The 60948-nt window shown below is 36.6% G+C and overlaps 3 protein-coding genes across 4 annotated transcripts; 1 reads left to right on the top strand and 2 right to left on the bottom strand.

The window, feature by feature from the left end:
* Window positions 1-276: 276 nt before the first annotated feature.
* On the bottom strand, window positions 277-2416 carry ppil3 (peptidylprolyl isomerase (cyclophilin)-like 3). The gene is made up of 6 exons (XM_044112033.1): window positions 2334-2416; window positions 2027-2101; window positions 1351-1444; window positions 1172-1239; window positions 952-1070; window positions 277-807 (listed from the first exon to the last, which is right to left on the bottom strand). Exons 1-6 carry the CDS (start codon window positions 2334-2336, stop codon window positions 681-683), a joined length of 486 nt encoding a protein of 161 aa, XP_043967968.1. The 5' UTR covers window positions 2337-2416; the 3' UTR covers window positions 277-680.
* A 751-nt stretch (window positions 2417-3167) lies between these two features.
* lrrc8ab (leucine rich repeat containing 8 VRAC subunit Ab) lies at window positions 3168-16171 on the bottom strand. 2 transcript variants are annotated; one of them, XM_044112030.1, is made up of 4 exons: window positions 16061-16171; window positions 14469-14677; window positions 9232-11350; window positions 3168-7637 (listed from the first exon to the last, which is right to left on the bottom strand). In XM_044112030.1, the coding sequence occupies exons 3-4, from the start codon at window positions 11341-11343 to the stop codon at window positions 7362-7364; spliced, it is 2388 nt and encodes a 795-aa protein (XP_043967965.1). In that variant the 5' UTR covers window positions 11344-11350; window positions 14469-14677; window positions 16061-16171; the 3' UTR covers window positions 3168-7361. The 2 variants fall into 2 exon arrangements, with proteins under 2 accessions (XP_043967965.1, XP_043967966.1); XM_044112031.1 differs by lacking the exons at window positions 14469-14677; window positions 16061-16171 and adding an exon at window positions 13867-13981.
* A 130-nt stretch (window positions 16172-16301) lies between these two features.
* Window positions 16302-26271, top strand: hscb (HscB mitochondrial iron-sulfur cluster cochaperone). Its single transcript, XM_044112032.1, has 6 exons — window positions 16302-16652; window positions 16758-16854; window positions 22341-22430; window positions 22582-22726; window positions 25860-25907; window positions 26052-26271. Exons 1-6 carry the CDS (start codon window positions 16312-16314, stop codon window positions 26144-26146), a joined length of 816 nt encoding a protein of 271 aa, XP_043967967.1. The 5' UTR covers window positions 16302-16311; the 3' UTR covers window positions 26147-26271.
* Window positions 26272-60948: the final 34677 nt, after the last annotated feature.

Genomic DNA, 60948 nt, shown 5'->3' with positions numbered 1-60948 from the left:
GAGCACATTTATTTTTCACTAGGTCATCATCTATGACTTAAAATATCTAATTTTTAATGCAATATAGAATATAAATTTTACAACAGAAAAAAAGTGCATGAAATGTATCCAATGAATCAAGTTTGACTTGTTGAGCTAAATTATAGACATTTATCAACTTTTCACTGACATCTCAATAGTGAGATGCACCTGTAATTCTGCCCAAACTTAAGCTTCTCAGCAAGTTTTCTCTATAGCATAATGCAATAGCAGACAACACACAAGTATACTGAAAAATGTATTTATCTTTTTTATTAATATGACCAAAAAAGGAAAATGAAGCAGGAGCAGGGTCTGACTACATATCCAGGTCAGGCTTGATTATGAACAATTTTAGAAGAACAGATTAAAAAAAGAAAAACCTTTTATGAAAGAACTTGAGTTTCAGACATGGAGCTAAAAAAAAGTGGCTAAAGCACAAGGTGTGATTTTTTAAATCAAGATGTGTATTTCCTTATCAAAAAAAAAAAAGAACTTTGGAGCTTCTTAGTCAGTTCTTGCCTGGTGTAACTGTTTTTATTTTTGTTGCAGTTACTTTTCTCCCTTTGACAAGCACTCCATTTTAACTCTGGAAAGGGCCTGTATCTTCTGCCTCACTGAAGCAACAAAGAACAGGTCAGAATATCTGTGGTGAGAGTCGTCTATCCAGCAAATGGGTTGGCATGAATGGTCACGTCTTTTATCCGGCTCTCAGTGAGCGGCCGGAATGTCTTCTCATTCACTGGTAGCTTCTCCAGCTCGTCCAGCGCTTCCAGACCATCGATGATCCTACAAGTCAACAGGAGAGAAGAAATAAAGGGGAAAGGAAATTAACTTCAGAAGATATATTAAAAGTGTCTTCTTTGAGTTTGAATCAGAATAAATCAAGTAATCTCAGAATCATTACAGCTGTACATTGTATATGTTTCATACTTTCCAAACACTGTGTACTTCATGTCTAGATGAGGTTGTTTGGCATATGTGAAGAAAAACTGGGAACCATTGGTGTTGGGGCCATTATTTGCCATCGACACCACTCCTCTGACATTGTGCTAAAAAGAAAGAGAAATCAAGTAATCCTGCTGCACGCTTATGTTTAAGCTGGTCTCAAACAAAGATACTGTAAAGTAAATAAAAAAAGTGATTTGCTCACCTTTAAGTGCTCACTGAATTCATCTTCAAATTTACGACCCCATATACTTGTTCCTCCTTTGCCTGTGCCTTCAGAATAAAATAAAAAAAATCAAATAATCAATCAAGAAAAAAATCTACAGATAGTGAGAATGTCAGGGAAAGGGCTATGTTCAGGTTTGTGTGTGGTAAACTCCATACCTGTCGGGTCTCCGGTTTGAACCATAAAGCCTTTTATGTTTCGATGAAAGGAGCAACCATTATACAACCCACTTGCACACAAAGCCAGGAAGTTCTGTAAAGTAAATAAAAAACCAGTGATTTCAACTTGAAATCAAGATTGAGTGTTCTGCTGCCTTTTCTACGCTAACTTTTTAGGTTTGCAATCACAAAACTGGCTGCTCTGTATCTTCAAATACAACTTTTCTTGTCGTAAGAGGCTGCAACTAAACATGTTCTCACACGTGGTACACAAGTAGAAAGGTTTACAATACATTCTTCCTTCACTGTAGAATGTCTTGCACTGAAAAATAACTACGTGTAAAAGAAATATTGCTACATATGAAAAAACTTATGTTGAACAACTGCATAGCAAATAAACAAATAGAAAGAGGAGTTTGAGTACATTCAGTTTCAGTTTGAGTACATTCATTCACTCCAATACAAATCTTTACTACAGTTGGTAATAAAGCTGTCTGGGTCCGTACCTAATGACAAAACAGATTATCTCAGAGCTCAATGTCGTTAGATTCTAACATTTATTGTCCTAACACTTTTCAATTTTCTGAGCTCAGACTAAACATAATAACTAATCGAATACAGCTTTTCCACAGATATTTATGAGGCTTTATCAGATTAAAATCAGCTTTAAACTCACCTCACACGATTTAGGAGCGCGCTCACAGAACAGCTCAATCTTAATGTCTCCCAGATCTGTGTGGAGGGTAACTGCCTAAAACATGAACATAGAAAATATATATATGAATCACGGAATCAATTAGGCTTATTTGACACACTGAGCATGTTAGCTCAAATTGACAAATAACCCTGTTACACCCCCGGTGTTAATACAGTCATTACGTGATTAGTATCTGTAAAATACGCCGTCCCTTACGAGATCAGGAGAATGTTAAACTATTTGAAACGCATCCCAAACTTTTTATAAAACGTTACAAAGAGATTACCATTTCAAATGTTGCGTCTATGCTGTGGTGCAGACAACAAACTCATCCGGCTGGAATACAGTACCTTGGTTAATGGTTCCGAGAAGAGCTACTGAGCCTTGGGGGTCTGGACCGTACATGTCTATAGTCAGGGGCAAGCTGAGTAAAATTTTAATCCTGTGTAAATGCATTCGTTTACAGCTTACTCAAAACAGATTTTTCGTCGGATTATTTATTCATTTATTTTTTTATTTTTTAAATAACCAAAATAATAACAATAATCAAATGTTCACAGTATGTGTGGAAATTAGTATTGTTAAGCTATTGTGTCCCAACAGGATCTGGAACAACTCATCCTCGGTCTGTCTAAAAATTCTGACACCTGCAGCTGGTGCAGGATGCCACTGCTCACATTCTTATTAAAGTTAGGAAAATAGAGCACAAAGCCCCAATTCTAGTCCTTAAACTGGATCCTGGTAGCTCTGAAAATACTTTTATTAGTTTAGAAAGTACTGAAAAGCTTACTTACCACCAAGTACATTAAATATTTACTGTTGCTTTCTTGGATAACTATGTGCAAATCCTAGATTTTTACTTTCAGAAAGAAATTTATTTGTATATTTTAATACATCTTTAACAGGGGAATCAATAATAATGAATAACAATTTGTACCAGAAACGAAAGATCAGACAATTTTTTTCAACCTAGTTTATTTTGTTGTACTGGGTGGTACACAAGAAAACGAGAAGCAGGTTTAAATAAGACAGCAAAACATGAATAATGATAGTGCTGCAAAAATATTCAGGATTCTTTTTTTTCTTCATGTTTTAGCAACAAAAAGTTACTCAACAAAACTGAATGAGCACATTTTATTGGAAAAGAGAAACACTGATGATGATTTTTGTACCCATAAAAAAAAGAACTATCATGAACAACAGCATGAAGAAAGCCCTATAGTTCAAACACACAGACTTGTCCTTTGTAATACAACACATCTAAAAAGTAGCTAGTTTATACATGATCAATGGTAAAATTTTAGTTCATTATTAAGCCAAGGATTTTATTTTTTCAAAACATCTTTTAAAAATAATAAAAACAGCACATAAAATGTTCCTAACAGTTCAGATCTAAACAAAAATCATGTATATTACAAAAAAAGAAAAACAAAAACAAAAAAAAACAATAGGCAACCAATAGAAAAAAGAAGAGTTCTAGCTGGATTCCTGAGAAACTATTTCAATATAACACCTGACATAATAGAAGAAAAGTTTAAAAAGCAGTTTAAAAAAAGAGAATGAGACAAACACGGTCTATACACAAATAACTATCCAAGCAAACAATGGGAAATGTTTACTCACTACAACTTCACTTTTTATTTTACACTTGGTCAAAAATGTTGATTGTCTTAGTAAGAGGACTATGTCCAACAGGTTTCGGACATACCTTACAGAAGAGTATGTTTTAAAGATAATAAATCCTAATTTACACACTTTGTTTTCATGGTATGCAATCACCCAAGAGCAAGACGAACACACACAATGCATCTCATATGGTAGTTTTGTGCCATTATTGCATTTGCAAAGTGTAACATTGTGGGAAAAGGTGCTAGAGTGCAAAAGCATTCTCCAGAAAAACATAATTTTAAATGACCTACTTCACCTACAATATTTTAAATCCCTGTAGTAAAAAAACTGTGCATCAAAAAGGATGCTGATGCCACCAAACCTGTAAAACCCACATTTTGTTTAAATGAAGGCAATATTGCACAATTTATCATAACTACACATGCTACTGAATTAGATGCACGTGGCTTAAAAATATGTTTCATACTTCTCAGCAGAGTTAAAATAGTGTAGACTGCTACTTGTCTGAGTGTTTTTTCCACACTTTTATTCAGGGAAGAAAAACAGTCTTCCCTGATAGCATCACTTCATAATACACCAAATAACAACAAAGGCTTTTTTCTTGTTTTAATATTAGAAACCCTAGAAAAGTGACCTTCAAACATAAAATAAAACACTTTTTACTTCAATTTGAACACTTACAACAGTTGAGAAAAAAAACTTTAAATTAAAACAACATAATTGGGTAAATAAACATCCATGTGACAAAAAAAGTGAACAATAAATGAATTTTGCACATTTTAGGTCAACATGCTCAAGTTAGATTTCCAAACCTTTACTTGTTAGCTTATATGAAAATAAAGTTATGACCGGTATTGTAACAAAGCAAAAATACAATATTAGGAAAATGTCTACAGTAGTTTAGCTGCAAAAGTAACTACTGGTGCCAAATGTAGTTATTGTTGAATGAGTAAAAATGACATGAGTTACACAGAAGAGCAACACAAAGAGGAGTATCCCCTTATATAAGAAAATAAATGGAGTGGTGATGACTAAAAATAAATATTTGGACTAAAGGGTGACATAAAACAAAACTTCTATCTGTCCTAATTCTATCTGTATGAATCAGGACTGGGCCTGTGTGATGGTATCAAGGTACAGAAAAGCTTTCAAGAGTCAGTCCTAGGAGCAGTCATCTACCGTAAGTCATTTATGCTAGTGAATATAAAAATGATTGCAGTTTTTCTCCAATTGGATGATAGATTGCTCCTACATTATTTAATGCTTGCAGAAAAAAATAAAAATAAAAATTACCGTTCTCTCATATTAATGGCCACAAAAAACACAAAAGGTCAAGGTCAACATGTGGGGACTAAAGATGAGCCCCAATCACTCTTACTAAGGTAACTCTTTCATGCAAACCTCAAACTGTCTGGAGAACGTTTTAAATAAAAGCAATCATGCTGAGAACTTTTTGTTTAAAGGTTTGTATTAATACCATAATAATATTAAGCCATAGTATTTTACTCTTGATTATACCATAAATATGTCATTGTGGCCTGCTGTAGATACTTAAATACTACATAACACCAAACCACACAAAGACAAACCCTGACTGTTAAGAACAGCTCATTCTACAATTTCTTTATTAATTCATTTGAAGCAATGTTTTCTTCCTTTCTTTCTCCACTTTTAATTAATAAATTGTAATGTTTTGTTAAAAAAATTAATTGACTTTAATTTAATTTCAAATCATGAGAAATTTGCATAGGTTAAAAAAAAAGGAAAAATCACCCCATTAACTGACTTCAGTGAATCTAATGATATTATATCTTCAAACATTTCATTTAAAAATGACATTTTCTCTAAATCTGTGCAAAACTGCATTTACATCATGAGGTTTGTCAGGATTTTCCAAGGGGAAACATATTATATGGTAAAAAAGATATGAAGCTCATATCAGGAACTTTAAACAGTTTTGAGAGACGTGATAAGTTTTGTATTGTAACAACTCAGTTTTTCAAGCAGTTAAATCTGATCTTAATTTTTTGTTTCCTTAAAATAAATTAACCAACTTAGTGGTTTAAAAAAATCTTTCTCAACAAATGGTTAAATATTGTCTGAATAACTAGAATTGAAATATATGTTTGACTAGCCGTGAGCAGTTAAACAATGTTAATGATTTATACAAACTCAAATTTAGAAATTAGACTGTGCCCTTCTTTGCATTAAAATGCTATTTAACTAGGAATCTTGATCCACAGAACTAGTTTGCAAAATGTTTCACCAACAATGCAACAGGCAACAGGCCACAAAAACACCGGGCCACTTACCATGGCTTTTTATGTAAAGGAAGTTTTTCATAAAAGTGACAGTGTGCAAAGGTTAAAATATCATTATAGACTGCTAAAAAATACTGATCTTCCCAAAATATTTTCTCGGCCCAGCCCTGATGGATGTTAGCTTAATTGTAATTGAATTGAATTTATGCAGTGCTTTTCAAGTTATACCTTCTACTCAAAGTGTTTGTGGTTAAGTGTGTTGCCCTTGGGCACATTTAAGTGGCAGATCCTGGAATCAAAACCGCAACTTTCGGATTACAAGACAACTACTCTTCCTACTGGACACAAGTCACCCCAAATAAATAAGCCAAGCTTCTTCTCTAAAATGTTAGCAGCACCATGAGCAAGTAAGATACTTAATGTTCTCATTCTCTCCAATAAATCCAACTTCAAAAGTCACAAATTTTTAAACAATTTTTGTTGAAAGCCTACTTACATTTGAAGTTTGTTTTTCTTTTCTTTTTAAAATACAAACACGGCACACTGAACAGAACTTGATCCACTCCACCTAAAAAACCTTCAACACGCCCTGAGTCTTAGTTGTACAAAATATTCCCTAATGATGCCTCTTTAAGTAGCATTTTGTGGAAAGATTTATCCTTAAACTTGTAGATGTGAACACAAATAGCTTCAGAATGAGGTCAAAAATCCAAATTATTTTCAAACCTCAATCCAAGTCTGACCATGCACAGTGATTTTGCTGCAGTAATGCCAGCAACATTTCCCTAAAGGCAACTTTATATCCGACTACAGCACTTTCAGTTAACACTAATGTGTTTCATTTTCAAGACTTTATCAACCAAACCAGCACAGGTATCTGAGAACCATGGCCCATAATGCAGAGCAGAAATACTTTGATCCATGTCATAATTAGGTTAACATCAGTGTTGTAATAGAGATACACTGCTATACCTTGTAGAAAAGGGTTTACTTTGTAAAGTTGGCAATTTAACTTTGAATGTTCATATAAACCCCCAAGAGTAAATATGATATTTTAAAAAAGTATAAATAGGGACCTATTTTGGAATTCAGAGCAGTCCGCATATGTTCAGTTGGCCAGTAGTTTTCTTTTACATTTTTTTTCTCTAAACCATTAATACCACAAAATGATACTGTAAACAAAAGATCAAGATCATAATGGCACTGGCCTCGGAAGTTTTACAAAAGAGAAATAAAAAAACAAGCAGCAGATGCCAGAGTCAGCATTTGGTCTGCTAAACTGGCACTGGTTTAATACCTAACTTTACTGGCAATACACTGAAGCGGCACCACATCCTGTTCTCTGTGCCTCAGGGACACCATGGGCTTCCACTCTGTATCCTGACCAAAGCGCACAGTATCGTTTGGTTTCCTCACAAACGAGTTCATGCTTGTTCTTTGTCAGCTTTCCACAACCGCTCCTTAGCCTCGGTGGGCAGCGTGTTGAAGAGGTCCTCTTCGACCACAAGACCGCTTCTCTTCAGCAGCCTGCACTCTCCCAGCTCCACGGGCAAACACTCCAGACGGTTTCCTCTGAGCTCCAGCTGAGTCAGTGCGGTCAGCTCTCCGAAGCGTGATGGAAGGGACTGGAGGCAGTTGTTCCCCAGGTTCAAGGTGCGAAGCTTTTTGCAATGGAACAGCTCATTTGGCAGTGTCTCGATCTTTATTTTATAGGGTGTGGAAAGTTGCATTGGGGACAAAAAAGAGCAGAAAATCATTAAATGAAGGCAGTAAAGCTTAACATATGTAATAAACAATAATATAAAATGGAGCATCTTGTAAAAGTTTTACCATTCATTGAATGTCTCCACATTCTGTCACTTTTTAAACATAAATGTCAATTTATTTTACTGGGATCTTAAACATAAAGCAGTGCACAGCTGGAGAGACTGAAAAAATGGGTTGGACTTTCTGGCAAGGTACTGGCCTAGTACAAGTTTTACTTAAAAAAAAACAAGGTATTCTTTGTGTTACTAAGTAACTTTTCATTGGAGTTGTTAAAAATCACATGAGGATCGGGCGTGCCGTGGTGGCGTAGGGGACAGAGCGACCCATGTTTGGAGGCCTTGAATCCTCGACGCGGCTGGCGCAGGTTCAACTCCCGTACCCGGCAACATTTGCCGCATATCAACCCTCCTCTAATTATCCCTCCCTGTCAGCCTACTTTCGTATGAGGGAAACTAGAGCCCACAAAAGACCCCCAGGAGGGGTTAAAAAAATTAAAAATCACATGAGGGGCCCTCCAGGCATTTAATATCTACACAATATTGTTTGCTCAGATTATAACACAGCAACAATGTGACAGGGTGAATATGAACCCATTCAAGCATTCATTGAGTAGATCCAAAAAACAAATCAATAACTGAATGTAGTACAACATTCTTCAGCTGAATAAAAACAAAACTGAAGTAATTATTTTTGGACCAAAGGTAAAGTGATTAAGAGTGACGGTTTCAATTATTACAGCTAGAAACTACAGATCAGGCCCAAAACCAGAGTGTAGTGATGGACTCAGATCGGAACCCTTAGAGACACATAAAGACATTTAAAAAGTCAGTCTTCTATCACCTGAAGAGTATTTACAGGATTAAAGACATTTACTTAAAAGAAATTGAAAAGCATAGGTGTTAATGTTTAGTCACATTGATTACGGAAACAGTGTCTTCAGAGATCTGCCTAAAAAAAAAAAAAAATCAACCTGATCCAAAATGCCGCTGCCCAGATCATCACTAGTACCTAAAATAGAACATATCCCCTGCAGCTGAGGCATTAGGTTTTACTTTAGTTTATAAATCACTCAATGACTTAGCATCAAAATATATTCGAGACTTGTCGTATTAACCCTCTAGACCTCTTAGGTCTTTTGGTTCAAGTCGACTTTTAGTTTTTATGCTCCTTTAATTTGAAGCAAACTTTCAGTAAACTGCAAAAATGCTGAGTTCGTTTATATCAAGGCTAAAACCTCATTAGAGTAACCTGTAATAATAATTGACCTGTACATTATTAATTTTAGTCTGTATTTTAACATTTCATTACTTTCCTTTTTTAAACCATTTCAATATAATGTTTGTTTTATGTATTTTTTCCTTACATATAGCACTTTGAAATTCTTGCTGAAATGTGAAAAATAAACTTCCTGTGCCATTGCTTTGATAAAATCTTAAATCAAATAAATTTATGATCTTGTGACAAAATGAGGAGTGCATGCTTTCATGAAGCAGTTGGAACAAAGAAGAGTGAATTTCAACAACTCACCCGGTTGGCTGTCACTGCCATGTGCTGTAGATTCTGAAGGTAACCAATATCTGTTGGAATGTACGTCAAGTTGTTGTGGCTCAAGTCCAAGACTCGTAGCTTCCGGCAATAAAACAGCTGACTGGGAATCTTTTCAATCTTGTTTCTGTTCAGATGCAGCTTTTCCAAGTTGGTCAGAGTGCCAATCTGAATGGGAATGTAGGCAATCTGGTTGTACCAGAGCTTTAAGCACACCAGCCGATGAAGGTGTTGGAAGCTGATTATTTCCTCAATGGTCTTTAGGTTGTTGTCCTTCAGATCAATCTCCTGTAGGTTGTGCAAACTGAAGATGGAGTGGGGGATGCGCTCCAGGTCACAGCGAATGAGCTCCAGCTCGGTGAGGTTCACCATTTTTTTCAGGCTGTTCAGCACCATCAGCTTGGTGCCTTCATTGTTGATAGAGAGCTTCTGGAGGTGTAAACCCACGTCAGTCACAACTTGAGGTAGCTTGGTGAGATTGCTCTTCAGGCGGAGAACTTTGAGCCTCTTGAGCTCGCGAAGCCCATCGATGACAATATATCGGTTATTCTCAGCACTAAGGTTCCCTGTGAGATGAAGCTCACTGAGGTTCTTCAAACTGTAAATCCATAAAGGAATTTCTTTAATGTCGGTGAACTTGATGTGAAGAGACTTGAGGTTCTCTCGCAAAAAAGCCAAGGCGGGAGCTTCGATTTTGGCCGGAGTGTGATAGAGCCACATCTCTCTGAGGTTGACGAGTTGCGCAATGATTGGTGGGATGGTAACATCTGGGATAAGCTCCAGTTTGAGAACCTCCAACTCCATCAGATCGAACACTGTATCTGGAATGCCGCTCAGCATGAAAAGGTGCAACTCCAACTTCTCCTGAGAGTTCTTGGTTATCCTCTGCCTGAGCTTGTCAAGAGTCCACTCATTGTTCAGGTTGAGCTGTCTCAGCTTATTTTCACTGACTTCTGAGAGGAACACAGCGAAACGTTTGGAGTACAGAGGATCATACTGGTCTATCATGTGCAACATAAATGCAAAGTCATTCTTCACGTCGGGTATATCGCTGTAACTGCTCTCTTCCCTGATAGATTCGAAGGAGTACTTCTTCAGAGAGCGCCGCACCATCCAGCAGAGTGTGTACATGCAGATTAGTCCATACACGATCACTAAGCAAATGTAGAAACATGCCAAGATTTTAAAAAGTGTTGCCAATGGATGAGCACAGTGGTACACTCTGTAACCAGTCAGGTTTTCTATATTCACAGAGCAGTCCACATTAAACTGAATGTCTTGAACATAATACCCCGTGTAGCAGATTATTAAAATAAACTTGATGACTTTGATGATAGTCTGACGGATGTATAATCTGTACACAATGTCTCCTTCTTCCACATGGATACGGAACTTCTTTACTTTTTCAAACAGGGCTTTTGCTTGTTCTCCTTCTTTCTTGTCCAAAACCCCTGTTTCAGTTCTATCAACGATGCCTTGCTCAAAACGCGTCTTTGTTTTCTGAATCATTGGAACGCTTGCTTCTACATCCTCACTTATCACAGACTCCTTGTGGTCAAACGATCCATTCATCTTCATTGGTTTGGGATCGCTTTCTTCGACCACCGTCTCCGACAGTGCCCTGGTTGTCCATGGAGAGTCAAAACATTTAAGCAAGATGGACACAAAGTGTTCTAGTTTGGAGCTAGTCCGAGGAAATTTAAACCAAAAGTTGCTACAGGCTAGAAAAATAAGAGTGTGGAGTAATACCAAGTAGGGGAAGTACTTGGCGAACCAGTGTAACTTATTTTCATAGCACACTGCATCAACGTAATTGTACTGATGGCGGTCCAGATTGTACTGGATCCCTTTAGGCTCCAATAGGAAGGATGTGGACAGGGTGGAGCTGAAGTTCTTTTTACAGGTTTCATTGATGATCCACTTGCAGGGGAGGCAGATCATCTTGTCCTGGGTGATCTGGAGAGTGCCGCCAAACACCGAAATCATGAGCATAACAATGGAGATGTAGTCGGTGAACACATCCCACCATGGTTTCAGGATGCGGTATGCTGGCTGTGTGTCCACAAAGTACCGCAGCTCAGTGATGGGGATCATGGCTCATCTGTGAGAGAGAAAAAGAAAGAGTTAATATCACTGGTTTGCAGGAAACAATCCCTTTTTTTCAGTTCTGACAAAATCAACAAATAAAGTTGCCAATTTAATACTTTAATAATCCTCCCCCACCCCAAAATAGACTAGGAAGCTAAGGTTGGTTAATATTTTTAAAAAGTAATGTACATTGCTTTTATGAATACTACAGTGATAAAGTTAGAAATGAACCATCGGTTTGAGAATTGGCCATTGTTTCTGACTAAGGAGATTCTGCACTAAATAAAAGGTACTTTCAAATAAATAAAACCCTGAATTTTACAGGAGGCATACTTTCTTTTCACAACCACTCTACATAACCCACTTCCAGACACCACAAGGCTTAAAGGTTTCTAAAATAATGGAACAAAGTATGAAAATATCTATCTATCTATCTATCTATCTATCTATCTATCTAGATAGATAGATAGATAGATAGATAGATAGATAGATAGATAGATAGATAGATAGATAGATAGATAGATAGATAGATAGATAGATAGATAGATAGATAGATAGATAGATAGATAGATAGATAGATAGATAGATAGATAGATAGATAGATAGATACTGTTGTATAATGCTTCAGTTTCAATCAATCGGAGTTTCAATTAACTGAGAGAGCTACACTTTTATTGATTTAAGCACTAATTAATAAGATATGATTTATCTAGCAACAAAGGGAAACAGAAGAACATCTAAATGTTACATCAAATGTCAAACCACTCATTCATAAAATATAAATGTCAATTTGTTCGGAATTCTAAAATTATTTATTAAAGATAATGACCTATCTAAAGTAAGAAAAGCAATCGGAACAAATTACAGGCTCGGAAATTGGTGCTTTCAATATAAATTAAGGCTATGAAAATAGCCTGTGCCCGCTAGAGTTTCAGACCACTGTGACTGGTCAGATTGTTATAAAAACAGCAGAGTCTTTTATTGAAATAAAACAAAAATAAATGACAATTATAATCAGCAAGAAAGTAAAAAAAAAATAAAAGATTGGTCATATATTAGCGTTATGCAAAAGGTTAGCATGACAGCATTTCAGTGAGGAAAACATACAGAAAAACTTATTCAAAAATATTTTGCAAAATGAAAAAAAAAAAAGCTGTAACCCTTTATGCATGCTTTGAATTTCCTGTTTGTATGTTAAAGATTTAGTAAAATGTTGCAACAACATTTCAACAAGCAATGTGGAACTTAACTATAACCAACAGCAGTGCAGGTACGTTCCTTGTTCTGCAGCTAAACAAATGAGTAATGAACATTTTCACCATAAAACTGAACAATAAAGCTTGCATGTTGCTCCGTTAATGTAAGTATTTAACACTGATGTTGAACACAGATATTAAGCAGATCCATTCCTCTGCTCATTATGATAGTTAAACGGTGCTCTGATCATGATTATTCATCACATTTATCCACATGGAGCTGTTGGCGCCGTCCTCCCATTATGACATATTGTTAAATCTCCACCTGTTGCAGTTTTTATTACACCTGAGTGGAAGCCTGTCACAGGGCTGCATAATAAGGAAAATTATACAGCTGGAATATTAGTATTATTGTAATGTTACAGCACAGTTCAACAATTGTAATTATCACTTTTTATGATTCAAGTATTTCAGAATTCTTTTTCAATTTGTTTTCTAGAAATTGTCTAATTACTCTACATTGCTTATTTAATAAAATGTTTATATAACAGTCTACATTTAAATAAAATAAATTGTCAGTTTTTCAGTTAAGGAAAGATTTAAGAAGAAGGTATCACACAATATTTTGTTTTCTAGGCAAGTCAATTATTGAAGGCCAACATGCAAATGCATTTTTTTACATTAAAAGATTGACGATTTTAAATAATTATGGCTTCCATATCAACCCTGTCCCCGAATCGTCCCAAAAAAAGAAAAAGTAATCCAGATTACTCTTTTTGTAGATTAATAAAAAGATCTATAAAAGACCTATCTGTGTGATTCTTTCTCAAAATCACACAGATAAGAAAGACAATTGTGATTAATATGAAATAATTGCTTTGTATTTAAAGAATATTGCAACAGCAGCATTAGTTGTGATAAACAAATACTTTTCAAACCCTTCTTTCTTATCCATCATTTGCTGCTTCTAACTTTTTCTGTAATCTTCAGCATTTGAGGTGCTATCACTGGAGCCAGGTTTCTGGATTACCCTAAAACAAGCATTACAATATTTTTTCTAAATTATGTTACTCACTGATCTGTCGTTCATCTTACATAACTATGCAAACATTACACCATAACTGATGCTGCACATGTGAAACAAACTAACCCCACCTAATAGAAAGGTTTTAATCCACTGCTAAGCAGGAATAAATCCTTGCTGCATGCAAATTTAATCCACACGGTAGGCGCAGACGTGAAATATGCCCAACTCAAAAGTAGCAAAATGCAGACAAGATATAGATGAAATGTAAAAATGTCTTCGACAGAGATGAAAAACAGAATTACTTACAAATCCAAACTGTACAGCCCAACAAAGCCATTTATAAAGAAGAGTAGAACTCTCCGCAGCTACCGTCCTTTGTCTCTGCTGTCCATGAAAGCCTGATCCAGCCCTTCGGATCAACCTCTCGCCTTGTGTGACTGCACCACACCCAACATGCATGCTAAAGAAGGCCTTCTTCTATAGAAGACATTCCGTTTTGGCGTGTTTAACCCAAACAACGCGAGCGCCAGAGGAGCCACCTCGCTCCCCTCCTCTCTATTCTTAGCCATTTCCGTTAATAATACCCAGAGTATTGTCTGTGGGGGCCTTGAGAAGCGGCTCCCTCGACCTTCAGGAGAAGATCCTGTTTACCTTACGGATGCTTCTGTCTCCATCCACTGTCTCTCCGGAATACTCAGCCATCACCCCTTGAACTCTCACCTCCCCCAAAACACACACACACACACATAAAACAAGAATAGGGGCTGGCATTCATCACTGCTTGTACTTTGTCAGGAAACTGTAAAGTCGAGGAGCCGAGACGCCTAGTGTGATCTTTTGCCAAAAAAGCAAGCACATGCTGGCTTGCTTTTTTAAAAGTTCCTCAGTCTTGAGGAACTTTTACTCACCTAACAGCATGTCAGATGCAGCAACTTGGATCAGTGGATAGATTAAGCAGCACAAGGTCCACCAAGGTAATAAAAGACTGGCCAGTTTGGAGGTGTTATCTGAGTTCCAGCCGCTGATGATGTCCCGGGTGGAGCAGCCATTCTCTCAGTAGCCAACAGTCTTCATGGGCCATTTCCTTTTTCATCCCCATGCCAGTTCAATGGGAGATCTGAACAGAAGACATTTAGGGAATGAAAATGTGGTCCCTGCTATTTCCTACTTTATGCGAGCATGGTAAGGCTCAATAGACTTGATAAAGAAATTTATTCAAGCATATATGATGCTTTGAAGAGAGCAACTATACAGGTTATTATTTTAAAGTTATGAGCCAGGGTTTTTTTTTTTTTAAATCTAAATCAAACTCACAAGGTATAAATAAATAAAACAAATAAAGCAAGCTGGCGTTTATTTTTCTATTTATTTTTGGTACTTTAGTGGAAATCCTTATATAATCACATTATTTCTCTTCTCATCCTACCCTTTGGTGACATCAAAAGGCAATCAATCAGAGTTCTTCAGAGGATGCACATTTGTGTATTTTTAAAAAAATATATGTTTAAATTAATTTCATCCATTTGAGATATTTAATTGAATTCCCCAAGGTTGCCACAAATTGTTTGAAAACACTACATGAACTTCAGAAAGAAATTATCAAAAGGGACAATGTTTTTGATGTGGACAAAAGCGGACTGGAATGACAAATTTCAATAGTCTGGTAATTTACTATTGACATATTTTCAATCAAGTCAGACAGGTTGTTTCGGTGAACTACGAAATTGTGTATATATCTACGGCAATGCAAGCAGAACACACTGATTACTAATTTTACAAGTGCTTTAATTTAGTTTCTCCATTTACAGGACCGTCCTTCGTGGCTTCATCCGACTAGTCTCTGGGAGAGACTTGTATAGATTCTAGTTTCACTGTAATTAGAATTTATAGTGAAAAATGCACTTAATTCCTCATTAGTGTTGATCAGCTCAACTGTTGTGCCAAATTTGCAGTTTTCTTGTTCAATGCACCCCAAAAACTTCCTGCAAAAATAATAACGAAGCTGTGTTGGTATTTTCAATATTTACTTCATATTGAAAAGAGATATTCCACTTTTAACGTACTACCTTGCTAAATAACATAGCTAAAACAAATTACCGTCTGTCGTAATTTGTTTTACGACAGACGGTAAAACAAATTACTTTCACTTTTCGTCAAAGTAGTTGATCCAGTTATTTACAGAAAGTTAGCAGCAGGTGACTTTTTTTTCGGAATTATTCGATGAAATTATGCGACGCTAAAATCTCGCCGCTATCTGATAAAGAAAAAACACCTGACCAGCAAGAGATTTACTTTTAACAAAGATCAAAGAAGAAAAAAAAAACATATTTGCAATTAAAATATTTGCAAGCAAAGCTATCCCAGCCAGTAGCTCATAAGCTACATGCTAGCAGCTCCTTCTGTTTCTACAATCGGAAGTTGGCATTCTGACCATCGCTTTAGCTCATAGAAAAGGTGGACTTTTAATCCTAAAATGAAGCGGTTGGAATCTGTAACTTACTTCTAATGGTGATCCACATTCGAACCGAACATAAAATTTTAATACTATTTATTATTGACAAAATATGCGCTTGCTAGTTAGCCACCATCCAAGGCATCTTTGCAACTTTCGTGACTAAAGCGAGAGGTGGCGCTGTGGTGTGCAACGGATTTCGAAGAAGAAACTGTCTTCTGCTTTTCGCTGACAGAGAGATATTTGTTTTGATCTAGAGCTTTTTATTATTTTTAGTTGACATCATAACAGCTAATAGGATGTTTCACACTAACTGTCTGCTGCGGGTTTCGTCTTTGCTCCGGGCGGCGCGCTGCCTGATGCCGAAACGACACGCTGCTCCTAAAACTGTTACATGTTCACATCGCTGCATGTCAACATTTCACAAAAAGGACACTAGACACAGGGATGCGAACTTTGGAGGAGCAGATTACCGCACCGATAAGGTCTTCTCGTCGAGGAGTTATTCCACAAGCGAAGCTAAACTTAACTGCTGGAACTGTAAACAACTTCTTGACAGAACTCCTTCTTTCTTTTGCGACTCATGCAAAGCAATCCAACCCCCCGAGGAAGGGGCGTCCTACTTCAAAATCCTGGACTGGTTAGTGTGTAACACATTGTATCTTTCTATTTGTCCTACTTGATTGTGTCTATATCAGTCTGTAAGCAAAATATTTAAGTTCACCAGCTGTTTCCTTTTTTGCAGTGACTATACTTTCACACTGGACACACATAAGCTCCAGAAAAGATACTTGCAGCTTCAGCGGACTCTTCATCCAGACAACTTCAGCCAGAAATCTGTGGTAGGCAGATGATCTTGTAAGGTGCAGGGAGATCAGCTGAGTCAGAGAAAGGCTTTCCTGTGTGAGTCACGCTGTGGCTCAGGAAAGCTGAGTACTCCAGTGTTACTTGTTTTGTTTTCCTGTCGCCCAGTTTAATATACGTTTACTTAGGTAATAACTCATTTTGTAGCAAAAAGATCCAAAGTATAAATAATATTGACAACATGTTTTAAATAAAATGTTAATAAATAGAATGAAAAACAAATATGTTTATCAATGTACCAATATCAGTCACTTCATAATATCCTAAAATCATAAAGTATTGTTAGAGTATTTGTTTTGCCATTATTTTTTTAATATTTCTTGTTCTATAGTCTATCATAAAATGATAAAAAAATTTTTGCTATGACCTAATTAATTAAACCCTGTGTGGGAGGAGATTACCACTTAAATGGAGAGCGAAGGAGGTTAGAGACAACCTTTCAAGAACAGTCCAATTTTATGACATCATCATTGACAATGTTAAGTTGGACTAATAACATGCAAAACACTGGGAAACACATATACAATCTGGAATTTAACACATATAATGATTCTGTTTTCGGAATAAAAAATGGTGCGGGACTTGCATAAATGATCCCATTGGTGAGCCTCGACTTCTTGAACTGAATCGTTTATTTGCTTTCACAAATGGATTGGCTTTTTCAACATTGTGTTGTTTTTTTGATAGATAATTCAGTCCTGGTTTAAATTATCCGTAAAGTGTGTTTTTTATGCTTGTCTTTATTGGACCCAAGGTCTAACATGAGAAAATCATTGAATATTTATTTTTGTGTCTTCAGGAAAAAAAAAGGTTACAGTAGTCTTAAATATGGTTTTTAATAATCTCTGTTCAATTTTGTATCCACATTAGGATCTGAAAATCAAAGTAATCTATATTTTGGGCTGGAGATCATCAAATTTAATGCATCCATCCATGGTGTAGGCTTCCAAAGGCAAGCAAGCCTTCATTCACATCTAAGAACACGCTCCAAGCAGGAGGACCCCTGGTCAGGATTCAAACAACCTTAAAAAGACCTTCTTTCTGCAAGGCAAAAGTTCTGCCATCATTTTGGCAAAAAAAAAAATCTATCCAGATTCCTTAAAAACAGTGGAAAATCCCTTTGACTTAATGACAAACTGGAATCCACGACTTTGGTGTATCTTCTTACTGTTCCTATACCGTAGCATTCACAATACCTGTTGACTGGGCATGTTTGTAGAAACAAAAAACAAAACATGTTTTCTTTGTTTTTTTAAATTGCTCATTCCTCATCCTGATGGTATAGCAATCTGAGCACTGAATAGTGTTTCGCATCAACTTTAGACCTGTGTTATCAACACCCACAGACTTTGATTGATAGGCTCACAGATAAAATATATTCCTAATAATATGCAAGGCAGAACTGTAAAAATAATAAATAAAATAAATAAATAGCTACATGATTATCGAACATCTATCTAAATTGTTTACCTAAAAAGACGATTTGAAGTGTTTCCAGTAATAAGCTCAAACATAAACTACGTAGAGAATGGTCTACGGCTTAAAAAGTTGAACAACAAAAACATAAGAAAAATGGTCTCTACAACTTTTTTTCCCCCATTGTACTTTGATTTTATTGCTTGTTTTACTCCTGTTAGAGTAGATCTGTGGTTATAGCCGATTCACTTGAATAATTTAAAGGGCAAAATATTGGCTCACATTATTCAAAAGAGCTGTTAAAGCTGGAAGGTCTGCTTGGTCAAGTGCGAAAAAGAGACTCAGTAGGCAAAAAAAAAATATTATTTTAGAACTAGAGCATATGAACAGCTTAAAAGACTTTTCTAAGAAAAGAGCTCTGTCTTCTGAAAGGGGTTTAACTTTAAGTGGGCATAATTTGAAAGGGGCACGATTTGAAGATATTCTATTGCAGAGAATTGCCAAAAAAAGCACACAGCAGATAAATCGCTAAAATAATTTCCATAACCCTCAATTTGAACACAGAAAGGGAAAATATACAAAGCCTGGAAAAAATATGTACGCCTCTTTAATCTTTTTACATTTGGTCATGTTACAGCTATTTCAGTTCAGCTTATTTATGCATCACCAATACACATCTTAAGGCACTTCATCAAAATAACCCCTCAATTTATATACAGGAATACACAATTTCTGTATATATCACTCAGATGGATTCAAAGTCAATTAGATTCTAGTTATCAAAGGTTAGTTTATTACTCAAATTAGTAAAACATGTTTCCTCCCTCCTGCTCCTGATGAGCATGTAGTGACAGTGGACAGCAAACCCTCTCGCAGAGCATTTCTTATAGGCTGTAAAAGGCTCGAGACAAGAGTGTATGTTCATTTTCCAGCAGGCAACATACGGCCACAGCTACAGTACAATTGCTTTGATCATAGCATATGTACGCGTTAGAATGGTGCACACTTAAATCCAATTGAAAATGTGTTGCTAGGTTTGTAGATTCCTGTTTACCGATGGTCTGTCCAGTTTGATTGAACTTTGGCTGCTTTGCAAAGAAGAGTGAGAATAAAAGTCATTGTTGGATGAGGAAAACTGATAGATACCTATGAAACAACTTGCCTTTTAATCGCAGCAATAGTTTGTTCTACATGTTATTGACTTAGGTGGACTGAATAAAAACACACTGCCATATTCTTATTTTTATTTCTAAACAAAAAGCATCATTTTTCTTTTACTTAACTGTTATGCAGTGCTTTGTGTTGGTCAACAACATTAAGTCTAAATAAAATCCAGTGAAGTTTGTGGTTGTAACATGACAAAATGTGGAAAAATTAAAGGTTATGAATAAATTTGCAGGACATTGTATCGCCAAAGTCTTGAGACTTAATATTTTCTATAAAATGGCATCATTATAAACCTTTACATAACATGTAGGAGCAATAACAAGACAGCTCTTATTTCTATAAGACTCTTTGAGAAATAATTTAAAGAACAAATTATAAAGAAAGACTTGAAAATATGCTTAAAGTCATCACCCAAGTTATCTTATAGGTTAAGCATTTTCAGATCTATTAATTAATTTTTCTTTCCAAAAATGCTTTGTTTAACATTGTTCATGTTTTACAGAAAATGTCGTATTTAAATTGAATTAAGCTTTGTGCTGCCAAATAGGAGCTCTGATGAAACTGGGATGGGATTATTTGGACTCAATAGTCTTTAATTACTATTTGATCTTTGTTTAAGGATTGTATGGAATTATTCACAGCCAACATCAAAGACATGCAGATACTTTGTTACTTAGAAGCAGGATAATATAAAATCATTCTGTCTTGTATTAAGGTTAATTAAAAAATAGAAATTTTATAAGAACAAGCTAATTATGAAGTTCAGTTCCTAAATTGTTAATAGACTCTCTCTCCTGTTATCACCCACTGTCAGAGCATCCAGCGCAAATCTGTTGTCCTCTATCAGGTCGCGGGGGCAACAAGTTCAGGAAAGAAATGCAGACACCCTTTTCCCCAGCAACACTCTCATTCTCCACATGTTGGATCTCAAGCTGTTCCCAGACCAGAAGGGGATATATAGTCGAGGTCCTGGCTGCCCCCAGGGTCTCCTCTTAGTGAGACGTGGCCAGAAAACCTCCAGCAGGAGCAGCTCAGGAGGCATCCTAATCAGATGCCTCCACCACCTCCACTGACTCCTTTCAATGCAGAGGTGCATCACCTGTAAACTATATTGTAGCACATACTAATTCCCCCAGCTGTTATAGTTATAACAGATAGAAGATATATACCCCTTCATTTGTTGACCCACTTGTGGCCTCTAAAAAAATTCCTCTGCAATAAGACTATTGATTGTTTTGCTAGAATGAACACAGATCTATCTGTGTTTATTTCTTGCTTAACCTTCTTGTGCCAGAGTAAGGAGAAAAAAATCAACATTTTAGTTTTTCATCTACTAGTTTGGGTTGTAATAAAGAGTTTTTCCAAGCCAACATGCTATGGATAAACAATGAGAAGTTATGATTAAATGTAATCAACAATTATCACTGTTGATTTACATGCTGACTATTTTCCTTATTTGTGATTGTGCTGTTTTCCTGCTGAGGATGGCTGCTACTTAAATGGAGTGTTTTGTCACATGTTGAGGATGATTGGCTGTATGTCCCTGGAACTGCCTGGCCCCGAACACTTGTTGGCAGCTGTTAGAAGGATTCAAAGAAATGGATCATTTTGCAGAAGCATAATCTTTAAAAATTGAACCAATCCCACATTTAGAAATAAATTATGCTACACTTCAGGCACATCTAGCAATTAATGTGACTAAATTATTATGTTAGAATTTGTGCTTTAGGTTTTGTTCTAGTTCATGAAGTGTTGATTTAGTTATCCATGACTCTCCCCCAGTTTTGGATAACTAAATCCACAGATTTAATTATTCATGCCTTTGCTCTATTATCATACACAGTTTCTCCTTGCCTTTCCAGAAAGTTTCACTTTTTACTTGTGAATACTTTCCCACAATTCTTTGGGCTCATGAAGATTCTGGAGAGTGTAAAATGGCCTTTTGTGTTTTTTTTAGTCAGCAGTGGATTTCCTATGTAGATGTGATTTTGCCCAGTCTTTTTCATGCTTTAGAATAATGAATATTGACAATAGCTTTTTATACAAAGTGGTTCTTTTTGGTACATTTTCACATTATCTAGAGTTTTCTATGGATATCCATATGATAAGGTAAGCAGATGTTTTTAAAAAGTAATCCAAGTCCAAGGATAGAGAGGAGATCATTTTCCTTTTGGTAAAGACAACCAAATGCTTTTATATTCTCGCATGAAATTAAACTAGGAAACAGCAGAATGCGTGGTGACATATCAAAGACATAAAACCCAACTTGTCCAATATTATCTTTACTCTGTTTTATTTATCACTCTCTCTTATAATTTTTTTAATTAACTAGGCATGTCCTTGCCTCAGGGGTCTTAAACCTATACACAAAGAAGCTCATTACTTTTACAAGGTTACAAGGCAGCCGCCTACTCCATTGGTTATGACTACTGGAAAAGATTCACACTACAAGCCCATGGGCTAGAGCGTGAGACTATTGATTTTCACTAGAGCTGACAGACCCGATAGCTGCAAAATGTACTAAGAGCTACCAAGCATTTCCTACATATTTTTCTCCCCATCTCATGTCAACAGATCTCATATCAAACTCACACTTGCAACCATTGTAGAACCCCAAACCATGAGGCTACAAAATGCATCTAAATGTTTGTATCGCCAAGGATTTGGTGTTTGGCAGTGGTGCAGATCAGGGAATGTGGTAAAGTAGCTCATATGTTGTTCTGTTCTGTCAAAGTGGAATGTTTTTCACTGTGCACTGAGATTGTTGCTTATTTCAGATAAAATAGCACAATTGCTATTATTCAGTGTAGATATTTTTTACATTTTTAATGACAAAATGTAACTTATATTGCTTAATTGAACTGAATTGAATCTTTTGCAGAAAGAACAGGAGTATTCAGAAAGCCAGTCTGCCCTCGTGAGCAAAGCATACAAGACATTGCTGAAGCCGTTGAGTCGTGGTCTTTATATGGTGAGTGTAAATCTCTTCCACTTCTTCCAATAAGTATTTAATTTTATGAACGTATGCTCTGATCTCCTCACTGCTTGTTTATTACAACTTTACAACAAAGCATTTATTTAGAAGAGCAGTGAGTTTGATGGACTTCCTTTGTGTGTTGCAGCTGGAGCTTGAGGGCATGCATCTGAAGGAGGGTACTGACTCTGTAGCTGAGTCACACTTCCTAATGGAGTTGATGGAGATCAATGAAGCCCTGGAGGAAGCCCAGACTCCAGAAGAAGTCAATAAGATCGGCCAAGACACAAAAGGTAGAGGTTTACACTCCTAAGTTCAGCTGATGGTCATAAAGTTGCAAGTAGGAAAAGTGTAACCTGCTTATATCCCTCAGATATGAAATGATTTAAAATTTTCCTGACATTGTCTTGCTAATGATGTTAGCAAATTACAAAACATATGAGATCTAAATGTCTCTTTCACAGCGTAGTGGGTGGTTTTGAGGACTAAGGTTTTAATTTTACCAACACTTTTCCTCTGGTGAACTGTAAAACACTTTTTAGTAACATCAAGACCGGTATACAGCAGGGGTATCCAACTCCAGTCCTCAAAGCCTCGTCATGTCCCGCCGGTTGTAAATGTGGCCCTGCTCCACCTGAAGTAATTAAAAGGATTCCTCAGCATGCCATCAATTTCTGCAGGAACCTGATAATGAACCACCATTTAATTCAGGTGTGTTGAACCATAGGATGGTATAAAACATGAAAGATGTCGGCCTATGAGGATTGGCTTTGGACACCACTAGTTTATAATCCCACACAGTTTGGAAAAGTCTGAAATATAATTCAAGTATTTCTCAAGGATGACTAAGCATGACAGAAAATTAAAGTAGATAGTTGAATTTCCAGACTTTATTCCATCATGGTGATTACAGGTGGCTTTTATAGAAATATCTACACGAATCCATGATGAAATTTTGGATATTTTTATGTTTTAAAAATGGCAACGAAATATGGAAATTTGGGTGTTGAGAAGTGCGTAGGAATCCTATATGTAACAATGTCCTTCCCAAGTAAGAAAAAATGTGATGACCTACTCTCTCTTATCGTCATTCCATCACTGTTATGTCTGCTGTTGGATCGACACGTGGGTGTCAAACATGTCACTGATGAAACCTCGGGCCAAGCTTCAACATTATTGTGCCATTTTCATTTCTAACCTTTTCTGATCTGCTCTGATGGTTCTTCAATTATGTGTTAAGTATCACTCTTCAGCTCCAATAAGAGCTTTTCCAAATATAGTCTCTTCTGGCTTCAAAAGCATCAAGGTGGTGACTGCCAAATAAGGAAAATGAAACTTCCAAAAGGCAGCCCACATACCAGTTGGTGATACCTCACTGTGCTACATCCTGGTCCTACTTATAGTCTGAATAAAATGCAGTGATATCATCTAAAAATAATCTGTAGATTTGAGTTTATTACAGAAGCAACTTGTCAACCAATACAAATTACACAATAAAAGCGAATGTTTTGGCAGCCCTACCTGAAAAGGTCTGCATTGTTTAATCTGTTTATCAATTTTTTTCACACTTTTATTATTGTTAAAAAATAATTTTATATTATTACAAATATTATTTTTAGTATAATAGTTGTTAAAAACAACTGACCTTTCCAAAAGTTGAACAAAGTGAGTATAAAATAATAAAGAAATGCTTACTTTTAGTTCAGAACCATCCTGCATAATTCATTGTTTAAGGAACACTAACAAAACAAATAAATCTGATCAACCAAATGAGATGTATGTGAAACTGATGTTGTAAAATGTGTCCTTAATTTGAAATTGGATGTGAAACTGACTGCTTGACTTACTTCCTGATTAATTTGAGCTAATAATTATCCGACCCTTTGGGAGCACTGAGAACATTAAAATCAAAATCTTATGCACTCAGTTGACACATAAATATATAATAAAATACAAAAACCAATAAAAAGGTAATGTGATGACACAATTATTGCATCCCCTCCTGACATACTTGACCCCTGTGAATTACACACCCTTGATCCTAATATACATGCACTATTCCAACCAGTGGTGCCTTAAAAGTGACAGCTATGCTTAAAAGACATGAAAGGATTTCTAAATTGTTAGCAGAAAAACTGAAACCCTATGTGAACAATCAACATATTAAACAGACTCATGAAGAGCAATTAGAGAATGGAGAAAAATTACCTGGTTTTAATTGTCAAACTAAAAGTTTAGCCTAGGCTTTAAGACCCGAATAGAATGAACATATCTGATATCATACAGCAGCTGCTCCATAAACCTGGGGGAGAAACTTAAAAGGCTGTTTCTTTAGTGCTTAAAACGTGATCTATGAACATGTAGAGGAGGTTTTTCATTGAGCAAAGAGCTACAACTGGGAACAATTGTGGTGTTTTGTCTGAATGGAGATCTAAAGCTCTGTGTTTTTGAGACATGGAGCATGATCGTATGGCTTGTTGGCAAGGAAACAAGGACGTTGGTACATTTTTGTGCTTCTGTAAATATTATAAAGTTTATGCCACAACTGATGATTTTGTCTCAACTCTTACCATGACACAGTTCAGTTTCAGTTTTAATCACTTGAAATTTCTGTTGTGGTTGTATTTGAAAAGTATCCATGTCTGGTTTTTGGTGATGCCTACAAATGAAAACCAAAAGTTACCTCAGCTTAGACCAGTGGTTCCCAAAGATTTTCTTCTGGGCCACCCCAGTGGTTCCCAAAGATTTTCTGGGTACCCCTATGGATAACAATAAAATCCCCCCCCCCAAAAAAAGAAAAAAAAACATAAACCGGGCACACACATTGTTCAGCCAAACATAAACCTATACACATATTTTGTATTGTAACTCCACTGAAGTTTATTTCACACTTCAGGTTGCAACAAAACAACCATACTACAAACCATCTTTAAAGTGAAAGACTTTTGTGTAACTGTTTTTTTTTTTTTTCATTCACCCATACAACTTCTCGCGTCCCACACTTTGGGGACCACCGGCTTTGACCGTAAAATGCAATAAAAAAAGAAACAACTTCAGGATAAATTAGCCATGACTGCATCAGCTGGCTTGAGCTGTGCCAGTTTAACAGATAGGAAACATTCATGTGTTAGAATGGCTTCATCAAAGTCTAGTCTATTCTTTCTAAGAACATTTAAACAGATTCACTTCTGCATTTTTAATTTGATATACTTAACAGTTTGCTCCACCGATGAGTTTTACACTGCATATTTTAAACTGTGTTAACAAGCCGCTTGTCTTTGATTCCTACAAACATGGTTTGTTACTTCAGATAAAGCAGGGAGGCTTGTGTGCTGTTGGGTGTGTAGGAATAAAAAGCAACAGACTGAAAATGCCTCGTCTTATTAGCACATGTAGAATTGGAACTTGTCTTCTTCTCCCCTACAGGGAAACTCGCAGACTTGACGGAGCTGATAGATGCTGCCCTTCATGAAGGTATCATGATCAGATCTTCCCTTGAAAACACGATGCATTCCTCGCACTTGAATATTTTGTTTACGTTTTGATCTTTGCACAATCTCTTCTTTGTTACTGAGTGAGTGATTGATTGAGCTTTCTGATTTTTTTTTTTTTTTACAGGGAAGCTTGACATAGCCAAGGAACTGCTGACAGAAATGAAATACTATGCAAACATTGAAGAAAAGGTCAAGGCAAAACTTTCAGAATTTATGTAATGTTTTCCCTCTATTTGATGTTTAATAATCTCTTTTAAAGCTTTGTTTTAAACTGCATAAAATATTGCATATTAATGGCATTATATTATTTTATGTTTCCAGAGGTAGAATAAAAGTGAATTGTATTCAGCCTAATTATTGTGTATTTAATCTTAAACTAGTTGTTTTTAAGTTAAAATCAGTATAATCCATGGCTCTAATTATATGCATACATGGAATGTTGCTAATTTCACAAACCTAATCATATCCTCTTGTACCTAATGTGTCATCAAATGAGACAGAGATCTATAATTGGCGCTGATTTAAATGCTGCTCTGTGTTTATATGATTATCCTGCCTATCAGTTCAGCGTTTCATCATGTGGAACACACACATATGCAGACACTGGGTTCTTGCTTAGTTCTTCAGGTTACCTTTAGGGGGAGACATAGCACCTTGACAACCATCCTGCAGGAGAGCATCAGACTTTGCACTAACAGAATATGAGACCTGACTAGAGGGAGGTCCTTAATTGAGGTAGACAAGGTCTTGAATTATTAATGGTGGCTTCATATGTAGCATTAATGCTACGATAATCAGGAGAACCGTACTGAATGAAGATAACTCAATGAACACAAACATCTGTGATCCTTGTAATTTAAAACTCATAAACTGAAGTGGATTTATACCATGCATTAATGCTCGCAGCACATTGATAGATGCATCAAAACAGAAATCTACCCATCCTCTCGTTTAATTTTCTTCTTATTTTTTTCAAAACCAGTGATGGAAAAAAACTCATAAAACCCAATTACCTACAACTAGAAGCTCAAATCATATCAGGGCCTTTGATCTGAGGAACCTTCCTGAAATATGAGAACTCTGAATATTCTGACAGCTTGGAGTTAACCTTTAGATTACATATCAAGTATTATTCAGTGCTTAAAGATGTCACACTGGCATGTTTAACATTGTTTTAGTCTTGCTGGAAACTCAACCTGACTGCCTGTTTATTATGCCCGGAACAACAATGTCATATGTTTGACTCTGGTGTTGCTTTTTTAATTACGGAGAAGCGGTAACCTTAATATACTTGGATAGACAGTGAATTAAACGGGGGGCCTCTCCCACCACAAGGAGACTAAAAGACCTGTTCATTATTCATGTCGTTATCAGAAGGCATCTTCGGTGGCTTTAAATTAATGAGAACTTGTGATCGAACAACAGTGAGGCCACTGATGTCTCCCACAACTCTTTGAAATTGAGTTTGAAAGAGACGAAATGGGGAAAAACTCACTACAGCTGAACTGTGAAATTGACTTGGATGGGAAATCTTGGCAATTGAACTTAGTACATGGGACCACCTCGCAGCTTCTGGAATGACTTAGGTCAAAATCAGGCACACTAAACAAATTACATCTGCTGCTGTAGAATTTGAAGTCACGGTTGACCAGGTTGTTTCACCTGTTTCACACAGGTAATCGGGATGGCAACTTTTAAAACCTTTTGGTTATTAGAAGTGATTTAATCGTTTAGAAAAGTAATAGAACTAACAGATGAGAATGAGTTGTTTAGACATTTTAGATAAAGATGTTTTAAAAGCCTTGTAAGTATTATCAATACATCTAAACAAAAGGAATACCTTGCAAAAAGGTGAGAGTTACTATTACTTTCCTTGCAATAAAAATTATGTAATTTGTTCCTGAAAATTAACCCTAACTTAAGTACCGGTATTGGCTTTTTAGAAAGAATATCAATATGGAGCTTAAAAAAAGAGATTAACATTATAATGCAAAAAGAATAATTTTCAAAAACTCAAAGGATACTTTTTATAGATTCAGATTGATGGGAGCACAGCTGGTACAATCTTTTAGGTTTTACTCAACATGCCCTTTGTTTTCCCAGCAACTGAAATAAATCAGACTGAATAAGCAAACTGAAAATGCTGGATGACATGAACAGTTTGTTCACAGCAGTACATCATCAGCATACAGCTTTACTCAAACAGTTTTAGTATTTTGACCAACATTTTTTATAAATGTTATTAAACAGCGGGTTCTTAGACTGATACATGTGGAACGCCTTTGACAAACATTAGTCTGATGAAATCCACAATCTGATTAGAACCTAAACACATAGTTTGAAAACCAGTCAACAGTTTAGTCTAAGAAGCTGATATCCAAAAGTCTGTAACATAAAACAATGTGATCGACCAACTAAACAAAACTGCCCTCCAACCTTATGACTCATTACCAAAGATAAATCGACTAATTAAACATCCAAAAACCATAAAATTATGAGAGCGGTTTGGGTTCTGTTAAACCAATGAAGGCTTTTCTATAGATTATCAAGGGATCCAAATAAATTGTAAGGACCATTTTTTCCTCAGTAAAATGTATACAATATAAACAGCCAATTTTTTTAAGTTGACATTATTTTATCTTTTCTATTATTAAGAAATATTTTGTTTGAATGAAGACAGATTTTTAATAATTTCTTAACTGTAATTGAAACCTCAGCAGTGAGGGGACTACAAAATGTGAATTTTTAGCTTGGATTGGCTTCACTTCTCTCTCTGAAGTCAGTGTTATGTAAGTGAATGCATTCAAGAGTGGAGTTAACTTTTTTCTTTGAATCTTTAACTCAGCAGTGCTGTTTTTTTCACGCAATGAAGTTGAAGTGAGGGCACATCATCCTGAAGTCATTGAACAGAGTGCTCAATCTAGGAGTGGACAAAAATTGTATAAACATTGCTAATCATGGTCAAAACTATTCATATTCTATAAGAAACATTATGATTTGATTACTGAAATAAATTAATTCTTAAGTAGCATTTTAATTTACTGAGATGCCTCTTGATCACCTTGATTTCATTCACATCTTTTTGTTGTTATTGGTGACACATAGGATGAATGAAATAAACTAGCAATACTGTTAAAAAAAAGGCAGGGTTTAATGCATTGAATTGAAACAGGGTTCAAAATTTTCTCCAGGGCTTATAAGGGAATAATCATGACAAAGGTTAAAACTTTTACCTTAGTTTGGTTCTTAAATGTTGTTATTATAACATTCTCTCATTGCTTAATGATTCAAGGATCCTCACTGTTTATTCAGTTGGGTGCAGGTGTGCAAAGTAAAATAAAAGCAGTTAAAGTGTCTCACAAAGCTCAAGATAACCAGAAAAATAAGCCTTATTAGCACTGTAGTCTGAGCCTCTGAGCTCACGTTAGCAGTACAGCCTTCATCGTTGCCCGGGGCAGGACCTGCTGCCGTGGTAACTCAGCAGGCTGGTCTGACAGATAGATGTAAATAGAACAGGATTTCTTTACACGCTACAGATGCTGGAGAAAATTCATGCCACTTGCCAGGGCTCCGAAGTTCACACATTACAAGGCATTGTTAGGATGTGCACAATTCAGAAGGCTTTTAAATTAAAGTTTTATAAAGGATCAAAGTCTTCCTCAAAATATATACTATGGCACAAATTGCATTATTTCGTTTTATCTGAGACTGACAGTTCCATAAAAACAAAAGCACAAAAGCTATTAGGAAATAAGCAGTACAAAGGAACAGCTATTATTACAATTACCACCTCCCGAACCAAACAGTATTTACAGCCTTCCTGACGAAAATGAAGCATAGCAAATTATGCTCAAATGCAAATAGAGCTTCCAGAAGATGGAATAAAGAGTGTCCCCCTTTGGGAGAAATAACTATAGGAGATAAGAGAAGCTAATAAGGGCAAAGCTGTGTCATCACAAAGTGTTTCCCAGTCACTGCAGCCTGAGGACAGGAGCTGCAGCATCTAACTTAGAAAGCTGCAGCAGTCTCACTCCAGAAAGAATTTAATGCCATCCATGTAAGAAGCAGAAGCTATGCAATCAAAATCTAGATTTAATTTCCATACATTCACGCAATGTTTTAGATTCAATGCACTTTACATATCAGTTCAAAGTGGCATTCTAGATTTTAATTTAGCAAAAGACAGTTATGACACAACACTGCTGTTCCCTATGGATCTACATTAAGACTTCCCTTGTAACCAGCATTCTTCCTGCAGAATTACATTGTTTTGTTGTTTTTCTGATTTGCTGCTTCCCACCAGTGTATGGAGAAGCTCAACACAGTGGGACAGAAATCCAGCCACCAACCAGCACATTAATGTAAATGCAAATGCATTTTATACATCTGCCAACACAGTTTTCTCCAGCTATCAAATGCAGGCATGGCTTTGGGATTATCACCAGAAACAATGTCAGCTCAAGAAATAGTGTTGTAGTTGAATTTCCAATTCTTTATTCAAATAGAGATGGAGAATATCGGTCTTGCTGGTAAATATTCTTATTTTTCTCACCGACCTAAATTGTAATGCATCTTTAAATGAAAAGATTATTAAGCTTTTATCAACAATCCTGACGAGATTTCAAAGTGGGTGAACCTCCAAAATGCTTTCGTGTTACAGACCAGCTTGTTAAAAGTTTTACCTGAGTAAATTAAATGTTTCAGTATTGTTATTTTCAAGTGACTGCTTGGCTTTATGCTGCATTTAGTTGTTATGGACATCAGGTAATAAAGCTGGAAATCACATTTGTGATGAGAGCATCCTAATGCAAGTCAGAAAACACTACTATTAGCAGCACAAGCCAGTAACATCCTCTTTCTGTCCACAAACTACTGCAGAGCTACTACCCAGCAATTTTAGATGCATTCCCACTTCTGCACACCTGAATCAAATGAATGACCTCTGCTGAGCTAAAATATGCTGATGAGCCTTTAGATTCAGGTGCGTTGGAGAAGGGAGGCATCTTAAAGTTGCAGGACAGCAGATCTTGACTTGGGCGCCGCTGCGCTACTCATGCAACTTTTGAACGCATGCAAGCTTCAACACACCTGAGTCCAATGAATAGATAATGACCAGATCTTTGCAAAACTTGCTAACATCCCAAGACGGCAATTCACCATTTTGATTCAGTTGTGAAGGAGTAGAAAGGCTTTGAAAAGTTGTAGATTTAGTTGTAGTTTTAGCTCTGTTGTTTTAATGCTTGCTGAGCATTGTTTGCTCAGCAAGCTATAGATAATAAACAAATGTGAAAGATCATGGCATTAGCATTTTATGTGATTGTGAAAAAACAACATAAAAGTAATAATTAATCAAAGCTGCCTCAGTTTACAGCACCTTAGAAACAATGGAAGCTACTTGGCCACACAAGTGTCTTTTAGCTTCTTCTTCTTTTTTTTTATTATTATTTTTTTTACAGATTATACTGCAAATCCTTATAGTTTCAAATTGAAACTGAGTATCATCAAATAGTCTCAATCTCAAAACTAGATTGGTTTCAGTGAGGAAAAAGAGATCTTGAGTAGACATGAAAATTAAAACAGGCAAAATGGGACCCTCAGCACACGTTGTCATGAATGCTCCCCAGGGGCGGTAGACCCCCCTCCTTTCCTTAATGACCACAGCCTGAGTAACATTTAATTACCCCAGGCATATCTTGTAACTGGGTGAGAAATATAACCTGCTCTCTAGCCTAGAGTCTGCACCAACATGACCGATAGTGGGTGTAGAAGCCTCTGCATTATCCATCTCCAAATGACCTTAATATTTCAAGAATAATGTGTTCTTTAATCCCTGTTGTCTTAATGTAATAATTTCTCATAATAATATAAAGGCTGTGGTATTGTTGGGACACTCATATAATTGCCTAGCAGGAACCTAATGAAAAAGAATCCCAAACCCATAGATTCTTTGGTATGTAATGAGGTTGTACAACCACTCTACATTCAAATGATCTTTTAGCCATGGCTGCCAGCAGGTGCCAGATAATGATCTGATCAACAAAGGTTGAAATCCGTTAGAGGATGGCTTGGAGGAAGATTCTATTCTCCTCATAGCTAAGAAACAGTCTTAAGATCCTCTCCCCTCTGTTTAGCTTCTGTATGAGTCAGCTGCTGACTTTCAGTCCCAGCATCCCACAACCACCTCAAGCCCACTGTGTGTGCTTGTGTCTCACCAGGCTGTAATACCATTATAATCTACCACTATTAAGCTTTCTTCTCTCCCCTTAATCCTTGCTTTAATTTTGTTTGCCTGATCTGTTCTCTATGAAACGTGTTTACCTTTATGTGAGGTCATATCTTACAATGCTGTTGACTGTATTTTGGCAATTAGTTTTGTCCTGGTTTTAGTTTTTAGTCACACTTTGTTTTGGTTCAGAAAACAGTACAATCATACAAAAGTAATGATAATAACTCAAATACAAATGATGATTTTTAAGACAAAAGAAGCTTTTCAAACCAACCCAGCCCTATGATAAACCTCATAACTAATGCATCATCATTGGAAGCATTAATAGACATTTAGGTTTTGTTGTAACCATTTATGTTTTGTCAGGTAGTACATTTGTTGGCGATCTGAAACGTGTGGCAGAGAAGGAAAAAGCAGAATAAAAAACGGGAGAATACATTTTCAGGGCAAAGTGGTTCAAAACGGCCTTCCTCATGCATCCTCCCTGAATGACTGAGTTCAGTCTTTGTTTTTCTTTGAGCTTATTTTTTTACTTTTTTTTTTTGGTCTACAGCTTGAATCTTCCCAGACTCTGCAGTAAAGTTTTTATCATAACATTCACTGCAGACATGCCCCAGATTCAATGATCTAAAGGTACTATAGAACCTAAAGCTGACAGGAGTATACCCACCCAAGTGGAGTATCCTTTTGTCTATAAACATGCTCATAAGCGCTCTTGCATTTTCCCAGTGATTGCTGACTACCTTATCAGGTCATTAAAACTTAGGTATGACATCTCATGGCCGTCACATTGACATGTTTTTGCCATAGAAAGTAATTTTTAGTCAAGCCGAAGCCCACTTTGACGATCTGTGTTTTTGTTCGCAGCTATTCGTTTGTAGATAGTATTCCCAGAGGTGTCAGCCTTGTCAGCTTCCCATATAGGTCCTGGTGGGAGGCTTCTGCAGGAAACTTTTGTTTCCTCTGCAAGGGGACATATGGCTGTGCATTTAGACATTGCTTTGTTCAATGCTTGCTGGTGTGTTTTGAGGACACAAGAGTGTTTGTGTATCATGGCATTGTTTCAGCTGCCAAATAATCCATCCATCCATTTTCTGTTCACCCTTGTCCCTAATGGGGTCGAGAGGGTTGCTGGTGCCTCTCCAGCTACGTTCCGGGCGAGAGGCGGGGTTCACCCTGGACAGGTCGCCAGTCTGTCGCAGGGCAACACAGAGACATACAGGACAAACAACCATTCACACCCACACACACTCACACTCACACCTAGGGAGAATTTAGAGAGCCCAATTAACCTGACAGTCATGTTTTTGGACTGTGGGAGGAAGCCGGAGAACCCGGAGAGAACCCATGCATGCACAGGGAGAACATCCAAACTCCATGCAGAAAGACCCTGGGCCGGGAATCGAACCCAGGATCTTCTTGCTGCAAGGCAACATCTCTACCCACTGTGCCACTGTGCAGCTCCCTGCCAGATATTCCCCTTTATTGTTTGCTATTCTGAGAATCTCCTCTTATATTTCTTCCTATGAACTATACAAGGTTTGATTTGGTACATGGTACCAATCAAAAGCATTTCCTGTTTTGTCTTGTAGCTTTTCATCATAATTTTACATCATTTACAGGTTTTGGGTGTGACAATAGAAAATGGGAAGAAATTAAACTGAATACATCTTCAAAAAAACTTAATCCAGGAGAAACAAATATTGTATATTTTAATGTTTACAGCGTGTCCTGTGTGTATAAGAGTGTAATCTGCAAAGCAGAAAGTGGGATAGAGGTTTAATTTTCCATCTCTGAAGCAGCAGGATGCAGAGAAATATGCAAGTTAAGAGTTTTTGGGGGGTTTTTTGGTGCTGAGGCTTGCTGTTGAAACAACAAGAGTTATTGCTTCAAAAAGATCCTTTGTGGCCCTTGAGTTTGAAAAGTCTTTGAAGGTAAACAACCGAAGGGGCTTTTAACAACATGTCTATGTGTGGAAACACAGATCAGCCGTTCATTGTCGGCTGAGTGGAGTGCAAACCACTCACCTCTGGTGAGATCTCGCTCTCCTCACCTTATCTCCTGAGCTGTGCTGAAAAACAACCCCCCTCCAACCTCCCCTGCCTATCTCACGGCAATCACATTTTCCTTAGTTCAGATCAGATCCGTTCGTTTCACATCTCATCTCTACCTCTGAAAGAATTGTATTTCACTACATAATAAAGCTCTGGATTCCACATAAACAGCTCAGGTTTCCCCTCAAACTTTTTTAAAGTTCTGCAACCAAATAAAAGAATTCCCCATGTTATACAATTCATCCCAGTTCTAATTTGTCAGAAATATTGGAATTTTAGGTTAAGGTGAATTAGATTGCTCCTTGATTTCTGTGGGCTAAACTTACAAAACCAGAGAAATGAAGGCATATGATCCTGTTGATAGCAGAAGGCCATCAACAAAAATATATGCACATATAAATATACGTAGACATTACTGGTAAGACTAGATAAAAAAAAAAAATAAGCAAGTTAATTTCAGAATCTGTAATTATTTAATCAAAATAATTACATTTTACTTGAAAACCATATATCAACAAATAAACATCACAGATCATTCTTGCTGCTAAAGTAAAGTGTTAAAGTCCCACCCCTAATATATATATATATATATATATATATATATATATATATATATATATATATATATATATATATATATATATATATATATATATATATATATATATATATATATATATATATATATATATATATATATATATATATATATATATATATATATATATATATATATATATATAAATTATAAATAGGCACATGCCTACCTATATGTCCATCACATCATTTCTTCTGTATTTATGCTTTGTACATGCAACACAACTGTCAGAAACACTGATTACGTAACTGCTTCAGTAAATCAGAGGCAAACTAAATCATTGAACACTTTTTCAGTTTATCCACCAAATGATTACAGTTGTGAAAAAAAAAGCATTTTTATCCAAGATTACTCTTTGAAAATTCCCTATCAACCTAAGTCTAAATCTGGCTTATCTTTAGGTAATATTTGCAACTTTTACTCACCTAAATTGTTTTTGATACCCGATCTTACCACAGTGTTGTTCTGTAAAACACTAATTTCACGTCAGAATGTGGGGCTCGTGTTCAATGTGCTCTATATTTCCTTCAGAGACTGTGGGGCATGAGAATCGATCTGAAACTGTGTTCACATTCACTTCTGCTGGAGTTAATAGACCCAGAGCCGTATTGAAATTGAAAACATGTTGCACTGATATACCAGCCAGCAATCACAGTCTAATCTCTGTCCAAGAAGGCTGGGAAAGACACATGTTGCTGGAACTGCCAGACTGTGGAAGTGGAGTTGTTCCTGCTGTTTGTTTTTAGATATGTCTTTTCCTCTTCTTCTTCTTTACTGCAAAATCATGATAACAGTGATAAGAAGCATTATGCATTAATATCACTATTATTCATAGTGTTAAAAAATGTTGCTTTGACAGTCACTACCACTGGAATTCAAACAGTTTCAGTGATTAAAAACTATACTTCAAACATGGTTATCTTAATGTTATAGATCTGATTTTATACAACCTCATGCCTCTGTAAGCCATAGGCAGCAGCACATATAAGCTCTATGACATGAACATTGACTTGAAAGAAGAAATGAACCTTACTCGTTTCAATTCAAGTTATCTGGAGTCTTATTCAGTTGTTTTACCCTTTGTCAGAATTGAAGGGAAATGTCTTGCACACCCTTTGTTTTGAGTTAACATTTTCCAAGTGACTCAGCAGTCACTTCACACACACACATCTACAGAGGCAATAGAGCATAGAGTAAGTGTAGCTGCCGAAAGAACTCCCTGCTGTTTGTTTTCCTAAACACATTTTCTTGACCCTGATGAGAAACATCACAATCAAATGAAGGAGGTTTTATAAGGACTTGGGGAAACAAAAGCATGTTGCTAAAAGAAAAAAAACAGCCACCTTGCTTTGGATTAAGAAAAGGAGTCTCAAAGAGGTGCATTAGAAACATAAAAACATAGATGTGCAAAACTGGTAGAGACATACAAGTAAAAACTTAGATGGCTCTGACAAACATAGGTCCCGATGGGCTGAATTAAAAATGCACTCCACACTTTTTAGAATGTCTCTCTAAAAGTGTAAAGCATGTACCGTATAACATTTATTCCATTTCACAATTATGCAATAGTTTGTGACATAATACCTCAAAAAACCTGCTGAGGTATGTGGCTTTAAGGTTACATATAATGAGAAAGATCAATGGCACTTAAGCTATCTACGAAAAGCAGGACTTAGGACTTGTTCATTGCTTTCAAAAATACATTGTACTCTGAATAAACTGCAAGGCAATGTAATTGTTTCCATTTGAGAAAAGATGGCTCTCCATTTCACAGTTTTCTGTCATGTCATTGTAATACAGCGCTGAAGTCATCCTTTGTTAAAAATGGGGTAACATTTTAGAGATTGTAATCGCTGCTGCAGGTGCACTGAGAGCTTTCCCAGGTTGGTAAGAATGCTAATGTGCAATATTTAAGTAAAAAGACATCACAGCAAAGCTTTACTCCAGCTGGGCCAAACAGGACTCATTTCTGAGGGAAGACAAGGTGATTGCATTGTGCTGCAGGTACAAACCAATTCTATACTTTGAAAATTCAATTCTGTCATAGAGTTTTATTGCTATGCAGGAATGCATCTAAATCTCCACTATGAGAGCATTATATTGCCTACACTTGATATTGTTGAGTCTTGCCATGTTCACTGTGCTTTTTCAAATAACAGGAGAGAATTTGTAAGCACCACTGCACATTAATTTATAAGGCCATTCTTTTTAAGCAAACAAAAGAAGCAGTGCTCCCCTCTGTGCTTCTGCTGCTGCTATCTCTCATAATGATGACTCTCTTTACTCCGTGCATCCTACCAAGTTCACCAACAATTTAACCTTTTTTTTCACAGCAGCTGTTTCTATGACAACAAAAGACCCTGCTGGAACTTTAAAATGTGATAAACATGACAACCAGATAATGGATTTGATTAATCCAGCTTGCGTCTATTGACTAAAACCAGATAAGAACCACAAATAAAAATGTAATAATGCTCTTTTCACTATTCAGACATTGTGGTGTGACTATCTCAAAGCCTTGTGTAAAAAAACAAAGCTTTCTAAGCTGTGATATTACATCGAAAGTGAGTTACAACACTAACATTTTGTGAGCTGGTCACAAACGCATCCGGCATTGCACTAATATCCAAGAAAACCTCTGAGGTAAAGCTGCAGAAGGTCTTTCCGTGATATGAAAATATAACTGTGTTATTGCCTGCCGGAGGTTTATGAGGCTGTGGTTGCAAAAAGGGAAACCTTGGGCTTTTCTCTGTTTTCCTCTCTTATTGCATTTGACAGTACAGTGACCACATATATGTCCAACCTGTCACCGGTTTAAATTGAGAGTTTTCAGAAATGGCTTTTGCCATTGACCACTGTGGCTTGACTAAAATCATCATGTAAAATGTTGCACAAATAGCTGCTGCTTTTAAAAGAAGCAACAAATTATTGCGTGTGGCCTGATGATGATGAAGCTCCACCCTCTGAGTCTGCCAATCATGAAACTAGAGTGAAATTAATCACTCTTTGGACTGTCAATTGGCGTCAGTCCGCAGACATTTATCTTTGAACTCATGTCAGTAATTTGGCAATAACAGTTCCTTTGATTAATTCACTGCCTGAATCTCTGCCAAAGGAGCAGAGGTTCAGAGACAGTGACAGATTGATGTTGCTTGTACCCTGTAATTCTGTGGCCCTCAAACTTTACAATGATTAGGCTTATGTACAAATGACAATACTGATAAATGGCATGCTCCTAAACTACTCCTGTAATAATATAGTGTGTCTGGATTATTGTTTGCATACAGCTCTGTATTCTGAGGTGAGTTAAAGCTACAAGGTTAGATTGGGAATGTACATCTGATTTTATGGTACATTGCAGCAGATTGCTTTCCAGTACCAGTTCACCGTGTCCCCCAGATCGTGTTTAGTCATGCTGCTTTAGTAAAACTATTGACACATCTTAAACTAACAAAGTTAATTTGTGAACTGAAAAAGTTCAGCAGAGAGGGGAAGACACCATAGTTTGTCAGACGTGTAAAAGAAAAAGCTAATTCAGCTCATGTGGTTTTCCATATTGCCAGCTCTCCTGCACAAGCTTGACATTTACTTCAGTACCTGTCATGGGGTTTCCCTGAGAGGTAAGCAAAACTCTTAAATTATTCTAAGTCATCTGACAGCTCAGAAAATAGTCCCAGATTTCATTTTAGTTTTTGTTGTTGTGTTTATTTTGTTTGCAATGATTTACACACAGCAGGCATTTTCTATGGGCTATCTGGAAGTTGGTGACTGTTATCTTCCACTCTTTTGATTCCTATAGGAAGAACTAGAGTCACAGTTTTAGCATTATATAGCTACATGCCAAAGTTAAAGTTTGTGCTAATTAATACATTCAACAGATTAATTGTTTTAGTCACTAAATCATTTAAAAAAATAATGCTGGTCTCCAGAGTTGAAAAGTGAATGTTCTGATCTGCTCCTGATGAATTGAGACCTAATAAAATAGTGAGCAATTTGCTAAATGCCAGTTACCCACATAGTTCTGGTCTTAGGACTACCACCATTTTTTTGTAGTTGACGGGAGACGTACATCAATAATACAAGAAATAAAAATCCATAATTATAATTTAATCTTTAGGGAGAAATATCTATCACAACTTTAAAGAAGCACAATCAATTTCCTTCTGTTTTAACTATGTAAGTAAAAAAAAAAAACAAAAAAACAAAGGAATAGATCTTGTATTCTGTCCTTCTACCAGAGATAGTTTGAGACAAATTTGAGACTCTGACTCCAGTCGCACCTAAACCACAACAATGAAATACTTCAGACTTGATATAGACTTGTGTCCTAAAGACTTAGGACTTGATTTGGACACCTGTCCTGAAACTCAATTCATACTGTAGTCTGAAACTTAACCCATAACCTAGAAACAGTTATGGATCCCATAACATGCAGTCAGTCCCTACAACACAGTATTTTTTGGAAAAATTGACCTTACAATGTATCAAATACCACACACATATACACCATTACAGACGTAAAATAAATCACTCCTGAAAAAAGTTCACCAAGTCAGGCTAACCACACTACATTTGTGAGAGAATAAGAAAATGAATCTTTAAATAAATTTATTCAAAACCATAGACTGAAGTAAAACCCCAAAAATTCTGGAGATGGTTTTGTTTGCAAAAAACATCTCCAGAATCTCAGGAGGATGATCAGGCCTCAGTTCTGACTGGAGGATGTTCTTGTGTTGTTTTAATGATGCAGTTTCTGTCTGAGTGAGTGTCAGAACTCAGCTGCTAAGTATGCTGTTTCTGGAAACAGAAATGAGAACTTGATCAAATGTGAACTTCAGGAAATGTGTGATCTTATTGCAGGTGTTAGATAATGAAAGAATTGGATTGTTATTGAAATAAAAATAGAACATAATCTCCTGAAAATCTCCTGAACACCATAAGCAATGGATAGAGAGCGTAGGAGTTCAACAGGGGCATTTTGAAATGTGTTGGTGAAATTAGTTAAAATGTGTGTAAAAAGTAACAAAGTTGTTTTATAAATACATGACCATAAATTAAGTAATTCACATTCATTTTACATAAAATATATTGGATCCCATTTAACTATTAGCTATTACTAACATATTTATTTTAACTCAGTATATTTATATAGTTACAAGTGTTATATAAATGAAAGTTTTGAAGACAAACTGGTCCATTGTCCAGTTTTGTAGAAAACAATCATTTACGGATAGAAAACTCCAGTTTATTCAAATACATCCCAATCAGATCCAGATCCAATTTCCTGTTTACCCCTCATTCCTTTGTAGCTGAGTATTATCTCCATGTTATCATCATTAAGAAAAGCTGTATGAACAAAACCTATGTGTCTAGGTCACAACCCTGTGGAACTCCATTATCAGTTCTGAGCCATGAGGAAGATTTATCTTTTGGATTAAAAAATGTCCATCAATTGACCAACCATTGATTTTGTTCTCTTTAATGCCAAATAATATCTTTAAGTCCTTGGAACATGTATCTTAGTGTTCTTAGTGATTACACCTTCTAATCATCACAGAAAGGTAAGTTTATAAGGTCACAAGTAAATCATTTGTGGCTCATACAGGCCCTGGTTTCTGTTACAATGAGCTTTATGCATTACATCCCTTTTGTATTCATTTGCAAGTGTTTTCTGCCTACAGCCACTTAATACCTCAGATTCCCTGATATTTTTAATAACAGATTCACTACTACTCCAGAAGTATGTAGTACACAGTCTGTCAGTGACTTTTTGATACTAACACAATCCTTCTACTGCTGGAAGATCTGTCTCAGAGAAAAATGTAGCAGTAATTTTAGAACAACACTGAACATTTCATCTTAACAGTCATACTTTTACTCCACGGAAATTTAAATCTTAATTTTCAGGTTTGTACGGAGCCCCCTAGGGGACATGGGGAATTATTTTTTTTTTATGCTCCTAAAACTTTTATGCTCTCTAATACTTTTATGCTACTAAAACCTTTATGCTACTCGCAAAACTGTACTGATCAGTTGTGCGGCATAATTGAATACTGTAAGACTTTCTTACGGTGGTCACGCGTATTTCTGATTTAATATAAGGTTATGTAAGGTTTTTCCATGAATGTTAATATCTCGTTGTGAAATATCTGAAGTTTTATATCTTTCTTTAGAATACAAAGGCACCACAGACCTATGATATAAACATACGGAGCCCCCTAGGGGACATGGGGATTTTTTTTTCTTTTGCGTTCCCTCGCAATACTTTTGCGTTACCTCGCAAAAACTTTGCGTTCCTCAAGAAACCTTTTATGCTCCTCTAAAACTGTAATGATCAGTTATGTGGCATAATTGAATACTGTAAGACTTTCTTACGGTGGCCGCCGTACTTTCTGATTTAATATAAGGTTATATAAGGTTTTTCCATGAATGTTAATATCTCGTTGTGAAATATCTGAAGTTTTATATCTTTCTTTAGGATACAAAGGCACCACAAACCTATGATATAAACAGAAACCTTCCGTAAGTAGGAAAGAAATATAAATACTGTACATCCAAACTATATTTCTGAGTTATTATCGCGGCGTAATAAGTCATCTGACAGTTTTGATTGTGTCGCTGTTGTGTTGGTTAGCTAAATGGTGAGCTGCTTTTATGTTCAGTTTCATCTCAACCTTAACAGACATAAACATGCAGTAAATAAATCGATTTTCAATCAGTTTTTTGCACCTAAGACTTCATAATAATAAACAAGTTTTTTTATTAAAAACACGACAAACTAATTATGGTAAAGAGCCGTATTGGGTTAACTCGGGGAATCTCATCTCTCTGTGTATCAATTAGCTCCAAACCACTTCTTTGTTCACATTTATCGATTTATTCCATTTTGATTATTATGCTCCAAACTTTGGAAGGACTGACCAACCCGCTCACCGTTTCCCCATACACACAAACCAGCAGGCCAACCTTCCCATTCATACTTGATGACGTCACTCCCACATCGGCACACCCACCACCTAAGTGTCAAAGTCGCGTGCTCCTATCATATCAATAACTTATTTCATTCATATGGCTCTTACAGAGCCATATGAATGAAATAACGTGAACGTGTTTATTATTATTAGGTCTTTGGTGCAAAAAAACTGATTGAAAATCGATTCATTTACTGCATGTTTATGTCTGTTAAGGTTGAGATGAAACTGAACATAAAAGCAGCTCTTTAAACCATTTAGCTAACCAACACAACAGCGACACAATCAGAACTGTCAGATGACTTTTTACGCCGCGATAATAACTCAGAAATATAGTTTGGATGTACAGTATTTATATTTCTTTCCTACTTACGGAAGGTTTCTGTTTATATCATAGGTTTGTGGTGCATTTATATCCTAAAGAAAGGTATAAAACTTCAAATATTTCACAACGAGATATTAACATTCATGGAAAAACCTTACATAACCTTATATTAAATCAGAAAGTACGGCGGCCACCGTAAGAAAGTCTTACAGTATTCAATTATGCCGCACAACTGATCAGTACAGTTTTTAGAGGAACGCATAAAAGTTTTTGCGAGGAACGCATAAGCGTTTTTTTGAGGAACGCAAAAGTTTTGCGAGGTAACGCAAAAGTATTGCGAGGGAACGCAAAAGTTTTGCGAGGTAACGCAAACGAAAAAAAATTCCCCATGTCCCCTAGGGGGCTCCGTAGGTTTGCATAGCTCAGTTTGCTTGTGTTGATTTTTTAATTATTTAACATGGATGGTTGAGGTGCAGACAGGCAGTTTGGGGCATGGGTAGTTTTGGCAGTCTGGTCTTACTAAAAAAGATAAAGAAAACAGATAAGACAGGAACTCTGCCTCCTCGTCTCAGCTGTGATATGTGTCCAAAATAATGTGTGCAACCATAGCTTTTCTTCTCACTGGGTACTTTTAAAGTCACAGATGGTTAAACTCTGAATGAAATTAGACCAAATTTCCTTATTTTGTTAATAAATAGGCAGCATGACTGTTAAGATAAATTTCACTCTACCTTTCTGCCAGTTATATAAATACATATCACTGGGTTGTCTAATATGATTCCTGTTTTCTCTGCCTGACAAATACTTGCCAGTTGATGTGGAAAATATTTAGAAGTCTTGTCACTGTGTTGTGAGCGTGGGCGTTATTTTTCAGTCTGTGTTTCATTCAGCTCTGGGTTTCTGGCTGTATCCATGGAGACTCAACTGTGCAGTGATCCCTCCCCTAATAATGCCTTATTAAAGTGAAATTTTGTAATTTAATAAAATGAAATTGCTGAAATTAGATTAGTCTAGTATTACAGCCATTATGATTATCTTCACAGCTCTAAATATCTTAAATGTTCTGCTCATTGGTGAATTATCTGACTGTGTCTTAGTCCCTGGCAGAGCAAATGCATGTTCATGCTGCAGACATTATAACTATTGATGTTAGGTATGATGACCTTTTTTATTTATTGGTCATAAAGCTTTATTTATTTAGTTTGAGCAAAATAAATTATCATTGCAACATTTTGAATTGCTACAAGGCTCCATCTTGGCATGTACCCTTGGCTTATTCCAGCTGCCTGCTTAAAGCATTAAGGAGATTTGCAGGCCTGGGAAGATGTAACAGCTCAGTTAACATTGGACTGTTTAGGACAACATATGGCTGAGATACAGAGAAATGCTCAGGACTGGTAACAGGGAGGCTTAAGGATGTTTCCTGCTTCGTTATGTCCCAGACAAGCTTTCGGACTTGCAAGCCAAAGTATATTTTCTGCCCACTGCTCACGCATATTATAAGGAATGGAGATAGAGGGCTAGGCTGTCCAGGTGTGAAGAAAGCCTGCTGCAGAATGTGAATTGGCTGAATTCAGATAAACTGGGTGTCAACTTAGCGGCTCCTGAAAGAAACCGGAAAAAGTGCAGGTGCTTGTACAAAATGTTGGTAGGTAATACAAAGTAGTGGTCTAACATTCATGCATGATCTCAAACAAAACTTTTTTGATTCGGACCAAATCAAATTGCCCACAGGATTTAATCTTCAGGATGACAGTTCTGTATAGGTGGTGATGCAACACTTTCTCACTCACCCATTGGATAAACACCTGAACAGGAAGCCGTTTTCCCCCTCAGTCCAGCTCACAAAGGAATGACCTTTTTTTAAAAAATAAATAAATAAATAAATAAATAAATAAATAAATAAGAAACACAGCTTACAAATTTTGATAAATGTCTACTATTGGAAATTTGTGGTCTCCTCACCAGAGAAATTAAAGAGATTAGAAATCTGGAACAAAGGTATGATTGTTGCTGTCCAATATTTTATACCAAAAACTTCCCCTCTGTAGTCCACCCAAAAAAATTCTACTTTTTTTTTTCCCAGTAATGTGTGACTGGAAGAGCCAGTTGTATTGCACCCAGTTCACCAATATATCTGAATGGAATCATTAAATATTCATCAAGGTTAGAGTTTTCTGTGTCTCGCAGTAAGAATGCAATGGAATTAAATTAGTTCCAGTTTATGAAGTCAAAATGTTTACTCTTTGCTCCTAAAGCTCTTCTGAGACCAGTAATATGGTGATGAATGCGTTCACCTCCTCACTCACTATTAAAATTTAAACAATCCCACCTCTTTAATAATTTAATCCAGGTGGATTTTTGTATTATTTGAGAGAACAAATCACTACCTTTTAACATACTGGAATTTACAGGGAGAGGGGAGTGGAGAGAGGGATCCTACACAATGACATGTTTCCACTTAGACAGCATAATTGCCATAGTTTTCCATTCAGTAATTTCTAACATAAAAGAGTTCAACAATTGTAAAAAGAACCAAACATTTTATGGCCTGACTAATGGCTAGCCAGGTGCTTTATAAGACTCCTGTTCACATAGGAGCCACAAAAAGATTTCATGCAAAATCCAAATGCACTCTCACATTTCAACGGTTCTTTCACAAACAAAAATTAATGAGCTCTGTGGAACAGGGTGGTGTCTATAACAAGCAATTTCCATCTGGGCTTCAGTATGTGCAGAAGTGTTATTGATACAGTTGCACACTGATGAAACTATGATTGGCTTCCTCCTGAGCTCAATTCTCAAATGTCACCAGGCTCTTCATCTTAAAAATTTAAAGGTACATATTACTGAGAAGAGTTGCAGGAATTACAGCATCACTAACAGATCGTTTGACTCCAACGCCACAGGAAAGGGTCAGTTCAAAAAGAATGTTTTTTACCACAAAAAATAATTGTCTGAGAGATCCAACAAGATCCTTGCAAGCTGTTGAGATACACACAACTCAGAATACTGCTGTCTCTAAATGCCAAATTAATTTGTCCGTAAAGTAAAAACTAACCAGAAAATATGTTTTTAGAACACAATCAGTACAATGTACAGTACAGACCAAAAGTTTGGACACGCAGGTGTGTCCAAACTTTCGGTCTGCACTGTCTATACACTATGGGGTATGTAGGGTGGTAAAAATAAAATCACTAGAGCTTCTACACATTCTCTGTCTCATTTAAAAAGGTTTGAGCTTTTAGAAAACTGAAATCTTCTTCCTAAAAGGCTTCTGCCTCCAGCTCTTAATGACAAGGAACATCAAATGTTTTTGTCTGGAAGAGGACATCTGCTCTATCAAACTGTTAACATTTACACTCTCTCAGTTCATCAGAATAGAAGAATACAATTCAAAATATATGTTTGAACTAATAAAGCATATATCATTTTGAGCAACAGAGATGAGATCTCAGTTTGGTTCACTGCAGTGAAATAATTCTACCTGGTGTTTACGAACAGCATCTCAAAGTGGAGTTGTTTTGGAGAGCAGGGTGACTGTTTTGGATGAGACATGACTGGCCTCAAGAGATGGGGTGACTACTCTGTCACCCCGGTTAGTTTGTTGTGGTGAACATAGAGCTAAGTTAAAAAGAAAAGCCCTTGATTTACAAGTCCTGCCACATTTCAACCGTCACCTATGGTCAAAAGAAATGGTTCATGCTAGAAAGTAAAAGATCCTGGATAAAAGCAGATGAAATAAGCTCTCCCTTAAAGCTGGACTCCTAGAGATAGAAAGAGCTCAGAGTGAAGCTTCTGCTCTTCTGCATTGGAAGGAATCAGTTGAGGTGGTTCGGGCACCTTATTAGGATGTCTTCCTGAGCCTGACCCTTCGGATTCATGTCCCTCTGGAGGCATGACCTTCTGGGAGGAGAGCCAAGGGCAGATCCAGAATCTGCTGGAAAGAGTATTTATCCCTTCTGGTGAGAGGGGATGGGGAGGTGGATGTCAGGGTTTCTCTCCTGGACTTCTTACTCCAGCATCTCAATATTGGATAAGTAGAAAGGGAGTGGAAGGATGATCATTCCTTGTCTTCTTTAAGTGGGATTATGCATGTGGATCACAATGAAATGTAACATTACTGAAATTTCCACTTATTTCTCTATTTACTAAATGAAGCACATTATGTAGATTAATTACACACAAAATGTTGCTTTGAAGCCATTATTTCTGTTAATTATGGTGGTTTTCTACTGACAGCTAATAAAAACACCATATTGAATTTCTTAGAAGATTAGAGCATCACTTTAAACCAATAATTTCAAAAGATACTTTTAACTTGACAAATGAGTCTTATCAGAAGGTGTATTCCAATTTAATGAATTGTACCTGCATGGTACAATTCAGTTTTTTTTTTTTTTTTTCAGATAAGATAATGACGATATTTGATGCCACATGGAACACAATGTACATGTTGTTATTGAGAAGGAGTGAGAATGTCGTGTGCTTAGAGATATTAGCTTAGAAGTGATATAAATGAAACAACTATATCACTTCTTTTTACCTCATTATGCTAATCTAGATAAAATGGCTTATTTACAACTATCAGTGCATAGGCCAATGTACACTTAGAAGTATGAGGTTGTTGTGTTTTTTTAAAAAAACCTTTTTAGTATCAATGTCTCTGAAACCAGATAAAAATACTTGTGCATTTGCAGTTAGCACCAGTGCCTCTCTTGGCCTGAAGTAAACAATACTAATGAATGTCACACATATGGATTCCAGCAGATTGAGAAACAAAGGTCTCTTACAGAAAACTAGACAAGAGGTATTGATTCCAACATCACATGGAGAGGCAGATATCATGAGATCAGGACCCAGAAGGGAAAATATGCCTGGGGAAAAACATGGTTCAAAAGATAATGAAAGAGTTATGAATCCCCATGTGATGTGATATGTATGTATTCGTAGTCCATACATAACAAATTACACCGCAGCAGTCAATGTCCTTCCATGCCGTGGGTCACTACATCAGCATCTCTTGGCACTTTGGCACACCACAAGCCTAAATCCTGAATTTGTGAAAAAAGATGATTTATTTCCACCCACAACATAAGTACCACACATCTCATTGAAAAATCCTAACATTTGTGCTTTAGGTCGAGAGTTTGAGTTAGTTTTGAAAATATTCACCGGGTGGTATGTTCAGTGAATGTTAGGGTAGCGCCATTGCAGCTAGCATATTGCATTTCCCTGCTGCTAATATGTGTACTACTTTATTGGTCTACAAACATTGCTGGAATTGATTAAACTTGACATGTAAAATTTTAGTTCCATTTTAAGATTATCTAATATTTCATTTTGTTCACAAATTTCAAAAAAAACCCAGCAGCAAAAATTGAATTGACTTTTCAATTGCTTTTCTAATTGAAAAGATCAGAAAAGCAAAAATCCTGTGCAAGACCTTGAGGGCCAGGATGAGATCCGGCTGCTGTTAATTTAATGTTTAATGAAACATTAAAATTCATTAAAATTTAATGAAATCAAATTTCTATCACTACATATTTTCAGTCAATATTTTGGCACCTTTCCTTAGTGATTGTAGCTCTTCTGCAGTGGTGTCTCCAAATGCCTCACTGACCTTTTATTTTGTTGGATCTTCAGGCAGGTTATCTTTGCCTTTCTTTCTTATCTTTTTGTTGAAGCCAGACCAGTGTTAACGATACACCGGCCTGGTCATCACTGTCGCTGGTTCTTTTAGAGTAGATTGTGGTGATTCACATGAGTGAGCCATTAGGAAATGGATGTTTTCATGACCCTGTGAGAAGAGGAGTGAGTGGGTAGAAACAGACAGGAGCTCTAATAGCCCGTACAACATCTCTATGCCTGAGAGCCAGAAATGCCTTACACATAAGTTGAAAGCAGTGTATTTTTAATTGCCTGAAGGATACAATTAAGTACTAATTTGCAGTGCTTTGCAAAAATATGCAATACCTTCAAACTGTTACATTTTTATGATGTTACTACTGCAAATCTGTATGTATTTCTTCAAATTATTTTGCATTGATAGACTCACATAAAATAGTATATAATTTTGAAAAGAACAGATAGCTTTATAATTAAAAAAACCAAAAAACAATCTGTATTATGTCCATCTGTATTTCGCCATAAAAAACACTTGTAAGGTTAAGGGACGTCTCTACTAACAGGAAAATGTCAGTGTGACCATAATTTAAATTTTTGGTTGGGCCATTTGAACAACCACATGAATATGGTTGTACTGTCACAGCCACTCCACTGCAGCTCTGGCAAAATTTTGGGAGTTGTCCAGTGGGAATGCCAGCCTCTGCTGCATTGGCTCCATCCATCCTTCTATTTATTCTGATTGTTGTATGTGTACAATACTGTCTCCATCATGTTTCACGTGGTCTCTTCAGGGAGATTCGTTACTCTAGTTTTTTTGCCAGATGCAATGTTTTGTACCTATGCAAAGAATGCTCAGTTAGTCTGACCAGAGGACTGTTTTAGATGTTCCATAGGACATACTGGAATATTTTTCAACAGGGTTTTCTATATGGCATGCTTTTTTTGGATGCTGTTTTATGACCATCCTTTAAACCTTTCCACTGTCTACTATATTTCTTCATAATGTTCACTTTTGGTCTCTACCAACCCTCTAATTGCAAACCTCTATTATTTGCAAACAAATCTGGAGAACAAAATATTCTTTCACTTCCGTCTTTGTTATGTTCTAATTTCTATCAGTGTGTAACAAACATGTTCATAAAATACATCTATGTTTGTGGTTGTAACATGCTGAAATGAAAGGAAGAAGCTCACTGCTAGATTTATATCTTAGGTAAGGTGACAAAGCAGAATATATTTATTATGTATAATATAAAAATCAAATAATGTGAATTTTCATCTTGCTTCTTAAATTGAAAAACCTTTTGACAAAGTTTGTCTTGTTTGGACACTCCGGTCTGATAAAAGCTCTGAAAAAAACAAGAGAAACATTTAGTCCTTCCAAAGAAATATCTGTTATGTACAAAACTCCAGAGCTCTTAAGGATCTGGGGTGTGTGTTTTTCTTCCTTTGACTCATAAAAGGCTTTGGAGTAAAAGGCTCTGGTTGCTGAGAGCAACACTCACATATTCTCCATTTGAATGTGTAAAAGGGCATCTTTAGCTTGGTGTGTTTAATTCATTACATTCTCTCTCTTGGTTAGGTTTGAACAGTGCTTCTTACTTCTTTCTTCTGCTGCTCTGTGGTAGCTGCTGGCTGGGCGTACAGCCACAATTCAGCCAATGAATTCAGAGTCAGAGTCTATGTCTCAGTGCAGGTATCCCTCCCACTGAGAGCTGAGGTTTGCCACAAGGATGACCCATCACACCCTCCCAGAGCAACACCGGGGCAAAAGAGTTTATTGACACAATCAAGAGATGCCCTTTGGGAAAATTAGCCGCTTTTCTTCTCCTTCTGTACTTCTGTACCTGCTGCCCATCATCCCTCTCCCTGCACTGTCCAATACTGTAAAGGCGTGGCTGGCTCCCCCTAAGGGAGCTATTTACCTTTTATAAAGCCTATTGCTATGGAAATTGTGTGTAATTTCAGGGCCCATTAACGGTGAGAGTGCAGGCATGCATATAGAGCGCTGCTATCATCACTGTGGAGCCTACGATCACCCAGGGCTGAATCTCATATTCGTCGTTCCTTTGCTAGTCTTCCCCCCATAACAAATCATCCACCAGACACAAGCAGAATAAGGAACTGACAGGCTGAGGAGTGGGCAGCTGGCACCAAGAAATGTGAGTTGGACAGAGTAAGTGGGAAATTTGAAGAGGAGGCAGCTGTTCCAAGCGTCACAGGCACAGGGAAGGGAAGATTGGAATACTATATGCGAAAGATGGAAGCAGTAGCAAAAAGAGCAAAAGGGATAGGGGAAGAGGATCCAAGGAGAATCAATATTTATACTGCGAGGCGAGACAATTCAGAGGCAGTAATTAAATTGGTGTGTCATATTTCATTCCATTACTAGGCCACGCTTGCATGCAAATAATCCAAAAGGCCTTCTTTTCAAGTGGATTTCATTTCTTTTATGACAGTGAGTAGAACTGAGCCAGGCAGAGAAAAATAAAGCACCATTCCAGTATTCATGAGCCTATTGTTAGGAACTCAGGGGGGTATTCAGCAGCAGTTCAGCAGGGGGTAGTGTCTCCACTGTAAAAAGATTTTAGACTAAAACTTAGAATAAAGGGTTGAGAGGCAAATCCATCCCGTCTGAATGATGATTAGTAAGATGAGGCAACACTGCTGTGTATTTGAATCACTTTTTGATTCTTGGCATCACCTCCCATCTTCCCCTCTCCAGAGTCAAGAAAAATGAATAAAACATATCAAAGTAAATTTTACATTGGAACACTGCCTGCACAGACGTTTTGGGTCAGATATAGCTTCCTTTAAACATTTAGTAACTACACATCCCTAGTTATTTACAAAGATTTGGAATAACAGCTCTAGTATTGTATTGGGTACTTTGCTTGCACAGGAAATTGCATGACTGATTCTGGAAGGTGACTGCCCCTCTGTAAACCCTGCCACCAGTGTTTGCTGTAAGCATTTAGTTGCAGGTGCTTGCCTCTCCATTCCAGTGTTATGCATTTCTGACAAATGGAATTTGAGGGGAGGCGAAACAAAACACAGCTGTATTCAGAATAGCCAATTAAAAGTTTCTCTTCCATCTCTTTGCTTCTCAGAATCAGCTGTTTTTGTCCTCCGCTTCAACTCCACTGCACAAAAAAGAGATCAGAAGATAGTGAAGTGTTCACCGTAGTGCAAAAGTGACTAAGTTTTAACTGAATCTTTTTTTTCTACCTTTCTTTCTTCTTGCTCATTTTATTTGATCTTCAAGGAAGGATGAAGTGACCCCGACCTGAAAATGCAGACAGAAGCACTTCGTGGTAACGGTTGTAAATCCTGTGGAGCAGTGCCATGCTCCAAGCCCAGGTTCTGCTAGTGGCATCTAAAGTGCTGCTAGTGGGAAACACAACATTTGTGGCTACGGTGGCAGAATAAACAACAGCTGCATATGTTTTGCATCCCCATGCTGGCAGCCAAGGGGAATTGTGGCTGTCAGATAAGATGACTGCCTCTACAAGTTCCAGGAATTTCTCTTGGTGCATTATGCAAACCTCGTTTTCTAGGAAGTAAAAGCCATTTATTAATTGAATTTAAGCATATAAATTGCTAAATAATTTAAATCTTTATTTGACAGAAACTTGATCAAATTTTATGAACAATGTTTTGGGTTTTCAGTGTCCTGGTTGTTTTGAATTATAGAAAATATGCAATATTTTCAGTGATTTTAAAGAACATTTTTGTAATGATTTGTAATATAAAGAAACAGTATGTGATAGATATAAAAAAAGAAGAAAATGTGGCAAAAAAAAAAAAAAAAAAGAATTTCCGACCACACATATTTCTTTACAGGATCATAGGTAGAGTTAAGGTACACCTGGGCAGGTCCCCAGTGTGCCAGGGACACACAGAAACATACAACCATGCATGAATACTCTTTCACCTATGTGCAATTTACCATGACCCAGTGACCCAACATTCATATTTTTGGACAGTTGGAACTTGACACAGGCTTTGAACCCTGGTTATTTATTTTGTGCTAACAACTGTACAACCCTGTCAATATCCAACCATCCATCCATCCATACTGCATATCTATGCAAGGTCATGGGGGGGGGGGGCGCACCTATCTCCACAGGTCATTAGGTGAGATGGAGGGTACACTCTGGACAGGTTGTCAGGCCATCACAGGGCAAAAACAGACACAGAGGAAAAATAACAATGCACAGAAGGGCAACTTTTGGCTTGTTTCCACTAAGTGGTGTGGCACAAGTCTGTGCGGTTTGGTATACTATTTTGCCTGTCTCCATAGTAAAAATAGCCTTCAGAGTTAGGTCTATATGACAATAGTATGATACAGTTAAGGTGAGGCCACACAACATTAATTGGGGGATGGAAATATTGTTTTTGATGCGTTGCATTTGTCATCGCTCTAGTATGACTTCCATTTAGCATTTGGGTTTCATGCCACCTGGCCTGTAGCAGGCCAAATGGCAGTGGAAACACTCTCCTGAATATGCCACATAGCTTACTGCACTGGCCTATGCTGTGCCGCTCAGCAGAAATGAGGCATTAAAGAGAAACCAGAGTCCCCAGGGAGAACCATGCATTCACGGGGAGAAGATACAAACTTGCCAAAAACTGCATTTCCATTACAAATGTTATTATTCCGCTAATATAGAAAAAATACAACTTCTAAATAAAACAACTTCGAGATGGATAAAAAAAATAACACCTCATCCTAACAAGAAAACGTTTCATCAAATTATTCGTTTTTTCTAAATTATTGTTTCCCACAAGCACATTTCTTTTTGAAATTTCAAATTGTGGAATTATATGGTTAATAGAAATGCAGCTACAGATTTTGTATTACAATGCTTCTAAATGGGTATGAACAATACATGGATGAATAAAATTACAATGAAAGTCTTCTGTAGGGCAGCTGATAGTGAAAACATTCAGCTAATCCTTTGAAATCTCTGGAAAAATGCAGACCCTAGAAACCAGTATAATACATGACAACCTGTTGTGCCACTGAATGATGTGGCCACACGAGCCTGGATGTACTTTAGAAACCCAATCTGACTAAACGCAGTCTGCTTCTATGTCAGGAAATATTACTTGGAATTCTGTGAACAAAGAAACAAATCACATACAAGTGTGTGTGTGAATGCTTCAGAGCTAAATGAGCACTAGCTATAAGTGGTCAGCTAAGTTTACAGCTAAGAGTCCTCTAGAGCAAAAAATGAGAATGATCACACAGGCTGTTGCAACTGAAGGTGTAAAAGCTATCTTTTGTGACCTAAAGTCTTATCACAACACGAGGCATGTGTGACTTGTGTCTGAATGAATTCACCAGAATCAAGGTAGCATTGCATCTTTAAAAAGTTGCAGAAGCCTACCTTGAGGAAGATAACAGAACAGAAAAATGGCAAAAACATCAAAAAGGGGAAATCGTAAAGATCTGTAACTGGTTTTCTTGATGTTATATATTGTAGGAAGCCGATCAGTTCCTTCAGCTTACTGGTTGACAGAAAGACATTCCCTGACAACATGCTAAGATATTTCAGACTCCATGCAGATTTCTTTCATTCAGTCAACAGGAAACACACATTTTGTACCTGCTCATGATGTTTTCATGCTGAGGAGTTCGCTGAAGTGCTAGCATGTTTGCTCTCTGTTTTGACATTGGTTGTTAATAAGTCGACAAAATTCTAACAAATTTTAATGCAGGTCTTTTGAGTCATTTTCTGTAAGTCCTTTAAGAACTGAGGCTACAATTTGCACAGGCTCAGAAAATTGGACAGTGATAAATATGCACAGTTTTGTCTAGTCACTGCAGTAATGATGCCAGTAGAGTCACCAAATCTTAAGCAAGAGCAAGCTATACCTAATAAAGTGGCCTCTGAGTGGATATTAAATTAGTAAACTGCAACAATGAAATGTCCCAGCAGTCAACTAAATCTGAAATGTCATGTTTAAATCAATAAAACATAAGATATGACTGACAGACTGAATCTAACTCAATGTATCATTTTTCTTATTTTCTTTCTTTTTTTGGGGACATTTAGGAGAAAATCGTAAAAATTCCTCCAGTCAGTATTAACTGATGCTACAGAAAGTCAAAAAACTGCAGGAAAAGTCAAATGCCAGCACAGTGAGGGATAATCATTCTGCTGGTGTCGACAAGCTGATAAAACTTCATGCATGGCTTAACGCTTTGTCAGGAGCAGCCAGCCGGAAGAATGACATATCTACTCATTAATGTGAAGAACATATGTGAGGGCACACAGCTGCCAGACACGGGGGACTGGTGCGTGGCGGCCCTCGGCAAGCCTTCTTACAGTTTCCCAGCTACAGCTGAGGTTTAATAAAAAGCTTGGGCACTCAGTGTGACACTGCAGAATGCAAAATATGTCTTAATTTCCCTCTGACAAGCCTTAATCACGTACAGCTGAAAATAGATATTCAGTCATTACATTTGTGTCAGAGCCTTCTTTATTTCTGGGTCATGGACAGCTGCAGCTCCACTCAGCCAATGGCAAAGAAACAGCTGATCATCGACAAATCAATTATTCATAATCAAGCAATTGCTGCTTGATGGCGAATGGATCTCTAAGAGTGGTGTGAGTAAAATAGGATGATTATACAAAACCCAAATTCTCTTTGTTCTGACATTAAAACTACAAAACTCCTTTTTATCATAATTATAACATTACCATTGTATGGCCGTTTATGCCAGCCAGCTCTAGATGGCACTGGAGACCCAGAGGACTATTTCCCCTGGTGTGTAAATGCATGTATGTGCGCGTTGCCTTTTTGTATGTGAGTGCCTACAATTGCATGCATGCCTCCCAGATTCAATTATTCATCATTTCCAGAGCAAATATGGCTTGCCTTTTCTCTTTATTTTTTCTTCTTCCAGTTTTGTTTATTATTTATAAAGCCGAGTCTCACAATGTTTGGGTTGCATACAAAACTGGGAAGCAATATTGTCACTGCGTGGGTGCCATAATTATGTTCTTATACAGTCAAACAGGAAAATGTATTGCCCATGTGTCGTGGCACCCGGCGCTGTCGAGTCAGACACATTCCTTTGCCATGTGTTTCAGTGCTGATAGCCAGCATCTTCAGACTGTGTTATTCCACCAATAACTAACAGACATGATTCTGACATACTGCAGCCTGGAATGCATATCAGCCAATAAATCATCCTTCAGTTCACTGTGGATTTATTTTTTTCTGTCTGGTAGATGCATTTCACATGGAATACTTCACATATTCTCATGACACATTTATTTGGAAAAAGACTTTCTATCTTTAATGCCCTGCAAAAGTATTATTACCTCTTAAATTCTGAAATATTTGGCAGTGTAGCAACAGACTTCAGTATTTATTATACTGCTTTATTTTGATTTATGTGATACACCAAGGCAAAACAGTTCATAATTGTTAACTGAATAGGGCTGGACCTATGACTTCTTTTCATTTTTTTCTTTTTTTACAAATAAAAAATCTGAAAAGTTTTCTGCATATGTATAATCAGCCCCTTTTGTTCTGATACACCAAAACAAGACCTAGTTAAGCCAATGGCTTTCAGAATAAATGGAGTTCATCTGTGCAAATTTTCATCTGAGTAGAAATCCATCTGTTGTCAGTAGGGCACAGTGGTTTTCTGTAGAAAATTAGAGAACAAACTCTCTAAGGCAGTGTTTCCCAACCCTGGTCCTCAAGGCACACTGTCCTACATGTTTTAGAGGTTTCCCTGCTTTAATGTGCCTGATTCAACTGATTGCAGTTCAACAAACGCCTGTTAATCAGTCATCAATTGAAATCAGCTGCACTGAAGCAAGGAAATACCTAAAACATGCAGGGCAGTGTGCCTTGAGGACCAGGGTTGGGAAACACTGCTCTAAGGATGCAAAAAACATGAGAGTAGGATGGGATTCACCTTCCTATGAATTACAAATCCTAGACATACTGCAAGGGTTACAATGGAATGCTTTGGATCAAAGCATTTTCTGTGCAAGAATGACCTACACACAGATCTAAGTGAGATTCTGTGGAGCTACTTGAAAATGAATGTTCAGAGATACTCTTCATCCTATCTGACTGAGTTTGAGCTATTTTGTAATTGAAATGTGTAAAACACCAGATTCTGTGTGTGTGAAGCTGTTTGAGTCATGCATCTGTAGCTGCAGCAAAAATGTATCCAATGTATTAGGGGCTGAAAGTCCCACGCTTTCCCCTTTTTATTTGTAAAAGTTTAGAAACCATTTCAGGGATATTCATGCTTTTGTGAGCCACTGTATATGAAATTCATGAGTCATTCTACAGTCATGATAAACACATTTATTGATTGTTAGGGATTCCCATTGACTTTTTTGGCACATGCAAAGATTTATAACACTTTCTTAAATGAATATGAAGGATGCCATGTTTGTCTCACTGCTCTGACCAAGTTGGGATTTTTGGGCTGATTGTCACAAACATCTGCATTAGAGTCCCTGCAAGATTAAAAAAAATGTTTGGATGTCCCATGTTTTAAATAAGATTATTCCAGTGACTCAGAGTGACAATGAGGAGACATATTTACTTGATTTTCTTTCAGTCTTGTCGCTGAGTGATTGAGGCATCTCAGCATGACTCCTTCACATGCAAATGAATCCGTTGCAATATAAATTAGTCTGTAATAAATTGTCACAGTGACTGTCTTCCAAATGAAAATCCATCCTCATTAAATATTTAGAATGATTAAATATTTGGAAAGTTGTCAACACGACTCAGGCCTGTAGTACAAAGGCCAGAAATAACCTCATTCAGTAAAAGCTGGGACAATGTAAATGTGTGTTATCTCTGACAACAACAGAATATTCATTAATGATAATTTGTTGCCATGCAGTTTACATAAACCAGGTGAAACTGAGGGTAAGGCATATATAAAGTCAAGATCACTGCAGGGACTAAATTCCAATAAACACACTTCCAACTCCCTGTTGTTCACATTGTTTTCCCTTCCTGCTCAGATGTATTTAAATTAACTTTAAACAGCCAAAACAATCCTTTTTCTGACCCTTCAAAAACTCCTCACTGGGACAGACACCCAGTGTTAAGATGCTTCAAGATGAAATTTAGTTTAGCTGGGATTTACAACAGCTATTTCTTGTCATCTAAACATATGAGTCATATTTTATCTCTAGGAATCTACCTTTTGATAATTCAAGCGCATAATGTCGAGTTTCCCCAACAAGTGCGAGAAAGCTGAGAATGAAACAGCATCCCAAGCAATGTTTCTGGAGGAAATTTAATTTTTAAACAAGCTGGATCTTTGTAGTTTCAAGGACTTTAGGATCATAAATTCACTAGTCAGCCACATATTTTACTGAATGGTCTTACCTTGGCCTCCAGTGTAATTGTATGAAACACTGACATTTTTCTTACCTTTTCTAAGAATTAGTCTTTTTCAATTTATTTTGATTTTGTTTTTCAGCAATAATCCTTTGTATTTTGCAAAAAATAATAATTTTGAGAAAAGTGGTTTATGTATTTTTTTTAATCCATGCTCCATGCTGGACTATTGCAGTCTCACTTATCCAGTTCCATTAAAGATTCTTAAGTGATTTTAACTTCTGTAGTCAGGGTTCTGAGTTGTACCGCTAAGTACCTTCAATATCCCCACAACATGTCTTTGCTTTCAGAGTGCAGGGTTTCATACGGTCTCTTGAACCATGTCTGAAGTACCTCAACTAACTTCCTGAGATGTTGAGGAGCAGTCGCTCTACCCTGCAGCCCCTCCGGATGACTGAATCCAGTGGCTTGGTTACAAACATGGAAATGCAGGTTTGCTAGCCTGGTGAAATGCCAAAGGGTTTATTTCACACTGATTTCTTATGCAAAGTTACATAGGTTATCATCATCATCACTAACAGTGAAATAGCCTTAGGTGTACAATGATGACAGGCCAAAACTCAAGCTGTTTTTCTGTTTTCCACCAAGAAAACAAATTTTATTGTTCTATTTTCACACAGCCATTGTTAGGACATAATATTTACATTATTCGTTTTTATCTTACTGTTAAGGAAATCAAGGATCAACTTTCAGTAGATTAGTTTTAACTCTTGTTCATTGTCAAGAAATATTTAAGTGCTTATTTGAGTAATTATATTCAAATACAAATTAACTTTTGAAAAATAAGTTCTTATTGTATTTATAAAATACATGAATATTAGGAAGCATTTTCTTATTCCAGTTTAGGATTTATGGACTCCTGTTTTTGACAATTTAGATTAATTCATTGGGAAAACATGGGAGGAAAAACTTATTGATTTCATCACTTGATTGACTTTTAATCACAAGGACTTAGAGATCATTGTCCAGTTGGCAACTTGATTCAATCAATCAGTCGACCAACCCACCGACTGACTGACCAGCCGATCGATCAGCCAATCAAGTTTATTTGTAGCACATTTCAGTAACAAGGCAGTTCGAATTGCTTTACATCATAAAAATGCAGAATTATAGTCATATTATCCTATTCCTAATTAAAGTGAATTACCAAACCCAATGGAACAGCAAATCAAATTTAATAACAAATTAGAACACAAACAAATAACTTCCTGTTTAACATGAACATCTGTCTGTTTTTAAATATACCGTAACAGAGAACTTAGAAATTTTCAAGAAAAAATCACCTGAAGAATTTGAAGCTTATTTTTTAAATATAAGCAGCAAAAAGCTTTGTGAAAAAAATATTTAGCAAAATATTTTAAGGTGTTTTTTTTTGTTTAAAAAAAAAAAAAATGACAGATGGTAATATAACACCCAAGACACAGAAAATCAGCTTGTCATTTGGAAAACACTTCAGTTTTGATGTTTTATAATTAAAAATATATATATTAAAACTATTCCCAGTGTTTCCACTCTACTCCATGAACAACCACTTTAATCTCCAGCCAGCTGAAGCATCAGACAAATTTAATCTGAAACCAATACCACTGATAGCAGATTGTGTTGTGGGATTTCTGAGCTGTTTTAATGACTGCTTGAGTGATTTCAGTCCCCAGCTACAATTCCCTAGATATTTAATTTTATAGTCAGACTTTTTTTCTCTCTTTCTTTTATTTTTACAGTTTTTATAAATCTTTTTTTCCTTAAAAGCTCTGGAATTCAAATCCAAAACACTGCGATACCTACACTACGTTAGTAAGTGGCAACAATGTTGTTATAAACATCGGATTTCAAAAAAGATCATGAGCATGGCTAAGGATAACTTTTAAGTAAGTTGTGCAGTGTTTTTTTTACACTGTTTAGCTTTTCATCTTAGATATTACATTGACTTCTTCAGTCTCTTAAGGACTAATGAAAATATATTCACCACTAAGTGAGACAGATGGTGACAAAAATAAACAGTTCTACTCTTATTCAACCTTTTATTTGTTGACATCTGTAATTAGATTTCTCATCTATATTATTCGCCAGTTTTTAAAAATCCTCACTTAGGAGACTTAAAATCTCAGTTTTTCCTCGAAAATGAGCTTCTGTAAAAACCAAAAAAGTCTTTTTCGTCAAAGCAGAAGGTGTTGAGCTGCTCTTTCTTAAAGAGGTGGTTTAATTTAGCCAAATTTGAGGACTTTTGAAATATGAATGAGCTTTTTGATGATTCAACAGTACCTCAATCAAATTCTCAGATTTTCTTCAATTTAAAATATTTCTTCAATTTGCATGTTAGGCACTGATCAGGTCTGGAGGTGTGCTGGAATAGAATTCAACTTTATAAAAAACATGGACAATGACAATTCATTTATGACTAAACCACGGTAGAGGGAAGGGTGGCGACTACTTTTTCACACAGAAGAAAAGGTTGGTTTAGATAGAATTGTTCCCCTTAATAATTCTCCCAGGTCATCTCTGTATGACATTATAATTTGTTTTGAGAAATAAAAATTGTAAGAGTGACAACAAAGCAAAACCCAGCAAATCTTTAAGTGGACCAATACTTTTCATGGAACATTGAGTCTTGGGGTGGAAAGAGCCTCAGGTCGTTAGTTTTTAATATAACAGGTTCTCTTAACATCCACTTTGGCTCTGCTGTCCAGCTGCTGTTACTGTGAGCAGGTAAAAACACACAGAAAAGAACAATTTTTAAACATGGCTACACAATATTCCTTTATCTATCCTAATATGATAGAGATGGATGGACAAATCACCAGTCCATCACAGTGTAGTTTATTTTCCATTGAGCTTTTATAATACAGCACTTTTATTTTCAGAGTTTTCAATATATTTATTTAAGTGACCAACAATGGTCTCTGTCATGTTGGTGAAATTCTAGGCTGTATCAAACCAGCTGTCAGTACAATTACCAGTGCACATGTAGGCAAGACGTCTGTGCCCTGACACACCTGCGTAGTAAAATTAAACGCTATCTGTTTTCTTATCCTCATAAAGAGCTAACAGAAAATACTCTAAAAAGTGTCTGGAAGTAGAAACTTAAAACCCTGGTGAATATCTTGTGATATGCCTTTCTTTAATTTCTAGTGTTCCTTTTTCTCGTCAGCTCTTCTGGGTTTTATTCTATTTGAATATATAAGGACACATCATCCAGTTAGTTGGATGTCATTTTACTCAGTAAAAAAAATATAATAACATTTTTATAATAACATTTATATAATAACATTTTTATAATAACATTTCAGAGGGTTAATTCTGACTTCAAAAGAGGAAAGTCATCTTGAAATGTATTAATTTTTATGCATCAAAAAATAAATGAATGTGATTGAAACACAGCATGTTTCAATCACAGTCATTTATTTATCATTACAATGACATTTTTGGCTTTTGCACTACATAAGTCTACCAGTAACTATGAGGAAATGTTTTCTTCTGTTCGAAGTTCATGCTTCACACAGGCAGAGCGTCGCTTCTGTTCTGCCTCTTACATTTATTTCCCATTTCCTACTGGGTTCCTATGTAAGTATTTAATGCAATAATTCTGAGTGCAACACTGCCGGACAGCACACATTAAGAAAATAAAGTACTTAATGCAGACATGTCCAGGCCTGAAGGCCATATTACACATAGCTGTTTTTGAAAGCTTGCCAGTACATTACAGAGTATTATATGTGCATGGTTTATTTCACTTAACCAAATATTTGAAAGTGTTCTAAGAACTTTACTCCCAAACATTAGTGTTGCTACAAAATATGCCTATTATGCACCTGATAATTTG

Source organism: Gambusia affinis, linkage group LG03 (genome assembly GCF_019740435.1).
Source record: "Gambusia affinis linkage group LG03, SWU_Gaff_1.0, whole genome shotgun sequence".
In the NCBI taxonomy this organism is placed as follows: Eukaryota; Metazoa; Chordata; class Actinopteri; order Cyprinodontiformes; family Poeciliidae; genus Gambusia; species Gambusia affinis.
This window is presented reverse-complemented; position numbering and strand designations above follow the sequence as displayed.

Bases quoted from the DNA above. Each gene is read 5' to 3' on its own strand.
- lrrc8ab (XM_044112030.1), bottom strand. From the start codon at position 11,343: ATGATCCCCATCACTGAGCTGCGGTACTTTGTGGACACACAGCCAGCA. The intron at 7,638-9,231 runs GTGAGTTGTTGA...TATAAAATAAAG, and splicing joins TGGCAGTGACAGCCAACCGG to ATCGAGACACTGCCAAATGA.
- ppil3 (XM_044112033.1), bottom strand. The intron at 1,071-1,171 runs GTGAGCAAATCA...CTTTCTTTTTAG, and splicing joins AATTCAGTGAGCACTTAAAG to CACAATGTCAGAGGAGTGGT. The intron at 808-951 runs GTATGAAACATA...GTTGACTTGTAG, and splicing joins AAGTACACAGTGTTTGGAAA to GATCATCGATGGTCTGGAAG.
- hscb (XM_044112032.1), top strand. From the start codon at position 16,312: ATGTTTCACACTAACTGTCTGCTGCGGGTTTCGTCTTTGCTCCGGGCG. The intron at 22,727-25,859 runs GTAGAGGTTTAC...TCTCCCCTACAG, and splicing joins GATCGGCCAAGACACAAAAG to GGAAACTCGCAGACTTGACG. The intron at 25,908-26,051 runs GTATCATGATCA...TTTTTTTTACAG, and splicing joins AGATGCTGCCCTTCATGAAG to GGAAGCTTGACATAGCCAAG.